The 71,862-nt window shown below is 35.9% G+C and overlaps 5 protein-coding genes, 1 non-coding gene and 2 pseudogenes across 9 annotated transcripts in view; 2 read left to right on the forward strand and 6 right to left on the reverse strand.

Moving 5' to 3' along the window:
- LOC147565007 (E3 ubiquitin-protein ligase UPL5-like) overlaps positions 1-2,410 on the reverse strand; it is a 3,570-nt gene extending 1,160 nt beyond the window's left edge. Inside the window, exons 1-2 of one of the 4 annotated variants that reach the window (XM_086651426.1) lie at positions 1,324-2,410; positions 1-798 (exon numbers count right to left, since the gene is read on the reverse strand). The exon at positions 1-798 is cut by the window's left edge and continues 234 nt beyond it. In XM_086651426.1, the coding sequence (XP_086507552.1) occupies positions 1-700 (700 nt within the window). In that variant the 5' untranslated portion in view covers positions 701-798; positions 1,324-2,410. The other 3 variants (XM_086651425.1, XM_086651427.1, XM_086651424.1) reach the window with 3 other exon arrangements.
- A 4,798-nt stretch (positions 2,411-7,208) lies between these two features.
- On the reverse strand, positions 7,209-9,014 carry LOC147565008 (uncharacterized). The gene is made up of 4 exons (XM_086643459.1): positions 8,859-9,014; positions 8,620-8,713; positions 7,821-8,147; positions 7,209-7,372 (listed from the first exon to the last, which is right to left on the reverse strand). Exons 1-4 carry the CDS (start codon positions 9,012-9,014, stop codon positions 7,209-7,211), a joined length of 741 nt encoding a protein of 246 aa, XP_086499585.1.
- A 7,008-nt stretch (positions 9,015-16,022) lies between these two features.
- Positions 16,023-28,123, reverse strand: LOC147565009 (uncharacterized). Its single transcript, XM_086643559.1, has 4 exons — positions 26,918-28,123; positions 24,443-26,419; positions 20,596-20,695; positions 16,023-16,198 (listed from the first exon to the last, which is right to left on the reverse strand). Exons 1-4 carry the CDS (start codon positions 28,121-28,123, stop codon positions 16,023-16,025), a joined length of 3,459 nt encoding a protein of 1,152 aa, XP_086499685.1.
- A 9,373-nt stretch (positions 28,124-37,496) lies between these two features.
- Positions 37,497-38,619, reverse strand: LOC147565010 (guanylate kinase 2, chloroplastic/mitochondrial pseudogene; annotated as a pseudogene).
- A 5,072-nt stretch (positions 38,620-43,691) lies between these two features.
- LOC147565011 (E3 ubiquitin-protein ligase UPL5-like) lies at positions 43,692-46,223 on the forward strand. Its single transcript, XM_086651428.1, has 3 exons — positions 43,692-43,784; positions 44,454-45,368; positions 45,491-46,223. The coding sequence occupies exons 2-3, from the start codon at positions 44,549-44,551 to the stop codon at positions 46,171-46,173; spliced, it is 1,503 nt and encodes a 500-aa protein (XP_086507554.1). The 5' UTR covers positions 43,692-43,784; positions 44,454-44,548; the 3' UTR covers positions 46,174-46,223.
- A 13,562-nt stretch (positions 46,224-59,785) lies between these two features.
- Positions 59,786-59,892, forward strand: LOC147565012 (small nucleolar RNA R71). Its single transcript, XR_015231610.1, has one exon. It is a non-coding gene; the product is annotated as a small nucleolar RNA R71 (small nucleolar RNA).
- Positions 59,893-63,370: 3,478 nt separating this feature from the next.
- Positions 63,371-64,473, reverse strand: LOC147565013 (BTB/POZ and MATH domain-containing protein 3 pseudogene; annotated as a pseudogene).
- A 2,221-nt stretch (positions 64,474-66,694) lies between these two features.
- Positions 66,695-69,100, reverse strand: LOC147565014 (BTB/POZ and MATH domain-containing protein 3-like). Its single transcript, XM_086666292.1, has 4 exons — positions 68,669-69,100; positions 67,972-68,302; positions 67,111-67,357; positions 66,695-66,987 (listed from the first exon to the last, which is right to left on the reverse strand). Exons 1-4 carry the CDS (start codon positions 69,061-69,063, stop codon positions 66,893-66,895), a joined length of 1,068 nt encoding a protein of 355 aa, XP_086522418.1. The 5' UTR covers positions 69,064-69,100; the 3' UTR covers positions 66,695-66,892.
- Positions 69,101-71,862: the final 2,762 nt, after the last annotated feature.

Here is a 71,862-nt window from a genome sequence, read left to right on the forward strand (position 1 = left end):
CCTCCGTCTTCTTCTTTTGATGGTCACAACAACCATTCTCAACCAGATTCGGGAACATCATCGTGATCAAATGTCTTCGAGATTCATTATTTATCAAACTCTCATGTCTAAGAAGCCATTGATGATCATCGCCTCTCTTTGATCTCATAATAAGTTTATTTATTGAATCTCGGTGAGCACACAAGCAAGAAGAGAGGTTCTTTTCTGCAGGATAATAAAGCTTAGAGATCATGTCTAATTCCTTGAGAATTGAGAGATAATAAGACCACCCATGATTAAATTCACACTCAGTACATCTTACATACTCAACTCCATCATCCATATAAGTCAGCCCAAGATCAATGCTGTCCAACAAGTCATTAAAATCATCATAAATTGCTAAAATTTCCTCCACATGATATGACTCGTCCACATCCAAGGCCACCATAGAGAGAGAGTCAAGTGATAGATCATTCAATCTCAAATGTTGCTCAATATGTGTACACGTATGGAGTGTCAATACAGAGAACTCACCAATATCATTCTCAAATCGTGATTTCAACCAAGAGGGAACCATACAGAAGCACGACTCCCTTATCAACTTCATATTCACAAGCAACTGTCTAGTGAGCTCTCTTATAAATGGGTTAATGTCACGAATTAAAGCCTTTCGTGTTCTATAATAGTATTTCGGAATGTTTACGGGACCAATTGATTTCATTAAAGATCCATAAGTTTGACGACAAGAGTAGTACAACGAACGTTCTGAAGTTGTTCTTGTTTTGTAATCATCACGGAGAAGATCGCAAAACAGTAAAACTACACAATAAAACCGATGTTGAATGTATATGGGAAACGATTGAATGTTAGGATAGAGAAAGAGACGAATTGATTCGTCTGCTATCTGTTTATTATTTCTAATGGGAGATTTGTATAAATAAACTAGATAATTAGGTATGCCATAATTTTCAAATATCTCTAAATGTTCTAGTTTCTTAGGATTTGTAGGTGTCAATCTTAAATAATCCTTTAGATTAGATATTAAATATTTTCCTCTAGAACCATCATCATCGTTATCATCACCAACACCATTAACTAGACATGAAATAGAGGAAGTCAAATTTCTAAGGACTCTAAGTGCTCGCTTATGGTACTTCCTACTGAAAAGGTAGTTATCAAAATATGAACTTGATTCTGACGGAGGTATGAATTCCATCTCAGTTTTTGGAACAAAATTATACCCCTCCCTCACTATGTTATAAAGAATTTTTCTTTTTTTCTAAAATCAAAACCCTAATTCGTGATTGGGATTCGAGAAGCACAGTAGTGTTTTGATATTCTTACCTTTCCTGCTGAGATTTCTTCTTCTTCTCTCTAAAAACTGTCACTAGTAATCTTCTTCGATTTCACAATGGAGAATACTACTTCTCTCTCCCTGTAGGCTGTAAGCTTTTTTAACGCCCTTTTGTTCGTCTCTTCATTACCCTCCCTCAAGGACTAAGTTTTTCTTGATTCCAATTTGGACCCTAATTATTATCTACTCCCCACAATGGATCCTTAAAAGATGAATGACTTCCACTCGTTGTTGGCTTATTTTTTCATATTTATGTCAGTCAGTTTTACCTGACGATTAACTTTTACTTTTGTACCCCTCGCTTCAACACTCTTTTTCTCCCACTCCTTGTCACTTCCTTGTTGCCAGTCAAGCCGGTCACGAAAAAGTTCTTCTTTCTTATTTTATCTTTCGTTTTCTCTGTAAGCTTTTGAACTCCTTTTATCCGTGTCTCGATTACCTTCAACTCTTAGAGAAGTACATTTTTGTTCTAAAGATATGAGTACTTTGTTCTAAAGACCCCTTTCTTTGTCCAATCGTCGAACCAGAAATTAATCTCGTCTCCTCTGTTAATATGAAGCTTTGATAGCTTTTGAATCTCACGAGTCATAGTGGAAATGTATTCACAAGGACCACCTCCTTTGAAGTTTTTCTCCATCTTAGGGAACCATCTACCTGGTTGACCTTTATACTTTTCATCTATGATCTGAGCGTAGCGAAAAATCCATTTACCAAGCAAGGCTTTGTTCATCGATTCCAAGTTTCTAACTCCCAAACACCATATTTTTTGTCACGACAAATCTTGGACCATGCACCAGATGATGTTATTTCTACTACAATCGAATTAAGACAACTTGGTATGCCGGAGTACAATTATTATTTAACCGTGGCGAGGCGAGAAATTTTTTAAGTGGGGGCACATTTTTGAAGTAATTAATAAATAAAAATAAAGTAAACAAAATTATCAAATAAATACACATCTATTATTGTCCTCGACGAATTTTCATCTTTTGAAACCACAACATAACAATTTCATTATTGATAACATCAAAGCCGAAACACAAAGAAACAAGAAAAAAAGTTAGTAATATCATTCACTATTATTTTGCATAACTTGGATACCTTTAGATCCTAATGTATAAAAAAAATTAAATTACTACTATTAAAATTTAAAGAGAGATAGAGGAGGAGAGAAAAAAACAATAATTTGGTTTAAATTAAAAACAGTTGAAGACTTCAATTGGATTGGGATAGAAACAAAAAAGAAATCGAAATTTAATGCTAATGAGTTGCTTTGAACCGAAGAGAAAAAAATTAAAAATAAAAGAGTTAATTCCTATATGGCCCCCTACTTTGTGACCAGCTTCCTTTATGGCCCCCTTTTTTTCATAAATTCAAATATGACCCCCTATTTTCAGGTAAATGTCATTACTACCCTTCCTAATTCTAAATTTAAAACATTAAAACAAAATTATTTCCACCTCACCCTCTCTCCCTCCACCTCATCTCACCTACACCTCACCCTACACCTCACCCTTCTCTCTCTCTCTCCAATTCACCTCTCTCTCTCCAACTCACCTTTCTCTCTCTCTCCAACTCACCCCTTTCTTCTCCGGTGAGGTGGCCGGCCGGAATATTTTCCGGCCGGCCACCTTCAAAATTTAAAAAAAAAAAAAAATTTCTCTCTCCTCTCTCTCTTTAATTTTTTTTTTTAATCTCTCACCTCTCTCTCTCTAAAACTCCGGCGAAGGGGGTTTCCCTTCGTCGGAGGATCTGTTCCCACCTCACCGGAGAAGAAAGGGGTGAGTTGGAGAGAGAGAGAGAGGTGAGTTGGAGAGAGAGAGAGGTGAATTGGAGAGAGAGAGAAGGGTGAGGTGTAGGGTGAGATGAGGTGGAGGGAGAGAGGGGTGAGGTGGAAATAATTTTGTTTTAATGTTTTAAATTTAGAATTAGGAAGGGTAGTAATGACATTTACCTAAAAATAGGGGGTCATATTTGAATTTACGAAAAAGGGGGCCATAAAGGAAGCTGGTCACAAAGTAGGGGCCATATAGGAATTAACTCAAAATAAAAACACGTGGACAAACATAAAACTAAACAACCATAATACCTAACAAGAGAAATGTTAAATGCACTCACCACTTTTATTATATACACCCACACATGTTTGAAATCAAAGGTATTGTGGGTGCATGTAACAAAAAAAAAAGGTATTGTGGGTGCATGTAACAAAAATAGTGAGTGCAGTTAACATTTCCCACCTAATAAGTGAGGTCAATCATAAGTTACTAATGGGCTGGACTTATGATAAAAGGTGGTGTTAGAAATTTCGAATTAAATGGGCGGGAATTTACAAAGTTACGAATGGGTTGGAGTTGGGTTATAAATGCTCAAGTTATTATGTGGGCACCCCGATTTATTAGGCGAGAATTTGAAGGGGGAATTTGGCCATAACTCCCTAAGAAATTATGATTTTGGTTAAAAAGGATTCATCAAAGTTTTTTAGGCTTCACCTCCCTGATGGCAATTATGTAATTTTCAATTTCAGTAAAAAGACCAACCTAACCCTAGTCTAAGAAAATACCTTGCAAACACCTTGCACTGCCTTCCAAACACTTTGCACTGCCTTGCAAACACCTTGCAGAGCCTTGCAAACACCTTGCATGGTTTTTGGAAACACCTTGGATAGCCTTGCAAACAAATTGCAGAGCCTTGCGAACACCTTGCAGAGCCTTGCAAAAACTTTGCAGAGCCTTGCAAACACCTTGCATGACTTTTGCAAATACCTTGCACAACCTTGCGAACACCTTGCAAAGCTTTGCAAATACCTTGCAGAGCCTTGCAAACACCTTGTAGAGCCTTGCAAACGCCTTGCAATGCCATGCAAATGGTTTGCAAATTAGTTTTTAAATTGATTTAACATGAAATTTGTTACAAATTATTATATTTGTCTAATAGAATGTTGTATCGAAAAACTAGCTAAAACCCGTACAAATTCATAATAGTCATTTTATAAGCTTTAGCACCATCATTTTACTTTTCTTCGAAAAACTTCCAAAGCTTTCATGAAATTCTCAATTTGAACATAAATACCAATCATGATTGTCCAAGAAAAAATATTTCTCACAAGCATTTCATCTCACAACTTTATAGCTATTTCAACCAACCTACGTCTTGTATAACCAACTAAAGTTGCATTCCAAGCAACATCTCTTTCAAGCATTTTATCAAACACATTGCTTACATCAACTATACTTTCACAACTTCCATATAAATCCAACAAATAAGTTTGAACATAAACATCAAATCTAACAAATTGTCATCCATCATTCATAACTCAATGAAAATAAAGCAATGAAGAAGTTGGATTATACCTTGAAACACTATCAAATTCTCCGTCCATTGAAAGTATATATAACTTTCTCTCTCTAGAATTTAGAACCAAAAACTAAATGAAACCCCTTAAAAGCCTCTTCAAACAACAAGCAAATAGATTAAATTACCAAAACCTAAAAACATCAACCTATCTTATAGCCAAAATCGATCCAAACCCCAGACATTTTAATCGGCGTCGACAATCTAACTCGGTTCGTTCATGAGAAAAACTCAAGTTTCTGATTTATTAGTTAGATTATTACTAGGTATTTCTAATTGAATGAATGGTATTTTTGACTCTTAAAAAGTTGGTGCCTTTAAAAATGTCCTTCAAGCCTATTTTTATAACTTACTTGGGGCCTAGCTAGTTAAAAAGATGGGTTGTCTTTTTAACAAAAAAATACAAGAAATTGGGCCTCCGACCCAATTTCCTGTTTGAAACCCAGGGAAACACAAAATTGGGCCATGGGGGGCACGTGCCTCCACGCCCCTGATTATTTTTTTAAGAAACTTCTCTCTGGGCAGTCGTCGATGATATACTTCCTCCAGTATTTTTAATCAAAAAAATTAGCTCGTTACCTAAGGATTTGAAAGGGGTTGAAGTCTTGAAAAGGAGCTGAAAAAAGCTATTTGTCAGCTCCACTCCATGCAGAAATCATCGAGCGAAAATGGGGAGGAAGCAAGAACAAAACAGTCGAGGATGTGAAAACTAAGATAAACAACTTGCTTATTGAGTATATAGCTAGTGGTGAAAAGATCGAGGCTTTTAGGTGTATTAAGAATTTGAAAGTCCCATTCTTCCACCATGAGATAGTTAAAAGGGCCCTTATAATAGCAATGGAGAAACGAGAATCTGAAGCTCGACTTCTTAATTTGTTGAAAGACGCTACTGAGGAAGGTATCAGAAACTCAAGTCAAATGACTAAGGGTTTTGGCCGGCTAATTGACACTGTTGATGATTTATCACTTGATATCTTAAGTGCAAGAGACTTATTACAATCTTTGATCTCTAAAGCGGCATCTGAAGGTTGGTTATGTGCCTCATCCCTGAAGTTACTTTCTTTTCAACAGCAAAAACAGATAGAAGATAGTGCTGCCAGGGCTTTCAAGATCAAGATTCAATACATTATTCAAGAAAAAAATTTTTCAGGTGATATATTAGAAGTGATTAGTAGTCTTGAATCAGAGAATACTACTTCTTCGTCTGAACTGAACGCAATTTTCGTGAAGAATGTTGGAAATATTGGAAAGATCAATGGATATATCGAACAGTAATAACTTTCTTCGCTGTGTCGTGGTATGGAGGCCACTGTCTTGAAAGTGATTACGGAGTAACCTTGGTGAAAATTACTGTTTCCGTTCACTCCACAAGGATTGACCACAGCTTACCGCCTCTGTCTGCACTGATAGAGATAGTAATGGAGATTGAAGAACTCGAAGCTTGAACAGACAGAGAGAGGAAGAAAGCCGAAATTGAGTTGTCTCTTTTCTCTCTTGATTTCAGCCAGTATATATAGCCTCTGAAAAACCCTAACCGCCTAGGAAACGTGGTAGAGAAGTTAAGAGAGTTGGAGATAAACTTGGAAACTAACGTGATTAACCCTACGAGATCAGTTAGTGATATACTCGGATACTGATTAGGTTAATCCCACCGACTTAGTCAGATCCGAGTTTAAGTGAAACTACTCTTCGTGGCAAAAGAGTCTTTTCACTATAAGCTCCCAAGCACCCAAGCACCCGGGCACCCTGGCACACGGGCTCACGGCCCATAAGGCCATAAGCCCCAATAGCCCAAATAGCCAAATAGCCAAAGGGCCCATATAGTTAAAAGCTCAAATGCCTCACATGTGTGCGCGCGCGTATGGGAGCCTTCTCTACTCCCCATGTGCTTTACAATGAGTTGTCAAGCAACTTATTATAAAACACCTTTAGATTCACTAGTTGGAAGATGTGGGACATTAATTGTCTAAAGAAAGAAAACTTTGAATGCCATCTTCCCTTTAGAGGTGGACTCCGCCCATGTGCCAACTAGAAGACAAATAGTCTTGACTAGTGGTAAGTGGGTGAGGCTCACTCTCAATTAATTATAAGATGGTAATGGACCCAACAAAGGAATCACCCAAGTGGGCCCAACCATGATACAAACCCAATAATCCCCCACAAGATGGCTATTAAAGACCTCTGACTGCTAAACTGGAAGTGGGACTTGTACTTAAGTGTTCAATATCTTTCGATTTGAATTGACACATAGTGGAGTGAGGCAAACAAAAAATAAAGCAACCAAGTGAAATTACTCTTGAACTTGGAGATTTTTGGTTGAGACCCCCACAACACATACGATACCCGATGAGTTCTGTGTTCTCCGCGATTCGTTCATGTTCATTAAGTAAGCCATGAACATACCTTAGGACTGGTGAGTTTTTAAGAAGACTGTTGTATGTCTTCTATAGAGGGCGGCCTTCCACCCTCGGGCTCACGTAGGTGATCTCCTTGAGTCTACATCAGCATAGACATTGACCCCTTACTCGGGTCCGAAATCATTAAGAACTTTGACAAGTTCATCCTCATCATCATCAGCAGCTGTACACCATATAGTTTGTCTCAATAGGACCACCATTACGGTAATGGATATATTAGCTATCGGTGCATTCATCAAGTCCGTCTCAATAGGACCACCGCAAAGGGCTATAAATGCATTAAGAACTTTTACAAGTTCATCCTCACATTATTGGCAACAAGTGCCCATCGAGTCTGTCTCAATAGGATCGCCATACAGGTTATGAACACATTCATTAGTCGGCGCATTCATCAAGTTCGTCTCATTAAAACCACCACAAAGGGCTATGAATACATTAAGAGCCTTAGGCTCATCCTTAGGTCAAACTCTGACCCCTCAATGGAGCTTTGCTAGTTCTACTCTAGCTGGCTCCGCCCCACGTCATGGGAATGGAGAATCAGCGCAGGGGCTTCAGCCCCATTCCCCTAGACGTCTCGAGAACCAGTCTCCTTGTTAAGCCTTTGGTAAGTGGGTCTGCCAGATTCTGTTCCGACCTCACATAATCCAAGGCTATTACACCATTTTTCAGCATATGCTTTACTTCAGCATGCCTTATCCTGATGTGTCACTTCTTGCCATTGAATACATTATTCTTTGCAATTGCAATGGCAGCCTGTGAGTCACAGTGAAGGAAAATCGGTGTAGTTTCCCTTCCCCACTGTGGTATGTCTCCCAAGAGACTCCTCAACCACTCTGCTTCCTGAATCGCCAGCTCAAGAGCGATAAACTCAGACTCCATAGTGGAACGTGCTATGCACGTCTGTTTGGAAGACTTCCATGACACAACACCTCCACACAACACAAAAACATAACCACTGGTTGAACTGACTTCATCATTGTCAGTGACCCAGTTAGCAACACAGTAGCCTTCCAGCACTGCTGAGAACTTTCCATAATGCAAGCCTAGATCAATTAAGCCTCTTAAATACTTAAGCAGAAGATGAAGTACACTCCAGTGTTCCTTACGAGGGTTATGTGTGTATCTACTGAGTCTGTTTACTGCAAAGGCAATGTTGGGTCTAGTGTGATTCATCGAAACATCACACTTCCTATGATTTAGCATACTCAGATTGCGAGACACTTACTCTTTCATTCTTCACTAGAGTTGTGCTAGGGTCATAGGGGGTACTCACAGGATTCACATCATAGAAGTTGAACTTTCTCAGTATCTTTTCAACATAATGAGGTTGACTTAGAGAGATGCCTTCTGGGGTTCTCTTAATTTTGACTCCTAGTATGACATCTGCCTCTCCCAAGTCCTTCATCTCAAACTTAGATGACAGAAAGGTCTTTACCTCATTCACATCATCTTCATTGACACCAAAGATGAGCATGTCATCAACATACAGACATATGATGGCATATCTAGACTTACACTGTTTAGAATATACACATGAGTCTAAGTTATTCACAGTGAAGTCATTGCTCAACATGGTATCATCGAATTTCTCATACCATTTCTTAGGTGTCTGTTTTAGACCATAGAGGGGTCTTCAGTCTACATACCTTGCTCTCCTGACCAGAGATTACAAGCCCTTTTGGTTGAGACATATAAATCTCCTCGTCTAGATCTCCATTCAGGAAGGCTGCTTTAACATCCATTTGATGTATTACCAAGTCATGCATGGCAGCCAAAGAAATAAGAGACCTAATTGTGGTGATTTTAGTCACTGGAGAGTAAGTGTCAAAGTAGTCAAGTCCCCCTCTCTGTGTAAAGTCTCTGATCACCAGTCTGACTTTATACTTATCTATGGTCCCATCTGACCTCATCTTTTTTTTAAAGATCCACTTACTGCTAATGGGTTTACACCCTTTAGGTAAGTCAGCCAGCTCCCACGTATGATTGACTAGTTTTTATGGCCTCTTTCCATAAGCTTGCATCTACTGAAGTTATGGCTTCATGATAAGTCTTTAGATCAGTCTCAATTAAGAAACTAGATACAAACTTATCATTAAGCCAGTCTACACCTTCAGATAGAAAAGCAGTAATGAAATCGAGACTAAAGGTTTTCTCTATCCTACGTCTCTTACTTTTCTTAAGTTGTGTTCCATCTTCTACACTATCAGTGGTAGAACTAGATGGGAGCATACTATTAGGCACTTCTTCATGTATGGGTAAGTTAGTAAGTGACGAATCATTCATGAGAATATTTTCAACAGGTAGTTTCAAAGGAAACTCATGCTCAAAGAATTCAGCATCTCTAGATTCTATTATTGTTTCATCTTCTAATAACATGAATCTATATACTGCACTGTTTTGAGCATAACCAATAAAAACAGAATCGACTGTCTTTGGTCCAACACTGACTTTCCTAAAGTCAGGTATACCCACTTTGGCCAGACACCCCCACACCCTTAGGAATTTCAGATTAGGTGCATAACCTTTCCATAATTCGTAAGGTGTTTTGTCTAACCCTTTGTGAGGTACTCTGTTGAGTATGTGACAGGCAGATAAGATCGCCTCCCCCCACAGTTCATCGGGTAAGCCTGAGCTTAGAAGCATGGCGTTTATCATGTTTTTGAGTGTTCTGTTTTTCCTCTCAGCCACACCATTCTTTTGTGGCGTATAAGGAACACTAAATTCATGGATGATTCCATGTTTCTCACAGAAGGATTTAAGGGTGTTAGAGTTATACTCTCCTCCCCTGTCAGACCTAAACCTCTTTATTTTCCTATCTAGGTTGTTTTCTATTTTTGCCTTATAATTCAGAAAAGCTTCTTCAGCTTCAACCTTAGACCTCAGGAGGTAAACTTTCGTATATCTAGAGTAGTCATCTATGAAGGTAATGTAGTATCTCATACCTCCTCTACTAGCTAGGTTTTTGAAGTCAGCGAAGTCTGAGTGTACTAGTTCTAAAAGTTATGTCGTTCTGTTTGTGACATTCTTAAAGGACAGTTTCGCATGTCTAGCTTCTACACATATGGGATATCTAGTGTGATCATCAAGATCGTCTGCACTAATGATTCCATTCTCCTTAAGTTTCTTAATAGAAGCGTAATTAACGTGTCCTAATACCATGCCATAAATCAGAAGACTCAACGATATAAGCAGAACTAGAATTATTATTAATTTCTGAATCGACGTTCACTACAAAAAGCCCCCCACTCAGATATCCCTTCCCAACAAAGACCCCATTCTTAGAGATTACAATTTTATCAGATTCAAAGACTAATTTTAAACCAGCTTTGTTGAGAAGAGATCCCGAGATCAGATTCCTCCTTAGGATGAGCACATAGAGAACATCGTACAGAGACAGATTCTTTCTAGAGGTGAGTTTCAGAAGAACATTTCCTTTGCCCATGATTCCAGCCTTTGCAGAGTTGCCCATAAAGACACTGGATCCATCGTTCATCTCCTGGAAGGTCTGAAACATCTCTCTGTTTGCACACATATGCCTGGAAGCTCCTGTGTCTAGCACCCATTCATGTTTGCTTTCCACCAGATAAGTCTCGGCTACTGCACCAATGATCTCTTCAAGTTCAACAATTTTCAGTACAACAACGTTTGAGCGTTGGTCCTTCCTCTGGTTGCACTGGTATATCGTATGTCCTGATTTTCCACAGACATATTAGAGACCCTTCGATTTCTGGATCTTTGAGTTGGACTTGACTCCTTTTATCTTACTCTTTCCAGACTTCTTCTTCTTATTAGTTTTTGACCTGTCTTTGTTTCCAAAGGGAACAAATTCAACCAAGTTAGCAGTAGAAGAATTCAAAGAAAGGTTAGCAAACTTATCGTTGAGGCAATTTGCCTCTTCAGTCCTCATATGACTGATCAGCTCCTGAAGGGACATGTCCTGCTTCTTGTGCTTCAGATGGTTTGGTAGTCACTCCAGGATTGAGTAAACTTCTCCAGCAGAACATTGGCTTGAAGGATTTCGCACATCTTCATGCCTTCAGCAAGTATTTCAGCAACCAGGTTCTCATAGACATGAACCCGCTCCATGATTAAAGAGTCATCGTTGATTTAAAACTGTAACCACTTTCCCACGATGTACTTCTTCCTTCCAGCATCATCAACTTCATATTTCTTTTGAAGGGTATCCCAGATATCCTTAGCAGATTTGTAGTTGACAAACAAGTCGAATAACTTGTTGTCCATATGATTCAGCAGATGTCCTCGAACGATTTTGTTGTCTTTCTGTTGTTTGACAACATCATCATTCGAAGTAGAAGACTTATCCTTAACAGGGGTAATATCGATGTTGATTGAAGAACCAGTGGATAAATCTTCGAACAGAATATAATCAACTTCGAGTTGTTCGAAGAAGATAAGCAGCTTCTGTGACCACCTCTTGTAGTTGGTTCCATCAAGAGGAATCATCTTTGACATATCAGGTAGGGTTTTGAGATTAACAGCATCCATTGATCAGAAAATCACTTTCAAATTGTTGGAAATATTGGAAAGATCAATGGATATATCGAACAATAATAACTTTCTTCGCTGTGTCGTGGTATGGAGGCCACTGCCTTGAAAGTGATTCCGGAGTAACCTTGGTGCAAATTACTGTTTCCGTTCACTCCCTAAAGATTGACCACAGCTTACCGCCTCTGTCTGCATTGACAGAGATAGTAATGGAGATTGCAGAACTCGAAGCTTGAATAGACAGATAGATCAAGAAAACCGAAATTGAGTTGTGTCTTTTCTCTCTTGATTTCGGCCAGTATATATAGCCTCTGAGAAAACCCTAACCGCCTAGGAAACGTGGTAGAGAAGTTAAGAGAGTTGGAGATAAACTCGGAAACTAACGTGATTAACCCTACGAGATCAGTTAGAGATATACTCAGATACTGATTAGGTTAATCCCACGGATTTAGTCAAATCCGAGTTTAAGTGAAACTACTTTTCGTGGCAAAAGAGTCTTTTCACTATAAGCTCCCAAGCACCCGGGCTCACGGGCCACGACCCAAAGGCCCATAAGCCCAAATAACCCTAATAGCGCAAATAGCCATAGAGCCCATATAGTTAAATGCCCAAATGCCTCACATGTGTGCGCGCGTGCGTGGGAGCCTTCTCTACTCCACCATGTGCTTTACAATGAGTTGTCAAACAACTTATTATAAAGCACCTTTAGTTTCACTAGTTGGAAGATGTGGGACACTAATTGTCTAGATAAAGAAAACTTTGAATGTCATCTTCCCTCTAGAGGTGGACCCCACCCATGTGCCAATTAGAAAACAAATAGTCTTGACTAGTGGTAAGTGAGTGAGGCTCACTCTCAATTAATTATAAGATGGTAATGGGCCCAACAAAGGAATCACCCAAATGGGCCCAACCATGATACAAACCCAACAAAGAAGCTTATAACAACAACAATGGATCGAAAAAGTAGAGAAAAAGAAATGGCTTCTGTCTTATTATCCTCCCTATCATTTTCTTTGGAATCAACTCTGGAGATTGACTTCGCCGAAGCGTTTTTTTTACGCATTTTCAGTCTTTTTTTCTCTTTAAAAATCTATTTTTCCCGTATTAATAATAAGAAAAAAAAACTTTATAAGCCATTTTCAGTTATGGCTGAAATATTGGTTGAACTAGCTATAATTATGAGCCATTAAACTTTTGTGACGTATTAACATATTGGCTCCACTCCTCTCTCAGTCGACTGACCGTGACCGCAAGGAAACCCCTTTTTTCGACATCTTTTTTGTTCGAGACTAAGGGGATAGCTCTAGGATTTGAAAGGAAATAAAGCCACCCCTTAATTGTAATGTTTCAAAGATCCATCCAGTCTTTATTTTATGACCTATTAGAAGTAGATGACATTCTAGTGGGATAATACAAAAATAGACTATCTGTAATTTAGTATAAAATAGAGGACTAGATGGAAAAATAATCACAAACTAGGGGACTGAACAGGAAATAACCTTTATTTAGCCTTGAGTAAACGGACGACCCAATCACCATTTGGATTAGGGGTGTTCATTTAGTATCCGAACCGACCAAACCAATCCGATCCAAACAGATTTGGACGGTTTAGACACCGATCCAATGGTTATCCGGATTGGTTTGGATACTAAAATATGAAAACTGGGTGGTTTGGTTCGGTCTATGGATTTGTTTGACGGATAACCGAAGAAACCGAACCAAACCATTTATTATTACTTTCTATATATTATATATGTGAGAATATATGATTCAATTGTTTATCATTTTTTTTCTTTTCCTCGAATGTTGATAAACTATGTCGGATTAATCACGTACATGTAGACTTAAGGGTTTGTGAGATAATACTATTTTTTAGCACGTTCGAAATATAATTGTAGCTTGTTTTAAAGTTGAAAAATCGAAAGTTTGTTTTTGAATTTTTTTTACCTTTGGTTCGGTTCAATAACCGAACCAAACCATGAACGGATTGGTTCGGATTGAAATTTAGAATAAACGAACCCTTTGGATTAGACTATGGATAGGCTCAAAAAGTCGGTTATCCAACAGATGTTCACCCCTAATTTGGATGAGTGGAAAATCTCCAAATTAATTTTGCAACCATTGACTTCTCCCTTTCCAATTTTCCAATACCCAATTGGCCCAAATTGTATTAGATAGCATAATGTATCCCAATTGGAGAGCTAGATTTCGATGGGTGTGGGACTTGAGGTAGAGGGAGAGTCATTAATAGAGATACGAACTGGACTATTCAAGACCATACAAAATCGTCCCCTTCAAAAGAATTCAGTATGTTTTAGTATTACCGATAATAAATGTATTACCGATAATAAATGGATTATCCATCATAAAGATGTCGAACTAATAAGAATCCATGTGTTTTGGCATTGTCTTGGACTGATTAGTCCACACTACATCAGACTGGCTACTCTGATATTGAACAGACATGAACAAACTTAAAACCTTCATAGATTGATCCGTCCAAATTGTTAACCGTATAAAATGGCTTACAAGTAACACTCAAAATAAATAAAATTGTGACAGTTAACACTACGTATACGCTTACAACACTTTATCAAACTCAATTACAAAGATATATCATCGAAAAAAATTGACTTAATTTATAACTTGATGACTCACATTCACTAAAAGATAAAAAATTTCATAGTTTGATTAGAATCATGTGTGAAACACCATATCATAAATTAAGTTAAAGATCATTTGTACACTTAGTCCTTTCCGTAAAACCATGACTTATATGTAAAACATTTAAAGAAAAATTAAAGTATTTTTTCCAATAATCGATTAAAAACAGTAACTCCCAAAAAAAACACGAAGAACTTAAAAAAAAGGATTGGAGATTTTTCTTTTTATATGGAACGAAAGGGAGAAAGAGGAAACCTAATAATAAGGCTATAGATAAAAGAAGTTGAATAAGGGCTAGGGTCGAGATAAATAGACCGTTAATTAGAAGAAGAGGATATATAAGGCCGCGGCTTTGGGGAATAAAGAAAGTTCTCGGGGGAATAAAGACATATTCATTTTCAATCCAAAAAAGAGTTTTTTTATTTCTGCCCCTAAATCTTCATCTCCTTCTCTCATCCTCTCTCTCTAGCTCGTCCTCTCTATCTCTCTCATTTTAAACTCTTTAACATAATCGACCATTGGGCTACACATATGTTTTGTAATTCTCGTATTAACTCCTTTGCTCGATCCTCCACAGATCCAAGAACCAAATTCATATCATTGAAAGTAACTTTCATTAGTTTAAGTGTTGTAACTATGGTGGTTTGGATCAAATCTTAACTCCTATAGTCTTGTTTGATTTTGAGTGTGGTGATTCTGTTGTTATAGCTTATGGATCCGACTAAATTTTATCATTAACAATTCGAAGATTTAGGTTATTGGTTCGAAAGGAAGATTCAATTGAATAAAATTAGGGTTTCTGGGATATCTAGGTTTTACTTACCAGATCCAGTTCTTTTTTGTCTATGTATGTATATATTAACTACTTCTAAATTCTAGTTGAGATTTGTTAAGAAACCCTTCTGGATTTTTTGCTTCTTCTGCTTTAGGTTTTGCAAAATTTCACCCTTTCTTTCTTTAATTTCTAGTAGTTCATATTTAGATAGCATGATCTAATATATGTATTTTGATGTTATCTTATGAATTGCAGTAGAGGGTTGTTTGAGCTTCTTGGGTCTGGGGTTATTTTGGCTTCTTCAATTAAAACTAGTCCTAGATCTTTTATTTGGTTCCGCCGTTATTTTCAACTAGGGTTTATAAGTTGAAGGAGAGGACGAGCAAAAGAGAAAGGATGAGAGAAGGAGATGAAGATTTAGGGGCATAAATCAAAAGAACTCTTTTTTGGACTGAAAATGAACATGTCTTTATTCCCCGGAGAATTTTCTTTATTCCCCAAAGCTGCGGCCATATACAGTACCAAACGGGCCCACCATCCATACTAGAAAAGCACAAAATCGTCCGGGGCATTTGATCATGTAAAAGACGAAGATATACCATTTTGAGACGAGATGGTGTTTGCGCCGAAATGTAATAATTACACGCACTCCCTCTTTATCTTTGTCTCTCAACATTTTATCTCCCTGATATTTACAGAGATACGCAGACCTATTTACAGAGCTAGCTATTTACATATTTGTACTTGAATATTTACATAAAAGGAGATTTGTTGTTTGGACCTCCTTTCATATAATTGACTTGGGTGCTTCTAAAGGCACAGGGCCAAAAAATTGTTAGCATCTATCTCTGTTAGCACCAGGCCCAACCACTTCTTCCCTATTAGCACCATCCAACTATGTAGGCACTGGCCCTTTTCAGTTAACCCTAACCCCTCCATCCATCTCTCACAAAACCAACCAGAAATCCCAATTTCAAACTCTCTTTCTAAGCAAACCGACAAAACTTTTCACTTCTTCAATCACAACTCCATCATATTCATTAATATCTTTCTTCTTCTTCAGTTTCATATCTGACCTTAATAGTGCATCATGTTCTTCGTTGTTGCCACTATTAAAAGAAACAATCTTGGCGATCAAGAAAGCCAAACCTAGAGAAATAACAACAATCAGAAAAAAATTTGAAGTAATTCCATTATCGTTCTTTAGCTCTGCTTCTCTCTCTATCTCTATCTACTTTCTCTCTCTAGAAATATATAGAGAGGAAGAAGAATGGTAGATCTAGTAGAGAGAGAGATGAGAAGAGTGTTTGAATAAAATTAATAATTAGGGAGAGGAGAAGGAAAAGAAGAAGAGGATTTAGAAGAGCAGAGGAAAGGGATATTCTTCTTCTCTGTTTCGTGTAAATAATGTGATGGAGACCATCTTCCTATTGGGCCTCACGGCCATGGTGATAGTGGGCCTCACGGTCAAGAAGCTACATTAGCGTAGTTTCTATAATTAAGTATTTAGGGTTTCCATAATTATGAGTCTTAGCAATCAAGGAAAGTATTATTAGTAGTTATCTTATTTCCTTATTTGAGTTTATCTAGGAAAGTACAATCTCTATATAAGAGAAGTCTAGTCTGTCTTTGTTAACCAGATCAGAGAATATTATCAACCAAGTTTATTATTAATCAAGTTTATTGTTTATCGTTATTTTATCAGTTTTATTTCGTTAGTTTAGTTTATTAATAATGGTGGATTCCATTACTTTTACGCTTCCGCAACAATCTACATCAGCTGGTATTCAGAGCTTTAAGGATCTGGGAACAAATAATTTTTTTTTAAATAATTCTCATCTTGAATGTTGGAATAATCTTCCGCGTTTAGGTTGGGATCCTTTAAGAGATGCACAACAACTCTATGTTGATCGAAAAGATCAAAACAAAATTAATGTTGATTCCAAAATTCCTATGTTTGATTATCAATATCATATAGATTTTTGGATTCAACAGATGGAAGATTGGTTTATAAATCAAGAGGTTCGTGATGAAGATAAGGTTTTTATTCTTGAACAACACTTGTCTACAAGAGTGTATGAAAAATTCAACGAGATGCAATGGAGACTCGTTAATGAAGGAAAATCGTTCGTAGATGATTGGAATAAAGTGAAAAGTATTTTTCGATATGCTTTTCTCCCTTTACATGAATACTTATCTTTTATAGAATCTCATATCCAATCGAACAAATTATTATCTGAAAGTCCTTCGACTACCATGGTCAATATTATTGAAGGAGAGATTTTTGATAAAAAAAATCCTAGTTTTTCAATAATGGAGGAAGAAAATTTCAATGAGACAGATCAAGAAGAAGAAATTCAACTGACTAACACAAGCTCGAATAAGTTGTTTGATCCATATATGATTCCGAGAGACGAATTAGTTGTGTCGAATCATAAAATACTTTCTCCTCCATTGATTTCTTCATGGTTTTCAACTTCAAAGAATCATACAAACCATTCTTCATGGCCATCCATTGTTTTTCCAAGAACAAGACAGGTTGTATATGTGACCTCTTTCGTCAAACTAAAAGACGACGGGCGATGTCGCAATTTACTAGACGTATCTACGTTGGTATTGCTTTTGCGAGTATCTTGGCAATATATGTTTCACATTATAATAGGTGATATTGTCAATATTTTTCTTCTTCGGATTTTCGGCAATTTTCGTGAAAAGTGGGAACTAAGGATTGCCTTCAAACTCGTCGCCGAAGTTACCTTCAACATCGCTGATATATATCCTCATTACTTGGACGATCCGCTTTATGACAACACCAACTTGGGGGCAAGTTGTTCCGCAGCGGGGGAGTATGATGGAGACCATCTTCCTATTGGGCCTCACGGCCATGGTGATAGTGGGCCTCACGGTCAAGAAGCTACATTAGCGTAGTTTCTATAATTAAGTATTTAGGGTTTCCATAATTATGAGTCTTAGCAATCAAGGAAAGTATTATTAGTAGTTATCTTATTTCCTTATTTGAGTTTGTCTAGGAAAGTACAATCTCTATATAAGAGAAGTCTAGTCTGTCTTTGTTAACCAGATCAGAGAATATTATCAACCAAGTTTATTATTAATCAAGTTTATTGTTTATCGTTATTTTATCAGTTTTATTTCGTTAGCTTAGTTTATTAATAATGGTGGATTCCATTACTTTTACGCTTCCGCAACAATCTACATCATAATGTTGTTTGATTACCCATTTTCACTTTACTTTTATGGAGGTATCCCCCATTTTGCTGGCTATGATCACAAAGTAAGGTGCCAATAAAAACTATTACTATTATTTTAGGATGCTACTATACAGTACTACTGCTTTGCTCGCTTGCACCATTTGTTAAGGGGAAAAATTAACTAAACTTAGCTATTTTTATTTTGTTGTGGGTGCCGTCGCCGGTAGGTGTCTGTGCCATTGTCGTCGCCGGAGAATGTTGCACTCTTTTCTAGGGTTTTGTTTTGGAAGAGAAATTAATTGGGATTCCTTTTTATTTTGGAAGAAGAAGATGGAAGAAGCAAACGAAGGTGGACGTCACCCACATTAAAAGCCGGTGCTTATAGAGAGCTCTGGTCAATGGCCATTAACTCGAGTCAATAAAAATTTTGGATGCTAACAGCCTTTTGGCCCGGTGCCTTTAGAAGCACCCAAGAATATTTTCGCAACAAGAATATTTGACGGAATCCAATGTTGAACTTTGGACTCCTTTTTGACGGAATCACCCAAGAATATTTTGTCTCTAAAATCATACTTTAAAAAATTCCCAGTTTACCCTTATATAATTAATATTGCACTTTGCACCCCCTAGTTATACTCCATCAAATTTTCGCAACACACAAAAATATATTACGGCTAATTGTTTCAACTTCTCTAGAAATTACTCATTATCAATTTCAAAATCATCTCAAATGTGTGCAGCTATTGTTTCTGTTTGAGAAATGTAGAGAGAGAACAAGAAGAAATGATACATTCAGAAAGAGATCTTTGATCGTTTATGGTGATTATCGCGATTTGTTCAAATTCAGTAATTTGAATCACTAGCCGGATTGCCCGTTTCGTCTTCAAAATCAGAAATATTGCCACTCAATTTGTCTGGAACGTGAGATAATATACCGCAAATTAATTATTGATCAAGATAAGATTCGTCTTTAAGATCTGGTAAATTCTTTCTGGAGTCTTTTCATGGCGATTTGCATAAGCTTTTAAGATCGAACTAATAAAGAAGAACTCAAATGTTCAGGAGAGATAAAGAAAAGCTTAGCTCTTTGTAAATCTTTACCAAATTTAAGAAATTTTTTATATTCTTGAGTCTTGACCATTATCATGAAATAAAGAAGTTTTTCAAAACTAGAACAAGTATCTGAATTTCATTTATTGATCATGATTTCAGCCATTTTAATGTTTTCTTTCATTATTGATTTAGAAAATGTGTGAAGAAGAGTTGAAGGAGTTGTTGTTAGAAGATATGAATGTTACAATACATTGTACCACATTGTCCAATTGATAAAACCTCTTTCTTGTACTAGTCTTTATAAGGATTTTATGTAATAGCTAGGAAATCAATACAAAGCAATACATTTCTCTATTTCTTACATGGTATAAGAGCTTCTAAGTTTCTTTCTTGGGTTAGTCGTTTATAGTCTTCCGCTAGCCGGCGGCGGTAGTCCCATTAATGACTACCGTCCGCCGGACTTTTATCGGTTATTAGCTTTTATGCTTCAAGTTTAGTGTTTTTTTTTCCAATAAAGAGTAGTTCTCTTCTATTGTTGAAATCTAATCATTCTTCAATACTTTTCTTACAATAGTATTTGAAGATGATGAAGATTAACAAGAAGATGAAAGATCCAAACAAGAGTGATTTGTTGAAGAAATCACATGATATACTCTTCAATGATCTCAAGCATTTCAAATATCAAGTTCTCCACAACATCAAATCTATGTGTATCAATGGTCCATGAAGTTCTATTTTGAGAGAAATTGGAAAGCTATTAGAGAGGGGGAAAAGAATTCATGGATGTTTCCATTAGGGTAGTTATATACCCCAATTTTATCTTGAAGCTATACTTATAGTTGTCCAAAATCTTGATTACAATATGATGCACATCAAGTGTTTGATAGAATGCATCAAAGAAATCTTGCTTATTCTCAAAGAGGTTTTCTTTTGATGTTTTGAAAACATGTTTGTGGGTTCTTTTATGGCAAAAGAGTTATTCTCTTAGTTGACTTCCTCATACTTCTTAGTTGAGAACTCTCACTATTGTTCCTTAGTTTGCATAAGTTCAAATGAAGAGGAGATAAGAGAAGATTATAAAGAAAAGTTGAAGTGGGAAAGTTCAAGAATGGTGATTGCTAGTGTTTCAAAAAGTATAAAATCACAAGACCAAGGGGTTGCTTTCTATAGCATTGATGATGGAGTAATAATCATGTGTGAGGGCTATGAAAAACATCAAGGGAGTACAGTTGTCTAACTTCTCTTTAAATAGAGAACACAATTCTCTTTAAATAGAGAACATACATGGCAATGTGGCCAACCTGGCAATGGAGCCAACAATACCTGGAAATGTAGCCAACAATACCTGACAATGGGGCCAACCTGGCAATGGAGCCAACAAAACCTGGCAATGGAGCCAACTTTTCTTCAAATAGACTTCCAATAGAGAAAAGAACAACAAAATCAACAACAACAACAAAATCAACAACAACAACAACAATAACAACAACAAAATCGACAACAACAAAATCAACAACTTAGCAACCTCACAATGATGCCTTCATGATCAAATCAAGTCCAACATCTACAATTTGTTTAGCAAACTCATGAATTTTTCACTAGCAAAAGTCATTAGTTTGAGGGAGAATGTTAGAATATATGAATGTTAGAATACATAGTACCACATTCTCCAATTGATAAAACTTCTTTCTTGTACTAATCTTTATAAGGATCTTATGTAATATCTAGGAAATCAATACAAAGCAATACATTTCTCTATTTCTTACAGTTGTTCTTGGTGGAGATTGAAATGGTGATGAAGAAGATGATGATGAGAATTTGTTTGAATGATTAGGAGAAGTATAGAAGAAGATGATTCTTATCCCAAATTTTCTAGTCTTCTTCATATCTATGTTAAAAAAATTGTTCTTATTGTTATGGACCTACGGTGATGAGTTCGGGAAGGAGTTTAGAGAGAGAAAGTGAGGAATTTTGGAGAGAGATAGTTTAGAATGATTTAGGTGCAGAGCCGTGGGTAAAGGGGTGCCACCGATGCGGTGGCACAGGGCCCACCTTTACCCAGGGGCCATTTATATTGTCCATTAGTTACAACAAATATGCAAAGTTTTATAGTATTAAACTCACCAAACAAACCATTCTCTTAAAAAAAAAATAGAAAAAAGAAAGTTGTTCTTGTACTTTGTATGGGACCTGCGGGCAAAGAAAGTGAAATGGGACTTTAATGCATCCCTCTCTTCAAGCTGTTTTTATCGTATTAGCCTATTACTCTATGCAAAAAAGAGAACGGTACTATTGTTCAGACTTTGTCTAGGGAGTTACTGGCCAATTAACTAGGGTTTTAAATTTTTGGGTTTTTTGAACTTACCCCCTCATCAGTAATTGGTAATTGAGTTTACCCCCCTCAATAATGGGAAATTGAGTTTACCCCCTTAGGTTTACTATTTTTGACAAAAACACAAAGGTTGTGTTTGGTGTACGTGAAACAAATATGATTACCAAGAACAATTATCCTTCAATATGATTCCTCGTAGTTATTCCACCTTACTTTTATTGTTTGATTTGGTCGGTAATAAGATTTGTAAAGATTGATTTTGGTTGTAATTTGCGATTTTATCGTCCCATACCAAACATGTCCTTAGCAGTTTTGCTAAAAACACTAAATTCAAGGGGGTAACCTCAATTACTAATTACTGAAGGGGTAAACTCAATTAATGATTAGTTTTGAGGGGGTAAGCCCAAAAAACCCTAATTTTTTTTGAGTTTCTCTCTAATTCTCTCTCTCGCGCAATTAACGTTTATAAATAACAATAGATCTGCTAACTTCTATTTCAATTTCAGACTTATTCTTGTTTTCAGTTTCTTTTTAAAAAAAATTTCTCTTCAATGGTATTACACAATATCTATACCAAATTTAAATTTACAAAGTTCACTATATAGAGAGAAACTAGAAGACAACGTCATCTCCGAGATTTTCAACTTTCCAGTAATGTTTTCTACTTATTTTTTCTCCAATTTCATTAATTTTTTTCTAAGTTTATGTTATTGATTATTCACTTATTTAAAATTATCTTAACTTTTTTTACACCGTAAACAACATATATTATGTTTTGTTGACAAATGAGTCCTAATTTTGAAATCATACTTGAGATCGACTACGTCACAGGGACTAAATGGATTGGCTCTTCTCACCAACGAAAGTGAATTTTTAGATCAGTTTGATTACGAAGATTTAATAGATGATTTTGCTTCAAAAAATGCAAGGAGAAAAAAATTTCAAATGAAAATTATTTTAGATTGTCTAAAAATGCAAAGGTTGTAGTGTTTTTTGTTTATTTTATATTAGTTTTTATTTTTAAGTTCAATATATTTTCGGCTTGTACGGATTATCAATTTAACATCATTTTTACCAATTATTTAGTGAGATTTTCTTAGTTTTGTTTATTCTATATGGGGTCTCTTTGAAATTTGGCACAGGGCCCTCAAAATCTCAGCCACGTCCCTGTTTAGGTGGTTAATAGTTGAAGGAAAAGAAATGGTATTTTGGGTTAAGTTGGGTTAATAAATCGGGGGTAAAACCGTATTTTCATCTGGTTAGGGTAAAATCGTATTTTCATCTCGCATGTGTTTTTGAACGGTTATATATGTTTAACTTTTGTTTTGAAAAAGTGAATCTAAAATGCAACACTAAAAAAAGAGAGTCCAAACAACAAGTCAATCATACGAAAGGGGGTGAAACAGCAAATCTCTCTTCCATGGATTATACTAAACTACTCCCTCAGTCCCAAAAAGAATGACCTATTTTGAAAACCCAACTTTTTAAGGGAACATCATTAATTGGAGTTTGACTTTAAAAAATAACATGATTTTCCAATTGTAACCTCATTAACTTTTGTAATTTACAATGAAAAAGTTGAATTTACTTTTATTTTTAAATAAAGTTGTCATTAAATTGATAGTAATGGGTATTGTTAGAAAGAGCGAAAAGTTCTTTTCTTTATTTTTAGAAACAGGACACTAAAATGGGACAACCCAAAATAGAAATTAGCTCATTCAATATGGGACGGAGGGAGTAATAAATTATTGATAGACAAAGCTATATGTTTAGTGATTTATCACTGACCCTTACAAAAAAAGAAATCCAAATCCATTTCAACCGTCCACCATCTCAGTTTATCTACCCGCCATCTGAAATTACGACAAGTTATTTTTTTTCGGTGACTCCTCGTTTTCTTTTGGTTCTCTTGCTTTTTCTTTCTCTCTCTTATTAAGAAAATTTTTCTTTTTTTGGATTGTCATCGCGCCTCGAACCCTTGACTTCTAAAGTGGAAGACTAAATCTCTTACCACTCCAATAACCCTTTGTTGGCAAGAGAATATTTCTTAAAGTAAAAAAAAAAACATTCTGTAAAAACATAATTTTTTTATAAAATAATTGGTGTTTAAGAATAAGTTGTTGTTTTTACGAAAACCTTTCTTTCCCGTCTTTTTTTTTCGAACACCGTTTTTCAACGATTTTCGTGAGAAAATCGATTTTTGAGAATAAAAGAACGATTTTCTGAGAACATCGATTTTTGAGAATAAAAGAACGATTTTGGAGAAAAACAATTTTCGAAGTCGTTATAAAAAGTATAGGAAAGTAAATAATGTTGTCAAACTAACTTTTTGACTTCTTTTTCTTAGTTATGAGTAACTATTTTTTTATGTTGCTATAACTTATAAGTATTAGTTTTGTCGAATGTATTTCTGAAAATTTATTTTTCTACTATACACAAAAGTTCATCTATTTTTGTTTGTCAAATCACGCTTTAACCTCTCCCATAAAGACAAGAATTACATATTTGATATTTAAAGACAAATTGAAGTATTTCTTCCAATAACGGATTAAAAACCGTTAATTATGAAGAAAGCGCAAAGAAGTTTAACAAAAAGAAAATAAAAAAAATGATTGAATCTTTTTTATAAGAAATTGAAGGGAAGAAAGAGAAGACTTTATAATAAGGCTATTTTTTTTTTGTTGAAGTAGATATAATATATTATCACGAAATAAGGATTCCATTACAGTACAACTTTAAAAGAAAATAAGGTACATTCTTCCAAACTTTAGTTCTCTTCTTCTTTCTCGCCCATTTTGCCATCTTGTCAGCTGCTACGTTGAAGTTCCTTCTCGTATAAGCGAATTTAACATTGTCAAGCCTCCTTTTTATTTCCTGTATCTTTTTAATATGCATTTGCGATTGCCATTGAGTTTCATGTTTACCATTCTGCAGATGTTTAATAAGGTTTTGATTGTCACTTTCAATGATGATTCTGTTGTATTTATGAAATTCTGCCCATTTCATGCCATTAAGAATAGCCATGGCTTCACCTTCTTCCGGGTTTCTACTCCTAACTGTTGTAGCTTGAGCTTCTATCAATTTAGCCTCTCTGTCATGTATGATTAAACTGATTCCTGTCTCCGAGTGAATGTCTTTAAAAGATGCATCCACGTTTATTTTCAGAAACGACGATTCTGGAGGATACCATTTGTCTTGGTGCATCTTTGGGTTCATTTTATTGTTTATAGGATTTTGTGGGAAAGTTGTAATCATCGAAATTGTTTTGTCTATAGTGTTAATTTCGTGCTGGAAGCAGTGATCGCATCGCGTTTTCCAAATGTTCCAAAGAATTGTACCGTAATGGATGTTATTCAAAGTTTGAGAATCCTGGGATTCAAGTTCCCAGGAGAAAATCCAATCTCTAACTGAGTTGATTTTATCCGCTAATATATTAAAATAGAACCATATATTTCTTGCCAACGGGCAGTGGAGTAAGGCATGTTCTATGGTTTCAATCACGTTACATTTAATACAGTTCAGGTCATTGTTTATGTATTTACCTATTCTGCCTTTAACCGGTAAGGCCAAGACACAGATTTTCCATAAGAATATTTTTACTCTGGGGACTACCGGGATAGTCCAGATAAAATTCCAATTAGGCGATTGAGGGTTTGAAGAGTTCATGCTAATGCATAGGTGTTGGTACATGGATTTAACCGTAAATTTTCCTGACTTGGTAAGAGTCCATTTTCTTTGGTCTTCGCTATCCATCGAAATAGGGATAGATAGAATCAATTTTTTTGTCTCTGTATCGAATTCATTGTGAAGAATAGTCTCGTTCCATTGACCTTGATCAATCAGATGGGAAACTAGAGTGACATTAGGATTATGGTTATTGTTTGGGAGTGGTGGAAGCGTGGGGATCCAGTTATCTTTCCAAATATTTATCTGTTCACCATTGTGCACTTCCCAAATGGTATTATTGTCAATAATGTTAAGATGTTTGCTAATATTCTTCCAGATCCATGAATGATTTGATTTCGCTGGGACTGGATTATCAGAATTATTGAAATATTTCGCTTTAAGCAGCTGAACCCATTTAGCCGAAGGTTCCGATTTAATCCTCCAAGCTAGTTTACTTAGCAAGGCCTGGTTATCCAATTCTGGAGAGTGAATACCCAGACCTCCCATAAACTTAGGGCGGCAAATGGTGGACCAAGCTATGGTACAAATGCCTTTAGACTTACCCCACCAGAACGACTTTTGTAAAGCCGAAATGCTCTTGCATATGCCTTTGGGAAGGGCAAAGCATTGCATTTGGTATCGGGGTACGGCAGCAGCTATGGCCGAGATGACTATAGTGCGCCCAGCTTGAGAGAGGAAATTATGATTCCAGCTCTCTAGTTTCATTTTAATCTTATTAAGAATATCATTGAAAATTTTCTTTTTATTAGCCCCGATAAAAAGTTGCGCTCCTAAGTATTTCTCCGAGGCTGCTGCATATTTGACCTTGAGGGAACGCATGATGAGACGCTTGAATTTCGGATGGGAATTCTTGGAGTAGAAAATATTAGATTTAGAGTAATTTATCATCTGCCCGGAAGCACTACAGAAATTGGTAAGGGTGTTTCTGAGAGTATGAATATTGTCCAAGGAGTTGCGCCCAAAAATAATGCAGTCATCTGCAAAGAGCAGATGAGAGATATTGAGATTAGGGTTATTAGTCGGGAAGCCCTTGAAATTGTCTCCATTTTGCTCCTCTTGTAGCATCCGACTAAGACCTTCCATAGCTACCTTAAACAAAAACGGAGAAAGCGGGTCTCCTTGTCATATTCCCCTAGAGGGAAAGAAAGTGGGCCCCGGACGCCCATTAACCAGGACAGCCATCGAGGAGGTAGAGATACAGTGGTATATCATTTTAATCCATTGTTCTGAATATCCTAGCTTGGACATGATATCTGTTAGGAAATTCCATTCTATCCTGTCAAATGCTTTTGACATATCGAGCTTCAGACCAAAATAGCCCGTCGCTCCTTTCATCGATTTGAAAGAGTGGATAATTTCCTGACCCATAATAACATTATCTGTGATTTGTCTACCAGGGATATAGGCCGCTTGGAAAGGGGAAATGATATTAATAAGGGAAGATTTAAATCTGTTCGCTAAAATTATAGTGATGATTTTATAGGTGGTATTTAAGAGACTAATAGGCCTGTAGTCTGCTGATGTTTGTGGTGTTTTAGTTTTGGGGATAAGACAGATGTGGGTGTGGTTAGTGTCCTGAGGGAGTACAGCAGAAATGAAAAAGTCTTGAACTAGTTTGTAAGTGTTGGGGCTAACTGTATCCCAATTAGCTTGACAAAAGAAGGGCGGATATCCATCTGGGCCAGGTGCCGCTTCTTTTTTAAGACTCTTAATGGCACTATTGATCTCTTCATTATCCGGGATTTTCACCAGGTCTTGATTTTGGTCCATAGTGATAGTGCTATGGAAGAGGTTGAGAATATTAGGGTTAGGGTTGTATCCATTCGAAGTACTAATGTTAAGCAAATGCGAAGTGAAAACAGATTGGATTTCTTCCAAATCCTCCTGCCAGTTCCCGTTGGTATCTTTAATAGCTATTATTTTATTGGTCCTATTACGCTGAATGGCCTGGGAGTGAAAGAATTTGGTGTTCTTGTCTCCTACTGTCAGAAAGTTGTTCCTCGACTTTTCTTTCCATAGAGTTTCTTGGTATCTGTACAATTCTTCTAATTGAACATTTAAAATATTGTAATCATTTTTATTATTAGTGTTGTTTAACTTGCTAATGATATCTTTAATGTTGTTCTCAATGTTTCCAAACACCGTTTTGTTCCAGTTAGTTAAATGTCTACTAAGGTTTTTGAGTGAGACTTGAATATTCCTCTTATTAGTCCATTTATTCGAAATAAATTCATAACACTCAGGGTGAGACATCCAGGTTCGAAGAAATTTAAACGGTTTGGGTTTATCATGTATCGTCTCAGAATCTGACAAGAGGATAGGTAGGTGGTCAGAACCTACCGAGTCAAGATGGGAAATACTAGAACGCTTATTGTGATGAAGCCAAGGCAGATTAGCTAATGCTCTATCTAGTCTCTCCTGAATCAGATTATCGCCGTATTGTCTATTATTCCAAGTGTAGGGGTTTCCTTTAAAACCCATGTCAAGTAGTTGAAGTTGATTAATGATAGATATTACTTTAGGGGTATGAGAGTTAGAAATATCATTACCAACTAATTTGTCCTGATTATCTAGAATGATATTAAGGTCACCTATGACAATCCAAGGGTCATCACTGTTCACTCTATGTTCCTCTAATTTTTTCCAAGGTTTAAGTTTATTTTTGTGGTACGGGCACCCATAAAATCCAGTAATAATATGATGTGAATTGTTTATGGTGTTATGGTTATCAACATGAATCATGTTATTATCTGAGAAAAGGATCTTAATGTTAAGATTATGCTTCCAATACATGGCTAGTCCCCCGGATTTATTAATAGGCTCCACATAATGATGGTCATAATGTTTATTAATCTTAATATATTTATTTATGTTGTACGATTTAGTTTTAGTTTCGGCTAAAAAGATTATTTCAGGGTTATATTTATTAATGAGGTTCATTAAGTGTTTTCTAGTATTAAAAGACGAGATGCCTCTCACATTCCAGCTAAGGATGGTGGGCCCCTTGTTCTGAGCCATGTCTACTAAGGTTTAACCCTAAGCTAGAAAATGATAACCAGGATTCTTCGCACTCAGGTTGCACTCTTCGGCCAAGGTATGAATCTCCACTACTACCTGTCCTAGTCTCCTCAGGAGAAGTAAAGAGTGCCCCCAAAACAGTATCTCGGTAAATGCTAAAGGCACCTATCTAATTAGAATTGAGGACAGAATACTCTATTACTAAAGCAGAGGCACTGGCTATAAGGGAGCTGAAACCTCTAGTCTAAGGGCACCCAAGGAAAAAACCAAACGAAAAAGCTCTATAGTTTGAAATCTAAGAGAACTTTCGTCTAGGTCTGTAATTGTTCTAATCTTATTTGTTGAAAGTGCTGTTATTGTTCTAATCTTCTAACAGAAAGGAAGATCTAACCCCCTCCTTTAATGGAACCAGAAGGGTAAAAGTATATTCAGAGAGAGCCAAGAAACTATGAGGGATTATAATACGAATTAAAACAGACTATAATAGAAAGATAGCTAAGATACCAGTAAAGAAAATTAACATTCACCATCTATCATCATAACTTAATAACTAACAACTGAGAAATCAAAAGTACAGAAGATTAAGACTAAGTTTAAACAAATATAAACCAAACTACTATCCAAGAACGACCTATTTTATCTCTAGATGAACAGGTCTAAAACAAAAATCAAAATCAGAATATCACTACTACTAGACTATTACTGCGACAAAAAAGAAAACCAGGCAGACTAATAAACAGTACCAAGAGACCGAACTACTCGTTTTCCCCATCACTTTTGCTATCCATCGGTTGCCTTTCAGAGACTAAGAGTGAGTCCGCAAAGATGTGTCTCCGACGCTCTTCCTGACTATCCACAGATTCAGGTGGGGGGGTGTACCAGCTCGATGGACCATAACCCGTAAAGGAAGAAGAACCTGAAGAATTACCCGAGAGCCACCCTTGTTGATAACCCGAGAAGGATGAACTACAACCCAGACTGTGCTCCTTAAACTTCTTGCTCATTAGCTGATGACGAACATCTTCTTCTATCTTAACTTCTATCAGCTTGTCTAAGTCCTTCCTTTTCCCTTTTTGATGAAATAGCTCGTGGGGTGGGATAGGATTGGATGGAACAATAGACGAGGGGGCAACAGTCAGGGCCCAGTTCTCTGCTGGACCATGGGCAACAAAGTTTACCCCCATTGGGACACTATCTACATGGGCAGGGGGTTTGATACAGGGATTGATCGGGTGTTCTACTACTCTACACTTATGGCAAATGGCCTTAGGAAACTTTAGATAGCTAAAGTTGACCGGCTTACCTCCATCCGTGAAAATCGAGTTCAAGGTAGCTAACAGTGGTGTTCGAACGTCATACATGAATTGAATTTGTATGGTTGTGTTCGTAACAGTACTGAAATTCCTTGGTTGAATCTGCATGATGAACCCCATACATGAAAAGATGATTTCGAGATCATGACGATTCTGAATCGAAGAAGGCAACCCCGAAAAGCTACACCACATCGGTTCCTGCATAAGAGCAGGAACCTCACCATGCAAGGGGAAGTCAACTTCTTGCATAACTACAAGATACCCCCTAATTATCCATGGTCTACCCTGGTTAATCTCATTTAGAGCAATGAGATTTCTCGGTTTAATCAGGAAGTGGTTGGGTCCAGTGGATGAGGGGGTAATACGACTTTCCCTTAGAAACCTTGACTGAGCAGAGAAGTGCTTACGGATAAAACCAATACCATAGTCGTATTGGCAGCACAGACGAGCCAGGAAACCCGAGGAGATGACCGGAAGTTGCTTATTTTCAGATGGCTTCGGGTAGTTTATGGTGAGTTTCCCATAGTCAGATAAGCTTAGTTGAATTGACATCAGTTGGGATAGCTCTTCTATGTGTCCTTGAGGATGAGTCGACATTAGTAGAAGATAGAGAGAACTTAGGATGAGGACCAGAAAAAACTTTAAACTGCAACTGAACTTAAGGGCTTTTAAAAGATGACTCTTCGAGGGGAGATACTTAAGTTGCATGTCTAGGGATTGGTCGAGAAACTTAACCCCAAGTGAATGTTATCCACGTGCTAATGAAACCCAAGGACGAACCTTCTTCTCGAAAAAACCCTACCTAATTAATTCCACTTGGAAAACCGAAGAGGATAATCAGAGAGGGGAGGCCGAGCGTCTTCAAACCCTTAGAAACCGGCGCATGCGTGAGGGTACTAATGAGTAATTCTTCTTGGTATGTGGGTTAGTTCTGCCACATGGTAATTACTCTAGGAAATTAAGACAGATGTAATATTAAGAGGATTTAAGGATACTTATCTGCTTATGTCGTTTCTTCTTCCCTTGCTTTTTCCCTAGAATTGTCCAGATCTGTTTTCCTATCTCTGATTATTACTTCGTTTGTTTGTCTTGTGCTATTGATTTCGGCTTGATTACACCCTTTATTGTCCCATAAACCTAGAAAGAGATCAATAGATGCTTCATATAATCTGATTTGTTTACTTGCATGCCCCACTAATGTTGGTCAAAGTGATTAAAAGATGAAGGTTTTGTTCTTGTTAGGGGTTCGATGAGTGAAAACCAGTAGTTGGAAGAAGTTGAATGAGGGCTAGCTACTAGGGTGGAGACAAAGAGACAGTTTTATTTTTTTTTTGTCGAACTAGACAAACAGACTGTTAATTAGAAGAAGATAAAGGGATCATATAACCAAATGGGCCCCACCACCCCTACTTTTTTTTTTTTGTTGAAAGGATTACATTAACATTAAAGAGTCTATTACAATATACTAAGAAGAAAAACACAAATACAATAATTAAAGTAATACAACAAAATATCAGAACTGAAGAGGTGCATAGTATAACTTCGGTTTGTAGAGCAGTCTTCATTCTGTAGCTTGCAAGGCTGGCAACTCTTCTTAAGTAAGGTACTATATTTAATCTTGAGAGTCCGTCTGGTATCTATAAAGATGAAGCTCGTATCTAACTTCTTGTAACACTTAAGATGGATTAAACACACACCCAAAATTTCCAGAAGAAACGAGGGTGTCTGCAAGATGGAATCATAGGATGATTCCGGGTTATCCCGCCAGTATTCTCCATATACAGAGACCATATCCGATCGAATTCTACAATGTAGAAACAGTTCAGATACCTGGAAAATGGGATCGCCGTCATAGCCCGAGTATGAATACCCTGCTAATCCGGCAAAAGATCGCAATAAAATTGCGTAAAGGGGTGGAAGTGAACATGTTACAGAACTTGGATTCAGAGTTAAATCTATAAGATCACCAAATACACATGTACTCAACAAAAAGTGAGTTGGAACATAGGTAGCATAAACTGCACGACGAAGATGGAGATTAATATACAAAGTAGAGTGCCGACCGGGGTCGAAAGGTAAGTTAATACTTATACTAAATCTCTTATAGGATAATCGATATGAACTCATGAGCCACAAGGTTAATCGATGGATCCAACTAAACCTAATTTGATTCCAAGAGTTGCAAGATTTTTGGGTGCAGTAATAGAAGGTGGTAGGATGAGATCGAAGGTTGAAGTTATATTAAGTTGGTATCGAAGAGATGTGTGAACCTACGGTAAGATTATCCGTTACCATGATAGGGATGAAAAAAACCACCATTTGATGAGCTCTAAGCTCATGCTCTAATGATGCAATGCTTATCACCAAAAGAGGAAATAAAATCTACATGCAAGACTGATATTAATGGGTATTTATGAATCAAGATAGAGGTGTTAAGAGATTGTAAGAGAAAGACTGTAAATTGATAACTAGATGTGGTGTTTGGTTTCTATTGGCTAAAGTTGTTCGATAATCTGATCTGGGAACAGTGTATCTATGGTTCGTATAGATTAAGCAGAAGAAGATAGAGATTAAAAAGAATAATCAAAATTAAAGGAGTTAAGATCAGATAGACTTCCCTCCGGCTGAAATACGAGTATCTGAAGAGGGTAGCCAGGTGATTCTATTTAATGATTATTCACTGCGTCTTTCGATCTTTCCATGCTTAGCATCTTCTCTAGTTGTTAGGATTTGTCTTTGCGTGTTCCTAGGGTTACTGAGAGTTTCACCTGAACCTAGTTGCTAATTTTCGGTGACTGCAAATGGGAAAGAGTCAAGGTAAGATCATCAATCTTATTTGGTTGATTGAGGTGGGGAGAGAAAGTACAAATCTATTGTGGTTACTGTGATGGTTCTATTAAGGTCAGTTCTAGTAAAGCACAAAATGGACCTTATCATTTGATCATGTGAGACGGGAAAATAGACAATTCTAACCTAACTGTCGGCTCTCAACTCATTCACAACAATCAATGGAATGTTCAGTTCTTGGAAGCTACGTCTGATAATAATACTTGTAACCTCATCAAACCTATTGAAATTATCGAGGAAGGGTCAGACAACGGTAGATTGACTCTTAATCAATCAGGTAAATTTACTACTGGATCGATGTATTATCATTTAATTTTAACATGAACTCCCGATTCTCAGAACGTGATTGACTGGAATTATATTTGGAATGTTAAAACTATACCTTTTATTTCTCTTTTCTCATGCAAACGTTGCACGGGAGCTCTACCTGTGCGCCAACGTATTGGAAAATATGTAGGTAATCAGACTAATTGCTCAAAATGTGAGGCCACTGAAATTCCTGAGCATGCGCTACTTCATTGTCACTTTGCTAGAAATGTATGGTTTTATTTCAATGTGGTTTTTAATAACATCATTTCTATCCTAGAATGGATTACTTCGTGGAAAGATTTAGACAATATCTCATGCAATGCCGATGATATACATTTTGCTACTATTTTGTGGCTCATCTGGAAAGCTCGATATGATCATTTCTTTCATAACACTATTAATCTTCCTTCACAGGTGATTAACCAACTTTCCAACACATTCCAGGTAACCCCAATATTTGATGGGTCATGAAAATGTCTCATTTAAGTCGTTTAATTTACGCAAGTTAGTACATTTCGAGTCTTTATTATAATAAAATGTTTGGTTTGCTTGATTAGGTGTATTTTATGGATAAAAATAGGCAAAAGGTACACGAAGGGAATTTTGATCATTTGGGGTCAAGGACATTCTGGTAAATTAGAAATATAAGTATATGGATGAAAATTAGAGTCCACGACGAACCTGTAGGAGGAAACAGAAGTTATATCCGAGCTCGGACGAACAAATTAGCTAAAGTCAAAGCAAGTTTGACCAATGGGACACTTTCGGTCAGGGTTCTGGCTGGTGGGACGAGATTAAATGACGTGATACCGAAGCGCAACCAGTTTAATACTTTGCATCACGAAACAACAAATCGCGTGATTTGGGGTTCCCGATTCAATGCATCCCGGCACAACTTTTTCCTATGCTGTAAACAAATCTCGCGCGTCCGCTTCCTTGCCTTAAAGATCTGACGGTTGCTTCTTACTACCGCACTGATCGTCAATACCCATAGAGCACAATGGTGCGAGTTTCCCAACCTTAGTCGCTAGGTTTGCAAAAATCTAATTTTATTACCCCTCTCATCAAACGACGCATGGCAGCTTACCCTTGACCATAAACCTTGCCGCCAGACGTCCTTAGTGAACCAATTCTGGGTTTTTTTTAAACCCTAGAATTCCTGAAATAGCCCTCTCACTCCCAACTTTTTACCATTAAACTACTAATAATACCAATCAAGGTCTCCCCTTTTCTTCCCTCTTTCCTTTAGTACTAACAACAAAATGTTGGGTTTTAGTGTCACCTAGTGTTGTTAGCGGAATCTCAGGCATCTAATATGTCTAACACTAGTTTCGAGGATCACATGCAAGAACTAAAGATGAACTAGAATTGGAAGAAGAATACCTTAATTGCTTTCCCTCGAACTTAGATTCAGACGCATTTTCGAAAGATAAAGAACTTCAACGTGTAGCTCCTCTACTTGAGACACCGATTAGGTTGACTTGAACTCCCTTCTTAATGTCAGCTAAGACCTTATTGAAGGTTGAGACGAAGAACTCCTTCTTGACTAGATAGATAAATTGAGAGTTTTTTCTCTAAAATCCTTTCTCCACTTGATGTTGTAGAGATTGATTTTCTCTAGAGAAAATTACACACCTTTTATGTTCTCTAATTAGTCCATGTATAGAGAAACCCTAATTAGAATTGTATTCAAACTAGGATTCAATATGGACCAAAGAAAAGATAATATCAGAAACCTTTTTCTGATTGGGAAACCTGGATGGAAGGGATTTCCATCTAGGATTCTCCCTTTCTTATGGTCGGCCAGATCAACCCCTTTAATGGGCTTGATCTGTCCGACCTATTCTCTAGCCTGACATCATATGGTCGGCCCCTTTGTCGTGTCCAGGCCTCCCTTTCGGGCCCGGTTCTTTTTATCTTTGTCTGAAGTCTTCCGAACCTGTTTGAGCCTGTTTAATTGGATCTAATCCACCTATTTGCCAAGTTCCTTCTTGTCAATTTTCTCCGTTTAAGCCACCACTCTTTGGTGTAACCCGTTGTAGGACCGATCTATGTTAGTCATGGATTACCGAAGCGATCCGACGATCGTAGTTGGCTTCTAGATATGCATTACGATCCCCAATTCAATCGGACTAGATGATCTTCTAGATAAGGTCATCGTTATCCTATTCGCCAAATTGTACGCATTACCATCTTGGTCGAAGGACACTCCTTTAGAAGGACATTCCTTCAGACCGAAAGGACATATCTTTAACAAAAAACCCTAGCCTCCACCTTTTTCTTCTATTACTCTTTCTACCATAATTTCTTTCTAATTTCTTCCTTTCTAGTCTACCATTCTTTCTAATTCTTTTTTTTTTCTTCTCACAATTTCTTCCTTCCTTCATTTTCTTTTCTAAATTCATTTTCTCATATATCAATTACAAGGATATAACACTTGGAGTTTGGAGCATAATTTGGAGGTTGTTTGGAGCTTATTTGGGACAAAGATTAGATTCATTTGGTGACTTCTCTTTCTTTGTCTCATTGATTTCCATGTATGTTGTTTCATTAGTCAATATGTCTTTAAATTCACTGAGTAGTTAATTTCATATCTAGGATTGTAGCGGAAACCATATTTGATCTTTTTTTAGATGTGTTATTGATTGAATCCTTTAATTGAGCTTTAATGTCTATTAATTGTCTTTCCATTTTGATTTTATCTTCTTTTCATTGTTCATGCTTCATAATTAGATATCGCATACTTTCGTTAAGTTGTTAGATGGAATATGCTTATTAGATCATGGATAATAGTTAAAGAGAATAGTCTTTATATGATAATCAATTAGAAATATATGATTATGAAATTGAGCTTATCAATAATATCTTCCGAAATTTAAATAGTCTATTATATTAGATTTCGAGTTATAATGAAAAATAGGGTTTAGTTAATTAATTGCATGCTTCAGGAAGTGTGAATTTATGTGGTGGAATCGAAAATCCTAGATCCTTTCTCATATTATTTTAATTCTTATTTACTCTATTATTGTTTTCTTATTAAAATCATTTTCAAAACAAAATCAATTTTATGAATGGCGGTGTTGATTTAAGATTTAAAGCAAAATTGCTTATCTTTGATGATCGATTCCGGACTCCCAGATTTATTATTACTTTGCCCCGTGTATTTTCGGGTATAACCATTTTGGGCTTATCAATATTATAACAAAACAGTTACAGATGACAAAATGGACCCCTCCTAAATATCCACATCTCAAAATTAATATAGATGCATCATTTACTGATACTAAAAGTTGTATTAGTATTATCCTTATCATCCATAATCATCATGATCAATTCGTAGAAGCCAAAGTAACAACACTCAGAGCTCGAACCAGTTAAGAAGGTGAAGCAAAAGCTATTTTGTTCGGTGTCCGGTGGGCGGCGGCAAATGGCTACAAGCATATTATTATAGAAAGTGATATTTAAAGTTTGATCCAACACTTGCACAATCCGAACAAAAAAAATGATATAATGGAAATCGAAAAATCATATTCAACAAGTCAAGAATCTCATTCCCCAGTTCAGCATCATCAGGTTCTCTTACATCTATAGATCACGTAATAACCCAGTAGTCAGACTAGCAAAATAGGCCAGGAAGAAACAGGGCATTAGATTTTGGAAATACATTCTTAATTTCATTTCAAAGTTATATTTACTCTTCGCTATTAAATGATATTTTTGTTCAATAAAAAAAACTCCTTATTTGAAAGCTTTTAACTAATATTTAACAACAAAAGGAGTTTTCAAAAGTTTGGTTAATTGATTGTTTTCAAAATCAATAATTCTTCTGTCCACGTCTCAATTCAAGTCTCTTAAGTGTCGTTTCAAATGAAAATGGTCGACGGTGTTAATGGTCGCCGAAATTGATGCTAGTGAGAATGAAGATGGAGGAAGAAAACAAAAATAGGAAAAGTGGGTAGTGTGTTGGAAACAAAAAGATTTTGCTTCCACCCAAAACTCTCTCTTAGGAACATATTCTCATTTCCCCAAAACATCGACCAAATATTTCTGCTAACTTTTTCTTCACTGCGAGTATATATGTACTAACCTAAATTTCAATGACAGAAATGCCTGACCAAATTTTGTGGACTAACTTGACTTTAAATTTTTTCAAATCCTTCACTTTATTATTATTATTATTATTATTATTATTATTATTATTTCCTTGTTGCTTTGGTTTTAATTTAGAAAGAGGTAATCAATCCCGACATTAATAAGCATTTCAAGTAACATATCTCATCGAAAAAAAAGTAACATAATAGTAAGGCCGCGGCTTTGGGGAATAAAGAAAATTCTCCGGGGAATAAATTCTCGAGGGAATCCGGATTTTTTTTTAAATTCTCCGGGGAATAAATTTTTATGGGGAATACAAAATACATTTTTTTGAAGATCTCCTCTATCTCATCACCTCTCTCTGCCACCTAACCTTCTCGCCACCTCATCATCATCTTCTCCGGGAAGGTCGCCGGCCGGCCAATTTTCCGGCCGGCGACCTTCAAACATAAAAAAAAAAAAAAAAAAAAATTTATCTTTTTCCTCTCTCCTCTTTCTCTCTCTAAATTTTTTTTTTTTATCACTCTTCTCTCTCTCTCTAGATCTGGTGAACCAGATCTGGTATTCCTTTATAATCACCTTGAATATCAACTCTTAAAACAATCATAACCATTAGACATAAAATCCCTAATTTGTTGTTTAGGTATTCCTTTATAATCACCATAAACAAGAGCATATTCTAAAAGTTCATCTCTTTGAATCATTGAAAGAAATTGTTCTTTATTAACAAAGTAATAATCTTTTCCTTCAATTTCACCTGGTCTTTTCTCTCTACTTGTTGCTGTAACAACAAAATGAATACCTTCACGAACTTCTATTAATCTCTTAATTACTGCATCTTTACCAACTCCACTAGGTCCACTAATCACAATTATAAGAGGATTAGGTTTAGGTGATAATGGATCTGAACTAAATGGTGAACCTAGGGCTGATTCAAGTCCTCTTAATAATTCAACTTTTTCACCTGTTATAGGTGGTAATGGAACTACAGGAGGTCTTCTTGCTTCTGCTTCATTCATTCTACTACTATCAGATGATGATGATGAAATTAGGTTTTGACAAGTAAATTTTACCTCTTTTTGAGATTTGAATCGAAACTGAGTTTGATCGTATTGTGATGAAACGGCGAAACTTCCGGAGATTATGTGTTTTGGAATAAGTGAAAGTTGAAGATTCCATTGTAAAACTCAGACCTTAATGGCCTGTGAACAGACCTTCAACAAGGTCTGTTCACAGACCAACTAGATCTGGTTCACCAGATCTAGAGAGAGAGAGAAGAGTGATAAAAAAAAAAAAATTTAGAGAGAGAAAGAGGAGAGAGGAAAAAGATAAATTTTTTTTTTTTTTTTTTTATGTTTGAAGGTCGCCGGCCGGAAAATTGGCCGGCCGGCGACCTTCCCGGAGAAGATGATGTGATGAGGTGGCGAGAAGGTTGGGTGGCAGAGAGAGGTGATGAGATGGAGGAGCCTTTTTATAGCATCTTCTAAAATTAGAAGCCCCTTAGCAATAAAAAGAAACATAAAAAGTCAATCTTATTTGACTAGTTTTAAGAAAAATCTTTATTCCCCGGAGAATTTTCTTTATTCCCCAAAGCCGCGGCCAATAGTAAAAGGTATTAGAATATGTGAACGAATTTTTTATTGAAAAACCCAAAAAATTGGTTCAAATACAAAATAAGGCCCCTGTATTAATATTTTATAAAAAACCCATTTTAAAAAAATAAATGATCATCAAGCCCAATTTCGGATCCCAATGTGCTTTTTCCCATCTCTAGGAAGCCATATATTTAGATAATTTCTCTTTTACCCTTATATATATATATATAACCTCTTTCCCTCTCTTTCTATTATTCAACCAAAATTACATTTTCTCCTTTCTCTCTCTACACTAAACAGTGTAATCTCTCTCTCTCTCTACAACTTGCATTTTAATCTCTATTTTTCGTCTTCAAGGTACAATTATCTTCATATATCTTCATCTTTCATCTCTATTTTCGTCATTTTGCATTCTTCAACCTTTTTTGAAAATTTCCAAAACTATTTCTTCATCTTCATCATCTTTTTGTTAATGTCATTTAGCTTCATGTTTATGTTCATTCATTACTCTGTTTTTATTTTCACGATTATTTCTTCATGATTTTTTTTTTCTTTTAGCTTCATCATGAACACCAACATAATCTCTCTTTGTTCATAAAATTTCTTCATCAAGCAACATAATTTCAAAGTTCTAAGAAACCAAAAAGTACAAACTTAGATCACTCTTGGTTCATAAAATTTATTCATCAAGCAACATAATTTCAAAATTCTAAGCAACATAATCTTTTAGCTTTAACAAGGTGAAAACCCATTACACAGTTTATTGTTCTAATAAACCAAAAAGTACAAACTTAGATCTACTTTTCGGTTTCTCTCTTTAGAAATTACGTTTTAGCATATGTTGATGTTTAACAGACAAATTGTCAGGTGTTTTAAGCATTTTAGAATATGTTGTTTGTTAAGAAGGTTTGTTTCAAACATTTAGGGGTTTGTTGATGATTTTTGGGTGTTTTACTTGGTAAAAAAGGTATTGTTATTCGTTAAGTATTTTGGTGGATTTTGGAGACATTTACAGTTATGTTGAAGACATTTAGGATTCTGTTTCAAACATTTTGGGTATTGTTGGTAATTTTTGGGTGTTTTACTTGGTAAAAAATCGTTTGTTCTTCGTTAAGCATTTTGAGAGTTTTTGGAGACATTTACAGTTATGTTGATGACATATGGGGTTTTGTTTTAAACATTTTGGGTTCTGTTTCAAACATTTATGGTTTTATTGACAACATTTTGAGTTCTGTTTCAGACATTCAGGGAAATGTTGATGATTTTTAAGCGTAAACTTGGTAAAAAGCTTTTTTTCTTCGTTTAGCATTTCGGGTGGTTTTGAAAACATTTACAGTTATGTTAAAGACATTTTGGGTTCTGTTTCAAATATTTACGATTTTGTTGTAGTTATTTTGGGTTTTGTCCCAAACATTCATGGGCTTGTTGATGAATTTTGGTGTTTTACTGAGTAAATAAGTCTTTGTTCTTAGTTTAGCATTTTGGGGGGTTTTTGGAAACATTTTAAAATATGTTGAAGACATTTTGGGTTATGTTTCAGACATTCAGGGGAATGTTGACGATTGTTTAGGGTTTTACTTGGTAAAAAAAAACTTTTGTTATTCGTTTAACATTTTGGGGGTTTTTTGAAACATTTAAAGTTACTAGGGTATATCCCGTGCCCTAGGGCACGGACACTGGTATCAATCAAATGGTAAGAATTTTATTATTATATTTTATTGAGAGAGAGAGATTTTTATTAGTTATTATTTTTTTTGTATTATATCTTTGTTTCGTTTCTCTTAAATTAGTTATTATTTTATTAAAAGATAGAGATTTTAATTTCTTTTTTTAACCCATAAAATTTATTTTGTTTCTTTTTTTCTTAAATTTGTTATTTTATTTCTAAGAAGGAAACGATTATTATTGTTTAAATAGGTAACTTTATTTCTACAGAGGACTATATTTTAAATTTTGAGAAGGGTTTCTTGACAATATACATAAATAAATAAGGATGTTTGTCCCATTAACTTTATTTCTACGAAGGACTATATTTTAAATTTTGAGAAGGGCTTTTTGACAATATACATAATTAAATAAGGATGTTTGTCCCAGTCATCGTTTTCCCTTCTGTTTTATTATATAGATGTTGAAAACATGTTGGGTTCTGATTTAAACATTTGCGATTTTGTTCCGGACATTTTGAAGAATGTCAACTACAATGTTGGACATGCTCATAGCATTTTATGATTAAGATAACAAAAAATTTGTTCTTCAAAATATATGAGATGCAGAGACAATAAACAGTTTGTCTCAGGAATTAAACAAAATATGAAGAAACAATCAATAATGTTATGAACATTCTTCAGGTGCATTTTTACATTGTTTGACACTCTTTTGAATGAATAAGAAATTTATAAAATAAGAGTTAGCCAGGTAAGGATCCATTCACTAAACAACATGAGTTAGAATGTTTGGAACAATATATAAAATTCATAGACAAAAAGAAGAGAATCTAAGACAAATAAGCAACATATGCAAACATTCTAATTCATGTTGGAGACATACGGAAGAATTAAACAATGACCCAAAATGTCTTCAACATAACTTTAAATTTTTCCCAAAACCCCTAAAATGCTTAACGAAAAACAAAAGTTTTTTTTACCAAGTAAAACACCCAAAAATCAACAACAAAACCCTAAATGTTTGAAACAGAATCTCAAATGTCTTCAACATAATTGTAAATGTCTCCAAAAACTCCCAAAATTCTTAACGAAGAACAATAAATTTTTTACCAAGTAAAACCCCCAAAAATCATCAACAGACCCCTAAATGTTTGAAACAAAACCCAAAATGTCTTCAACATAACTTTAAATTTTTCTCAAAACCCCCAAAATGCTTAACGAAGAGCATAAGTTTATTTTTACCAAGTACAACACCCCAAAATCAACAGACAAAACCCTAAATGTTTGAAACAACATCCCAAATGTCTTCAACATAACTGTAAATGTCTCCAAAACTCCCAAAATGCTTAAAGGAGAACAATAGTTTTTACCAAGTAAAACACCCAATAATCATCAACAAACCCCTAAATGTTTGAAACAAAACCCAAAATGTTTTCAACATAAGTTTAAATTTTTTCCAAAACCCCCAAAATGCTTAACGGAGAACAAAAGTTTTTTTTACCAAGTACAACACCCCAAAATCACCAACAAAATCCTAAATATTTCAAACATAATCCGAAATGTCTTCAACATAATTGTAAATGGCTCCAAAAACCCATAAAAAATGTTTAACAAAGAACAATAACTTTTTTACCAAGTAAAATACCAAAAAATCATCAACAAACTCCTAAATGTTTGAAACATAACCCAAAATGTCTTCAACATAACTTTAATTTTTTTTAAAACTCCTAAAATGCTTAACGAAGAACAAAAGTTTTTTTACCAAGTAAACACCCAAAAATCAACAACAAAACCCTAAATGTTTGAAACAGAATCCCAAATGTCTTCAACATAGCTGTAAATGTGTCTCAAAAAACTCCCAAAATGCTTAACGAAGAACAATAGTTTTTTTTACCAAGCAAAACTCTCAAAAATCATCAACAAACCCCTAAATGTGTGAAACAGACCCCCTTAACGAAGAACATATTCTAAAATGCTTAAAACACCTGACAATTTGTCTGTTAAACATCAACATCTGCTAAAAGGTAATTTCTAGAGAGAGAAACCGAAAAATAGATCTAACTTTGTACTTTTTAGTTTCTTAGAACAAAAAACTGTATAATGGATTTTACCTTGTTAAAGAAATTAGTGAATGTAGAAGTAAAACTCAAAAATCTTATAAGAAGATTGAACATCATTAAATAAAGAAACATCAAGAAATACCTCATTAACGGAGATTAAAATCTCTAGATCTAAAATTTAATTTCTTTTTTCTAAAACACCATGAAAAAAACTTATGATTGTATGATGATGAAGATTAAAGAAGAAGATGAAACATTAAAGAAGATGCAGCATTAAAGAAGATGAAGATGAAATAATACCGGTAGTTCAACGGTCGGACTTCGTTTCCTAAGAAACTAATTTCATGTCCGATCACCCAATTCCGGTTAATGTAGAGAGAGAAAAAAGGAAAGAAATATTTGAGCTGGAAGAGAGAGAGGAGAATGAGAAGATGAGGTACTCAACCAAAACCCTAACTCTTTTGACTGGATAGGACTCTCTAGTCTTTTGTTTATATAAATGAGGGTAGTAAGGTACTTTCATCAAGTGGGTTTTTTTCTCATTATTATTTGAGACTGGGCCTGATTCTCTTTGAGTCTCATATTTTGGGCCTTATAATTACCGCCCCTATGTGAACTAGCATATTTTCTAGGATCAATTTAGCGTGATTTGGGAGTTAATATAAAAAACATATATATCACTTTCTCTTTTTACAATAGAATCCATAATGCCTAATGGAAGTTCAAATCCACCAAAGTCCATGGACTTGTGGTTATTTCTAGAAGTCGTGAACTTTGAAGTGTTTGTGAGTGAATGTGTCGGATATTCGCAAACTTTAAAACATCTGTGATTGCATGCCTTGAACTTTTAAAGACTTTAAAATACTTGATGGAATGTCTTGAACATTTGCGGACTTTGCAGTACCCGACGGAATACCCCTGACTTTAAAATGTATGTGATTGAATTCTCTTATAAACTTGTGAATGTTTTCTCAAAATGGTGGCCCTAAAAAAAGTAATCTAAGTAACGCCAACATTCCTCAACAAAAAAAAAAGTAACGCCAACATTCATCACGTGTAAACTTTTTCGCCTCTTTTTAAAAACAATAATAATAATAATAATAATAATAATAATAATAATAATAATAATAATAATAAATACCCTCTAAAAGACGTAGTCCATGAAGAGTTGAGGACATTGGTGACAAGAACGAAAAGACTTTATAAGCTTAACTGAAAACGAAAAAGAGGAAGAGAAAAGATTTTTGAAGTGACGAAGGAGAGGGAGAGAATTTTTTGAAGTGAGGGATAAAACATAAAAGTTAATCATCACTTAAAGTTGACTGACAAAAATATAAAATAGTGGGCCAAAATGGAAGCTGGTCATCATTATGGGGCCATTTTTTTTATTGGAGTTGATTAGGGTCCGAATTGGAATTAAAAAGAAACTTCTAAAAAGCGTAGTCTTCGAGGGTAATGGAGAAACGGACGAAAGGGCTTCAAAACTTACAGGGAGAGAGTTGTAGTATTCTCCATTGTGAAACAGAGGGAGAGAAGAAGGAATCTAAGCAGTGAAGGTAAGAATATCAAACAATTGTGGTAACTGTGCTTCTTGAATCCCACCAATCTGTGTGAAACATGGATTTAGGGTTTATTTAGGTTTTGATTTAGAATAAAAATTTGATCTTTTTTCTTTATAACATAGTGAGGAAGGGGTATAATTTTGTGAGGGATGGAATTCTTACCTCCTTCAGAATCAAGTTCATATTTTGAGAACTACCTTTTCAGAAAGAAGTACCATAAGCGAGCAGTTAGAGTCCTTAGAAATTTGACTTCCTCTATTTCATATCTCGCTAATGGTGTTGGTGATGATGATGATGATAATGGGTCTAGAGGAAACTATTTATTATCTAGTCTAAAGGATTATTTAAGAATGACACCTACAAATCCTAAGAAAACAGAGCATTTAGAAATATTTGAGTATTATGGAATACCTAATTTTCTAGTCTATTTATACAAATCTCCCTTCAGAAATAATAAAGAGATTGCCGACGAATCAATTCGTCTCTTTCTCTATCCTAACATTCAATCATTTCCCATATACATTCAACATCGGTTTTATTGTGTAGTTCTACTGTTTTGCAATCTTCTCCGTGATGATTTCAAAACAACAAGAACTTCAGAACATTTGTTGTACTACTCTTGTCGTCAAACTTATGAATCTTTAATGAAATCAATTGGTCTAGCAAACTTCCCGAAATACTTTTGTTTAACACCGGGGGCTTTAGTTCGTGACATTAACCCATTTGTAAGAGAGCTCACCAGACAGTTGCTTCGGAATATGAAGTTGATCAGGGACTCGTGCTTTTGTATGGTTCCGTCTTGGTTAAAATCACAATTTGAGAGTGATATTGGTGAGTTCTCTATATTGACGCTCCATACATGTACAAATATTGAGCAACATTTGAGATTAAATGATTTATCACTTGACTCTCTCTCTATGGTGGCCTTGGATGTGGACGAGTCATATCATGTGGAGGAAATTAAAGAAATTTATGATGATTTTAGTGACTTGTTGAACAGCATTGATCTTGGCCTGACTTATATGGATGATGGAGTTGAGTATGTAAGATGTACTGAGTGTGAATTTAATCATGGGTGGTCTTATTATCTCTCAATTCTCAAGGAATTAGACATGATCTCTAAGCTTTATTATCTTGCAGAAAAGAACCTCTCTTCTTGTTTGTTTGCTCACCGAGATTCAATAAATAAACTTATTATGAGATCAAAGAGAGGTGATGATCATCAATGGCTTCTTAGATATAAGAGTTTGATAAATAAAGAATCTCGAAGACATTTGATCACGATGATGTTCCCGAATCTGGTTGCGAATGGTTGTCCTGACCACCAAAAGAAGAAGATGGAGGTGCTCATTGACAGGTCAAAGTTATTTGTTGATTCTTTCCAGCATGTTGGGCTTGCTAACCCAATTTTGTTGCGGAATGGAATCACCCCTCAGTTCAAAAACGAGGTAGCTTTTGAAGCAGGTCCTGTTGTTCTCAGGGAGTGGTTCCTCTTGGTATGTCAACATCTATTCTGTCCACAAAATTCTTTGTTTGTATCATGCCCACATGACCCTCAGAGGTTCTATCCTAGTCGAGGTATTACGACGGTTTCAATGTTTATACAACCTTCTGAATTGCTTTTTATGAGGTATATTTTATAACTTTGGGACAGTTTTCTTAGTCAATCTCTCTAATCAAAATTGTTTCTTGTTTTGCAGCAAAAGCGGATTCTCAACAACTTGAATATTATAGGTTTTGTGGACGAGTGATCGCTTTAGCATTGATTCATCACGTGCAAATAGGTATTGGATTTGATCGCTTTTTTTTCTTGCAATTAGCAGGATCAGTAATAACTTTGGAAGATATACGCGATGCCGATCCATATATGTATAGAAGCTGCAAAGATATTCTTGGTATGGATACTAAGTTGATAGATTCAGATGGTTTGGGATTAACATTTGTGTGGGAAACTGAACAAGTAGATGAGTCTGGGTCCAGAAAAGTAGTGGAGTTGTGTCCCGAAGGCAGCACAATGGTTGTGTATAGTATGAATAGAGAAGAATATATAAAACTTGTTATTCAACATTGCTTTGTAGAATCGATAGCAGAGAAGGTAAAGCTATTTATTCGAGGTCTTGATGATGTTCTTACTCGAAGGCGCCGAAAGAAGTTATTCACGAGTATAGAGTTGGAAGATCTTGATCATATATTGCTGCAGAAAAGAACCATTTGTGAAAGTGGTGGGGACAGAAACTACGGTGAACTTGCTGGTGATAGTAGGACCAGTCCTTTTCGGAGAATAATTGAGACCACCTTACCAGTCTCTAGGTCAAGGATGTCTTCTTCTTTTCTGTCGTTAACATGTAGACAACAGGCTAGGCCAATTCGTTTTCTTTTCTGATATTTTTTCAACAATTTATTTGTTATATGCAGTGGTTTTGGTTTTATCAACTTATTTGTTATCGGAGAATTAATCTCCAAAAGTCTCTAAAATCTCATGCCTCTTGCAAACTGAAGATCATCCACAACTTTTTTCACCATTTATCGACAAGGTAAACCTCTTGTGTTATCTTGTTTAAGGTTTGAAAATTCCATATTTATCCATCTCCTTCCTTTCTGCATCTGAAATGGTTCATTCATTTAGGGAATGATCAAAGTCAAAATCACTTCAGATTTGAATAATCAAGTTGGTATTTGAAGGAACTTGATTTTAAGGCATCGAAACTAGATACAGCAACAAACCTCTATTGAGGGCGACATTCACTTGACCGATATAAGATCTTTCCGAAATCGAAAAACTCAATCCTTCAATTTCAAAAAATAAAACAAGAAATCATGAATTTGCATATCTGAAGTGAATTGATTTTTAGAATTGATGATTGAAAATGAAGAATTCCAATTGCTTTAAATCCAAAGTCCTGATTAATTATTAAACGAAAAACCAAAATTCCATCTAGAAAATAAATAAAAGCTATTTCTGTGAGCGGGAAACGAAGTGAGAGAATAAATAAGAGTCCCGGTCAAACCGGGATTCTTATTTATTTATAATATTTCTTTTAAGTAAGTTCTATTACAAATAGTTTTATATTTATAATATTTCTTTTTAATTTAATTTTAAGATTAGTTAAGTTTTAATTGAATTTCATATTAAAAAAAAAAAGGTTAGCCCGGTCAAACCCGGGTTTGGCCCGGCCCGGCCCGGATAGGCCTGGCTTGGGTCAAGTCACCGTCTCGGGCTGGTCCATAGGTTTAGGCAACCCGAGACCGATCCGGCCCGGGGATATTCCAGCCCGGGTTGCTTGGGTTTGGCCCGCAACCCCGCCCGGACCATTCTATTTCTGGCTGGGTCGGCCCGGCCCCGCCTTTTGAGCACCACTAGTTATGTTGGGAAGAGGAAAGGAAAAAAATATACAGTACTTCGTGTCTTTATGTTTGGTGGCTGACAGGGGCTGACCAACTGTCTGCCACCTTTCTTAGAGAAGGTCAAATCAAAGAGTAGGATAGAGAGGTGATTACTTCTCATAATAAGGGTAAAAAGGTAAAATAAAACCAATTGTTTAAGCTAACTAATGATTGACGGAGAACATAAGAAAAAGAAGGGTATTTTGATGAATTCGTCATCTTTAGGGGGCCAAAAGGAACTAACTCATGTGAGGGACATTATGTCGGGGTCACTCCACTTCTTCTTTTGGGACCAAATCGTCCAGTTGATTGAAGGAAACTACTTATAGCCTTTTTCCCCTTTATTCGGGGACTTCAACGGCCTTACAAGCTCAAAAATTTTTGATTATTTGAAACAAAGTTATTCATCATTTGAGGGACATTTACCTTTTTATCGGTTACACTCACGATTATTCGCAATCACCACCTCGACCCTTTTTTACCCTCATACACTTGGTTTTCATGTGTACACACACTCATTGATAAAAAAATGTTTCTGTCGATAAACCAATGCCATTTAAACTAAAAAGAAAAGAGTTGTCTGATTTAGATGTTCAGTCGTCGGTACTCATCTTACCGACGAAAAACCGAGAAATTTTTTACAAAGGTATCCCTTAGTTTTCAATTGGTAAGACGATAACCAACACTATTTGAATTAAATCAGATGGATGCATCTGGACTTGGTGTTTGGAGATCAGTACTCATCCTATCGGCGAAAACAGAAAGTAATATGTAACTCCCAGGTTTTCGCTGGTAAGACAGGTTACCAATCTAATCAGAAACAAATCGAAAAGATGCCTTTGATTTTGTTTTTTGTTGGTCGCTACTCATCCTGTAGAAGGAAAGCAATGTGAAAAACATTAAAAAGGTGAAAGTGTATCTAAAACATATAAACTTTTCATTTATATTCACTTTGTGAATGGTTGAACATTTACTTGTATATATAACTTTAACCATACATTAAAAAAATGTCCTACATAATGTAATTCTTGTCACGATTAACGATTTTTCCTAGGATCTATATTCTCACCCATCTCTTCAGCAATTTCACCTCCTTGATCTCTTCTAATGAAACGACCTAAGTGATCACGAGGTTTAGGTGGCATAAACTAACACGGACGGAAGGAACTACGAAGACCCTAGGAAGAAGGAAAATCACAATCAAGCTGACTCGACCAAGCAACCTAAACAGAATCTAGCAACCAGTTATTAGACGTAGATTTGGTGAATGGCTTGTCAGATTTGCCTAGTAATCTAGACAGCTCCTTTTTCGCCACAACACTTGAACTTTGACTGTTATAAAGGTTACTTGATCAGAGTAGTCGGTAAACAATTCTCCAGGAGGACAGCCAACGATGAACGTTGTGATAGCCGTCTTCCTTCGGCAAACATTTCCTCTTCTCGAGGCGGCCTTTTTGACAAGAATTGGTCACACACTTTCCTCTGAGAATGCATAGACAACAATCAAGTTCCCGAGTTGTTTATGAAGGTCCTATGAGCTCGATACCCTAGGGTCACTGTCTAAATCAGATTTTAATTATTAACGAGGCTTAGGATCGTTAATGTTGTTTCCTAAATCAGGACATCCTCAACAACGCCACGTGGGTGTCTAGTAGAGCGATCTGCTAACTGAAGAACCATAGAGGTTGGTTTGATATCTCCTAATCCCAACTGTAAATACACGGAGTAAGGAAGAATGTTGATGCTAGCACCTAGATCAAGTAAAGCACGTTCTACTTTAAAATTTCCTATGGTGCAAGGTAGTGTAGGGCTTCCTGGGTCCTTGTACTTTGGTGGAATATTCTCTTGGATAATTGAACTAACCTTCTCAGAGAGGAAAACTTTTTTATGTACATTCATCTTACGCTTCCTAGTGCATAAATCATTTAGAAATTTAGCGTAAGCTGGGACTTGTTTAATTGCATCTAGTAATGGAATGTTAATGCTAACCTGTTTGAATAATTCCATTATTTCCTCAAACTGAGATTTCTTCTTTGGCTCTCCCAGTCGCTCAGTATATGGGGCACTAGGGACATAGGACTCAGGTACCACCGGTGGGTTTTCAGGCTCAAGTACCTTCTCAGGTTCTCCCTAGGGATGTTGGTTGGCAAGGAGGAGGTTTCAGGATCTGATTCACTATTTTCAGGCACTCCTACCTTATTGTCAACTACCCTACCACTTCTAAGGGTGGTTACAACATTAGCTTGTCCCATTGGCTGCTTTCCTAGAGTACCTTTTGGGTTTGGTTGAGGTTGGCTAGGGAATTTACCTGGTTCCCTCGCACTTATGTATTTGCCAATTGACCTATTTGTGCCTCTAATTTTTGAATGGACTGAGCTTGGGAGTTCATCATCTGAGTTGTTTCTTCTTGGAACCGAGCATTACTCTGGGCGAGTAATGATAGAGATTCCTCTAAAGACAACAACTTTTGTTCAGTAGGAGGGTTTTGTACAGTTGGTTCTTTAGGAAAACCGGGAGGAGTAAGAATATTCTCAGATTGAGTGATATGAGTTTGTCCGTTGGACCATGAGAAATTAGGATGCTTTCTCCACCCCGGGTTGTAGGTGTTAGAGAATGGATCAAACCTTTGTTTGTTCTCGTACCTTTGGTTCTGATAAAGAGCATTGGCTTGTTCATGTTCACTAAAGAATAAGGTGCGTCGGTTACCCGTGTGTGTAGGATCTTGATGGGCCTAGAAAGTTTCCTAAATAGGTCACCACCCGCAAGTATACGGGCGTCAAGTGATAATTCCGGTAAGTCCGGTTCGTTCCTCAGAGACTAAGTGAAATCTATTCTAAAACTAGGAAGTAATAGGATTTTTCAAATGTTTTGATTTTGGTTTTGGTTTTAAAATAAAATATATAAAATAGTAAAACGATTAAAAAGGTAAACTCGAATGGGGAGAAAGCCTAGGGTTTTGGAATCCACACAATAAAATCACTTTTAGAATCAATATCTAATCAGTTCTCTTTTCTATAACTCAGAATTTCGGATAATGAACTATCCTAATTCCGGGAGATGTCTTCGTTTAAAACTGATACAGTATAACAATGTTATTGTTTATTTCGAAAAATAAATCTCTAAACTATTGTCTATCAATCAATAAGCATATATCATCAAAGAATCTAACCTAAGCATGATATATCAAATTTAAAAATATAAACAATGAAAAGAAAATCGATTTGACGAATTAAAACAAATCGAACTTTCAAGCACAATCGAGAGAATCAATCGATCAAAAATATGTTTCTAAAAAGGTCAAATATGGTTTCATAGTAAAACCCTAGATAGAGAATCTTAGCTAATCATGATTAAAGAGATTAACAATAATAAATATGAAGTATAAGAGAAAAAAGAATTTAACTTTTCTTGTTGCTTTTCAACCAAACAGACCCTAAGGGAAGTGTTTTCCTTCTGTTTTTACTGTTTCACAGACAAACAGACCCTTAGGGAAATCGATTTTCTCATCTTCTCGGAAACGATTTCCCTATGGGAAAATTATTTCCCCACCAGTTTTCTCGTCTTCCTCAACTGATTTCTCTCTTTCTCCCTCTACTGTTTTCTCACTTCTTCTTTCTTTTTCTTTTCAATCTCTCTCTTTCTCAACAGGAACCATAACAACAAGAAGAAGAGAAAAGAAGATAGATAAATAAAACCGAAAATCAAATGTCAATTGTGTTCTGATTCTTCTCTCTTTTTCACTCTACAAATCACTCTTTCTCCATTTATAATTTCTTTCTCTCACTAAAAGAATTACAGAATAAGAAGAAGAAGAAAAGAAGTAGATGAAGATAATGGTGTTTCTCTCTCTCTCTCTCTAATCTTTCTATTTGGTTGAGCTTAGAGATGGTCCTCTTTGACCCCCAAACCGAGATGAAGATGACAACAATGGTTCCTTTCTCTCTAGCTATTCGAAGATGATGAGAAATGGTTCTCTTTTCTTTCTGTTTTCTGGCCGTGAGAAGATGATCCTACAACTCCCAAAACTTCCTTTCTCAATCATCTTCTCACGGCCAGAAAACTGAAAGAAAACAGAAAGAAAAGAGAACCATTTCTCACGGCCAGAAAAGAGAAATGGTTGAACATTTACTTGTATATATAACTTTAACCATACATTAAAAAAATGTCCTACATAATGTAATTCTTGTCACGATTAACGATTTTTCCTAGGATCTATATTCTCACCCATCTCTTCAGCAATTTCACCTCCTTCTCTTCTAATGAAACGACCTAAGTGATCACGAGGTTTAGGTGGCATAAACTAACACGGACGGAAGGAACTACGAAGACCCTAGGAAGAAGGAAAATCACAATCAAGCTGACTCGACCAAGCAACCTAAACAGAATCTAGCAACCAGTTATTAGACGTAGATTTGGTGAATGGCTTGTCAGATTTGCCTAGTAATCTAGACAGCTCCTTTTTCGCCACAACACTTGAACTTTGACTGTTATAAAGGTTACTTGATCAGAGTAGTCGGTAAACAATTCTCCAGGAGGACAGCCAACGATGAACGTTGTGATAGCCGTCTTCCTTCGGCAAACATTTCCTCTTCTCGAGGCGGCCTTTTTGACAAGAATTGGTCACATACTTTCCTCTGAGAATGCATAGACAACAATCAAGTTCCCGAGTTGTTTATGAAGGTCCTATGAGCTCGATACCCTAGGGTCACTGTCTAAATCAGATTTTAATTATTAACGAGGCTTAGGATCGTTAATGTTGTTTCCTAAATCAGGACATCCTCAACAACGCCACGTGGGTGTCTAGTAGAGCGATCTGCTAACTGAAGAACCATAGAGGTTGGTTTGATATCTCCTAATCCCAACTGTAAATACACGGAGTAAGGAAGAATGTTGATGCTAGCACCTAGATCAAGTAAAGCACGTTCTACTTTAAAATTTCCTATGGTGCAAGGTAGTGTAGGGCTTCCTGGGTCCTTGTACTTTGGTGGAATATTCTCTTGGATAATTGAACTAACCTTCTCAGAGAGGAAAACTTTTTTATGTACATTCATCTTACGCTTCCTAGTGCATAAATCATTTAGAAATTTAGCGTAAGCTGGGACTTGTTTAATTGCATCTAGTAATGGAATGTTAATGCTAACCTGTTTGAATAATTCCATTATTTCCTCAAACTGAGATTTCTTCTTTGGCTCTCCCAGTCGCTCAGTATATGGGGCACTAGGGACATAGGACTCAGGTACCACCGGTGGGTTTTCAGGCTCAAGTACCTTCTCAGGTTCTCCCTAGGGATGTTGGTTGGCAAGGAGGAGGTTTCAGGATCTGATTCACTATTTTCAGGCACTCCTACCTTATTGTCAACTACCCTACCACTTCTAAGGGTGGTTACAACATTAGCTTGTCCCATTGGCTGCTTTCCTAGAGTACCTTTTGGGTTTGGTTGAGGTTGGCTAGGGAATTTACCTGGTTCCCTCGCACTTAGTGTATTTGCCAATTGACCTATTTGTGCCTCTAATTTTTGAATGGACTGAGCTTGGGAGTTCATCATCTGAGTTGTTTCTTCTTGGAACCGAGCATTACTCTGGGCGAGTAATGATAGAGATTCCTCTAAAGACAACAACTTTTGTTCAGTAGGAGGGTTTTGTACAGTTGGTTCTTTAGGAAAACCGGGAGGAGTAAGAATATTCTCAGATTGAGTGATATGAGTTTGTCCGTTGGACCATGAGAAATTAGGATGCTTTCTCCACCCCGGGTTGTAGGTGTTAGAGAATGGATCAAACCTTTGTTTGTTCTCGTACCTTTGGTTCTGATAAAGAGCATTGGCTTGTTCATGTTCACTAAAGAATAAGGTGCGTCGGTTACCCGTGTGTGTAGGATCTTGATGGGCCTAGAAAGTTTCCTAAATAGGTCACCACCCGCAAGTATACGGGCGTCAAGTGATAATTCCGGTAAGTCCGGTTCGTTCCTCAGAGACTAAGTGAAATCTATTCTAAAACTAGGAAGTAATAGGATTTTTCAAATGTTTTGATTTTGGTTTTGGTTTTAAAATAAAATATATAAAATAGTAAAACGATTAAAAAGGTAAACTCGAATGGGGAGAAAGCCTAGGGTTTTGGAATCCACACAATAAAATCACTTTTAGAATCAATATCTAATCAGTTCTCTTTTCTATAACTCAGAATTTCGGATAATGAACTATCCTAATTCCGGGAGATGTCTTCGTTTAAAACTGATACAGTATAACAATGTTATTGTTTATTTCGAAAAATAAATCTCTAAACTATTGTCTATCAATCAATAAGCATATATCATCAAAGAATCTAACCTAAGCATGATATATCAAATTTAAAAATATAAACAATGAAAAGAAAATCGATTTGACGAATTAAAACAAATCGAACTTTCAAGCACAATCGAGAGAATCAATCGATCAAAAATATGTTTCTAAAAAGGTCAAATATGGTTTCATAGTAAAACCCTAGATAGAGAATCTTAGCTAATCATGATTAAAGAGATTAACAATAATAAATATGAAGTATAAGAGAAAAAAGAATTTAACTTTTCTTGTTGCTTTTCAACCAAACAGACCCTAAGGGAAGTGTTTTCCTTCTGTTTTTACTGTTTCACAGACAAACAGACCCTTAGGGAAATCGATTTTCTCATCTTCTCGGAAACGATTTCCCTATGGGAAAATTATTTCCCCACCAGTTTTCTCGTCTTCCTCAACTGATTTCTCTCTTTCTCCCTCTACTGTTTTCTCACTTCTTCTTTCTTTTTCTTTTCAATCTCTCTCTTTCTCAACAGGAACCATAACAACAAGAAGAAGAGAAAAGAAGATAGATAAATAAAACCGAAAATCAAATGTCAATTGTTTTCTGATTCTTCTCTCTTTTTCACTCTACAAATCACTCTTTCTCCATTTATAATTTCTTTCTCTCACTAAAAGAATTACAGAATAAGAAGAAGAAGAAAAGAAGTAGATGAAGATAATGGTGTTTCTCTCTCTCTCTCTCTAATCTTTCTATTTGGTTGAGCTTAGAGATGGTCCTCTTTGACCCCCAAACCGAGATGAAGATGACAACAATGGTTCCTTTCTCTCTAGCTATTCGAAGATGATGAGAAATGGTTCTCTTTTCTTTCTGTTTTCTTGCCGTGAGAAGATGATCCTACAACTCCCAAAACTTCCTTTCTCAATCATCTTCTCACGGCCAGAAAACAGAAAGAAAACAGAAAGAAAAGAGAACCATTTCTCACGGCCAGAAAAGAGAAATGGTTGAACATTTACTTGTATATATAACTTTAACCATACATTAAAACAATGTCCTACATAATGTAATTCTTGTCACGATTAACGATTTTTCCTAGGATCTATATTCTCACCCATCTCTTCAGCAATTTCACCTCCTTGATCTCTTCTAATGAAACGACCTAAGTGATCACGAGGTTTAGGTGGCATAAACTAACACGGACGGAAGGAACTACGAAGACCCTAGGAAGAAGGAAAATCACAATCAAGCTGACTCGACCAAGCAACCTAAACAGAATCTAGCAACCAGTTATTAGACGTAGATTTGGTGAATGGCTTGTCAGATTTGCCTAGTAATCTAGACAGCTCCTTTTTCGCCACAACACTTGAACTTTGACTGTTATAAAGGTTACTTGATCAGAGTAGTCGGTAAACAATTCTCCAGGAGGACAGCCAACGATGAACGTTGTGATAGCCGTCTTCCTTCGGCAAACATTTCCTCTTCTCGAGGCGGCCTTTTTGACAAGAATTGGTCACACACTTTCCTCTGAGAATGCATAGACAACAATCAAGTTCCCGAGTTGTTTATGAAGGTCCTATGAGCTCGATACCCTAGGGTCACTGTCTAAATCAGATTTTAATTATTAACGAGGCTTAGGATCGTTAATGTTGTTTCCTAAATCAGGACATCCTCAACAACGCCACGTGGGTGTCTAGTAGAGCGATCTGCTAACTGAAGAACCATAGAGGTTGGTTTGATATCTCCTAATCCCAACTGTAAATACACGGAGTAAGGAAGAATGTTGATGCTAGCACCTAGATCAAGTAAAGCACGTTCTACTTTAAAATTTCCTATGGTGCAAGGTAGTGTAGGGCTTCCTGGGTCCTTGTACTTTGGTGGAATATTCTCTTGGATAATTGAACTAACCTTCTCAGAGAGGAAAACTTTTTTATGTACATTCATCTTACGCTTCCTAGTGCATAAATCATTTAGAAATTTAGCGTAAGCTGGGACTTGTTTAATTGCATCTAGTAATGGAATGTTAATGCTAACCTGTTTGAATAATTCCATTATTTCCTCAAACTGAGATTTCTTCTTTGGCTCTCCCAGTCGCTCAGTATATGGGGCACTAGGGACATAGGACTCAGGTACCACCGGTGGGTTTTCAGGCTCAAGTACCTTCTCAGGTTCTCCCTAGGGATGTTGGTTGGCAAGGAGGAGGTTTCAGGATCTGATTCACTATTTTCAGGCACTCCTACCTTATTGTCAACTACCCTACCACTTCTAAGGGTGGTTACAACATTAGCTTGTCCCATTGGCTGCTTTCCTAGAGTACCTTTTGGGTTTGGTTGAGGTTGGCTAGGGAATTTACCTGGTTCCCTCGCACTTAGTGTATTTGCCAATTGACCTATTTGTGCCTCTAATTTTTGAATGGACTGAGCTTGGGAGTTCATCATCTGAGTTGTTTCTTCTTGGAACCGAGCATTACTCTGGGCGAGTAATGATAGAGATTCCTCTAAAGACAACAACTTTTGTTCAGTAGGAGGGTTTTGTACAGTTGGTTCTTTAGGAAAACCGGGAGGAGTAAGAATATTCTCAGATTGAGTGATATGAGTTTGTCCGTTGGACCATGAGAAATTAGGATGCTTTCTCCACCCCGGGTTGTAGGTGTTAGAGAATGGATCAAACCTTTGTTTGTTCTCGTACCTTTGGTTCTGATAAAGAGCATTGGCTTGTTCATGTTCACTAAAGAATAAGGTGCGTCGGTTACCCGTGTGTGTAGGATCTTGATGGGCCTAGAAAGTTTCCTAAATAGGTCACCACCCGCAAGTATACGGGCGTCAAGTGATAATTCCGGTAAGTCCGGTTCGTTCCTCAGAGACTAAGTGAAATCTATTCTAAAACTAGGAAGTAATAGGATTTTTCAAATGTTTTGATTTTGGTTTTGGTTTTAAAATAAAATATATAAAATAGTAAAACGATTAAAAAGGTAAACTCGAATGGGGAGAAAGCCTAGGGTTTTGGAATCCACACAATAAAATCACTTTTAGAATCAATATCTAATCAGTTCTCTTTTCTATAACTCAGAATTTCGGATAATGAACTATCCTAATTCCGGGAGATGTCTTCGTTTAAAACTGATACAGTATAACAATGTTATTGTTTATTTCGAAAAATAAATCTCTAAACTATTGTCTATCAATCAATAAGCATATATCATCAAAGAATCTAACCTAAGCATGATATATCAAATTTAAAAATATAAACAATGAAAAGAAAATCGATTTGACGAATTAAAACAAATCGAACTTTCAAGCACAATCGAGAGAATCAATCGATCAAAAATATGTTTCTAAAAAGGTCAAATATGGTTTCATAGTAAAACCCTAGATAGAGAATCTTAGCTAATCATGATTAAAGAGATTAACAATAATAAATATGAAGTATAAGAGAAAAAAGAATTTAACTTTTCTTGTTGCTTTTCAACCAAACAGACCCTAAGGGAAGTGTTTTCCTTCTGTTTTTACTGTTTCACAGACAAACAGACCCTTAGGGAAATCGATTTTCTCATCTTCTCGGAAACGATTTCCCTATGGGAAAATTATTTCCCCACCAGTTTTCTCGTCTTCCTCAACTGATTTCTCTCTTTCTCCCTCTACTGTTTTCTCACTTCTTCTTTCTTTTTCTTTTCAATCTCTCTCTTTCTCAACAGGAACCATAACAACAAGAAGAAGAGAAAAGAAGATAGATAAATAAAACCGAAAATCAAATGTCAATTGTTTTCTGATTCTTCTCTCTTTTTCACTCTACAAATCACTCTTTCTCCATTTATAATTTCTTTCTCTCACTAAAAGAATTACAGAATAAGAAGAAGAAGAAAAGAAGTAGATGAAGATAATGGTGTTTCTCTCTCTCTCTCTCTAATCTTTCTATTTGGTTGAGCTTAGAGATGGTCCTCTTTGACCCCCAAACCGAGATGAAGATGACAACAATGGTTCCTTTCTCTCTAGCTATTCGAAGATGATGATAAATGGTTCTCTTTTCTTTCTGTTTTCTGGCCGTGAGAAGATGATCCTACAACTCCCAAAACTTCCTTTCACACTCACCGTCAGATTTCGAGCCACGCGTCATCTAAATGATTTAGTCATATATCTTTGATTCGGATCTTTGACCTTGTCTTATTCTCCCATCCGAACTCCGATTTGACTTCCGTTTTCGCCGTTGGGTTCGTCTTGAATTCCACTTTCCATCCGATCATCAATGTTGACCAATATTACCATAATCAAGAAATGACCAAAATACCCCTATCACGTATTTCTCTCGATTTTATCCGTTTTTTACACTGAACTTCGTAAAAGACACCTGAGAAAAAGAAACACACAATTCATCAGAGTAACTGCTCGAAATAGACTAACTAACCCAAGTTAAGAGATTCAGATGGGACATTTTCATGTCTCATCAAACATCCCCAAACTTAGATTTTGCTAGTCCTCGAGCAAAACAGAAAAATAAAACTAAGCCCAGTTCACCACTTTCGTAGGGAATCACGATTGCACTTAGCTCGTGCAACAAGCCGTTAAACCTCTAGGTTACCCTAGAGGACGAGTTTTGTCTCGTGAGGGTTTCCAGGGAATATACCCACAAAATTCAGAAATTTCAAAATCCAAAAGGGTCTAAATATGATGTGGACTAAAAATGTTTATCCTGTAGACTTTTGAAAGTTAATAGAAATGAAATCTAAGTCGACCAAACCATAAACATGCTAAAAATCCCTTCACTAGTAATCAAGACTCGAAGTGCACGTGACCAGCCAATATGAGCATCCTTTCGGTTCAGAGCAGACAAGACTTTGGTTACTTTCTCGACACATTTCGCCTCGACTGTTGCCTCCCGGTCATACGCTCACAAATTAAAGTCACTCAGAAATGGTTCACTCAATGTGCGAGTATGAATATGAAGAAAACTCAACACATGAAAAAGACGGACTAAAATTCTGTGGACGACTGATCTCAAAGAAAGGAAACAACCACTAATATGGAATGGGAAAGCATACCAACTCTTCTCACCTGATCTACTTTCTAACAATGCTTCCTAGAGGTCGATAGACTAAGGATGAACTAGAACTCCTGAGAACTCGACGTCTTCAAATCTTCAAGAACTAATTCAAGATATAAACACTTAAACTAAACAAACACACTTTTTTTTTTCTTTGATTTTTCTATTCTTTTTTTTTTTTTTTTTTTTTCAATACGGTTCTGGTAATAAAACTCAAAATACACAACATACTTTCTAAACACTTTCCTTGGGTATAATTCTCTCCACTTTGCTTCATGCCTTATTCTCAGGGTTCTAAATGATGAGGTTCCTATCTTCCTCTAGTTGACACTATTTTCAAGTTTCTCAGACTACAAAAGAAAGGCTCGCTTCTTGATGACATCCCTAGTGGTTGTAAAATTTGAACTCAAGAGATCAACTGAGCTCTAATGAATATTGCGAGGTTGAGTAGCTCTTCACTCTACTCGGAGTTAGCGCAGAAGAGATCTCTCAAAGCAAAAAGAAAGGCTCAGAATCTCACAAGGGTTAAGTCTCCACTAATGATCAATCAAGTTCTCTCAGAAAAGTCTACTCTTCACCTATCTAACACTCACATGGCTAGTACAGAGAACTTCAAGACTCGAAATTCATGGAAAAACCTTTAGCAAACGGATAGCTCGATCAAATAGACTCTATAACTATTAACAAGCAAAAACAACTAGACTCACAGTTTCAATCCAAAAATTAAAAATTTTGAAAAATTTTAAACCCTTTTGAATTTTTGAAATAAGGACTTAACAAAAAATTTTAAACCATGAGAAATTAGGATGCTTTCTCCACCCTGGGTTGTAGGTGTTAGAGAATGGATCAAACCTTTGTTTGTTCTCGTACCTTTGGTTCTGATAAAGAGCATTGGCTTGTTCATGTTCACTAAAGAATAAGGTGCATCGGTTACCCGTGTGTGTAGGATCTCCACAAACCGAACATGGGTAACTTACTGGTTCATTTCCTACACTCATAACCGGATTTGGTGTACCCCTAGACTCGACAGAAGATTTTTGTTTATCTATTTCAACGGCCTCTAATCTTTTTGCTAAATCAACAAAAACTGGATGGGATTCTATATGGTATATGCTCCCCTTGTTAGCTACAATCCTCCTAGGCTCTTTAAAGGGTTCCCATTGGTGAGATTTCTCTGCCACATCGTAGAGGTATTCCATTGCCTCTTCTGCCGTTTTATTCACGAATCCACCATTACAGAATGACTCAACCATGGTTTTAGTTTGATAATCTAGTCCATCATAGAGAATCTGGACTAATCGTATTTTCTCGAAACCATGGTGAGGGCATTGTAAGAGGAGATCGTTAAACCTCTCTAAGTAACTACTAAGGGACTCTCCATCTTGCTGCACAAAACCTGCAAGATTTTGCCTAATGGTAGCGGTTTTGTGTTTATGGAAGAACTTTTGAAGAAAAGTTGTAGTTAACTCTTCCCAACGACTGATCGACTCGGGTTGCAAAGTGTGCAACCAAGATTTAGCTTTCTCTTTCAAAGAGAAGGGGAACAACCTCAGTTTTAACTCATCCTCAGACATATCTCTATATTTCATGGTTGAACAAATCTCCTCAAATTCCCTAATATGGTGATAGGGGTTCTCATTTTCCGCACCACGGAAAATAGGCAACATTTGGATCATACCCGGTTTTAGCTCAAAATGAGCTGTGGAGACAGGTAACTGAATACACGACGGACGACTATTCCTTGTGAGGTACATGTACTCTTTTAGGGTTAGCGGAGCATCCTCAATCCTACGTAGATCTATATTCTCACCCATCTCTTCAGCAATTTCACCTCCTTGATCTCTTCTAATGAAACGACCTAAGTGATCACGAGGTTTAGGTGGCATAAACTAACACGGACGGAAGGAACTACGAAGACCCTAGGAAGAAGGAAAATCACAATCAAGCTGACTCGACCAAGCAACCTAAACAGAATCTAGCAACCAGTTATTAGACGTAGATTTGGTGAATGGCTTGTCAGATTTGCCTAGTAATCTAGACAGCTCCTTTTTCGCCACAACACTTGAACTTTGACTGTTATAAAGGTTACTTGATCAGAGTAGTCGGTAAACAATTCTCCAGGAGGACAGCCAACGATGAACGTTGTGATAGCCGTCTTCCTTCGGCAAACATTTCCTCTTCTCGAGGCGGCCTTTTTGACAAGAATTGGTCACACACTTTCCTCTGAGAATGCATAGACAACAATCAAGTTCCCGAGTTGTTTATGAAGGTCCTATGAGCTCGATACCCTAGGGTCACTGTCTAAATCAGATTTTAATTATTAACGAGGCTTAGGATCGTGAATGTTGTTTCCTAAATGGGCAAGAGAACGGTGATGAAATCCGAACTCCTATCTTGTAACTGGGTTTGTGCCCTTACTAGAATGCTTACACTAAACAGTTCGGCAAAACAATGAGGCAAACAAATTCACACAATTACCCACTTACAGGAGATTCGTGGGTGATCAGAAAAATTACCTCCCGTTCTAGACGGGCGATGACCTTTGCAGACGACCCGGACCACTATTCCCTTAAGTGTTCGAATCCGAGGATTCTTCCCTTTTTTTTTTCTTGCTAAATCTGAACAATCACAAAAAAACAGAATTTAGAAAGTTCCTAAAAAAAAAAATTTAGAAATAAAATATTTTTGTGATTTTTTTTTTCTTTTTAGAAAGCAAATAAATTCCTAAACTAACTAGTTTAAAAATCAATTCAAAATTTAGAAACAATTCCTAAAAACAAATCCCCGGCAGCGGCGCCAAAAACTTGTTGTGAAATCTAGTGAACCTAAATACTAGGCTAACTAAACTAAATTAAAACTCACAAGTGCACGAACCGTATGTGAATATGGGATGTATTACGAAGTCGATCCCACGAGGATTTGTTCGGAATTAAGTCTAAACCTAAAACTAACTAATGAACTAGGAAAGAAAATAGTTGATTTTGAGAATGATTTGAGAAACTAAAAATTGAAACTTAGAAAACAAATTTAAGTTGTGATGAAAATCTATAGGTTGGTAAATCTAGGATATTGGAATTCACCACTAACAATCATATTTGAATCTAATATCTAATTTAAATTATTATCCATTTAAATTAGATATTAGATTCAAATATGATTGTTAACGTGGTGAATTCCAATATCCTAGATTTACCAACCTATAGATTTTCATCACAACTTAAATTTGTTTTCTAAGTTTCAATTTTTAGTTTCTCAAATCATTCTCAAAATCAACTATTTTCTTTCCTAGTTCATTAGTTAGTTTAGGTTTAGACTTAATTCCGAACAAATCCTCGTGGGATCGACTTCGTAATACATCCCATATTCACATACGGTTCGTGCACTTGTGAGTTTTAATTTAGTTTAGTTAGCCTAGTATTTAGGTTCACTAGATTTCACAACAAGTTTTTGGCGCGCTGCCGGGGATTTGTTTTTAGGAATTGTTTCTAAATTTTGAATTGATTTTTAAACTAGTTAGTTTAGGAATTTATTTGCTTTCTAAAAAGAAAAAAAAATCACAAAAATATTTTATTTCTAAATTTTTTTTTTTAGGAACTTTCTAAATTCTGTTTTTTTGTGATTGTTCAGATTTAGCAAGAAAACAAAAGGGAAGAAGATGATGACGGTGTAAAGCTAGTGTACTCCTGCTGTGCCCGAATGTAGCCCGTTTGACTTTTAGTCCACCAATTTTGACCCGAACTTTGACTCGCTCTATTTTACTCATCCGAACTCCGATTTGACTTCCGTTTTCGCCTACGGTTTCGTCTTGGACTCTACTTTCCATCCGAGCACTAATCTTGACCTTGAAATCAGAATCAACAAATGACCAAAATTCCCCTAGTCTGCATTTTCTCCGACTTTTATCCGTTTTGCACACATAACTCTGAAAAAGGTACCTGAGTAGAAAAAGGAGTAATTCATGAGAGTAACTGCCCTAGATAGACTAACTCGTCCAATTTAAGAGACTCAGATGGGACATTTTCATGTCTCATCAGTAAGAAAAGATATTTCAATAGTTAAAAAAAATATTAAAATCTCTCAATAAAATAATAACTAATTTAAGAAAAGGAAACAAAAGAAAATAATACCAAAAAATTAGGGTATCCAGAATATAACAATATTATGTGGAGACTCTAAAAGCACGAGATATTGTCCAGGAGCCTTTCTCAAAATTTAAAATATAGTCTTTCATAGAAATAAAATAACCTATTTAAGAAAAAAATTAACCGTGCTCCTAAAAGAAATAACTAATTTAAGAAAAAATGAAACAAAAGATATTTCAAGGGTTAAAAAGAGAAACTAAAATCTCTCTCAGTAAAACAATAACTAATTTAAAAAAAGGAAACAAAACAAAATAATACCAAAAATTTAGGGTATCCAGAATATAGTAATACTAAGTATGGAAAGTCGGGTCACATGTTTGGAGAGAGCGCCTAAATAGTTTTACGGGGTTAATCCTAAAGCACTGCGTTAGAATTTCGTCATATTTGATTAATATAACTGACCGTGCCTTGGGACACGGGACATACCCTAGTATTTTTAATTTCAGGTCTACGGGGACACATGCCCCCACTAGCCTTTATGTAGCGCTGCCCCTAGTGACCTGATATTGGTAAGGCAAAAGTATCAGACTTGATGGGTGAATAAGCTATATACTAAACTAAAAGTTTGGATTAAATTTTAAAGAGAAACATTTATTTAATAAGCAAATTTGGAACTTCACTTTCATAACTTTTTTGGATTTGGTTTTCAATGGACAGATTTTAAGGTGATAGAAGCATCTATTTTGAGTTACGCTTTTCCTCTTTCAACAACAAAAGAAAAGTTAAATTTCTCCACGAGTCGTCATTATGGGAGTCAAAACGTCAGTCTACAAACAAATTCCAAAAGCTCCAACGCCAAAGAGGGACAACTCGTTTTCAAATATTCAAATCCTTCAGATTTCATCACCTCTGCACATAAAATATATGAAAATTAACAAATAATAACTTAAAACTCAATTGACCAAAACTTAATATGTGAAAGTTAATCTTATCATTTATCAACATTACGTAGCTTTTATCGATGAAACCCACCTCCCAAATTTCCTGGTTTAGCAACAAATTGTAGACAAAAAGTCTTAAGATTGGAACAATGATGGTTTTCTGTTAAAAGTAGTATTGTTGCCACTGCGCTTGTGGTAATTTCTTTACATACACTCGACTCACATGAGAGTTTCAATCTATTCAAGTCAAACCGATCTGCAACAGATAAAAGATCATGCACCAATTTTGACGGAGGGGAAAAAGGAAGCTCGTCCGAGTACATAAACATGAGCATGGCCTGCAATATATCATAAAATCTCATTTTCTATATGCATCAAAAGAGTATATAGTGTCAACCAAATAGTCCAAAACTGACTATAACCAAAAACAGTTGGGCAAGCTAATTTTTGGGGTTCGTGGTACCAAAAAGTGACATGCTACCATGCGAGTATCGGGTACGCCAGAGGTACCTCCTTCATACGTTATTTTATGTTGCAATACGTTTTGGACTATTTTCTGGTACCACAAAATTTGAGTATAGGAATGGAACCGACCAGAAAAGGGTTTGCAGAATCGATTACGCATACGCGACGAGGGGATAAATAGAGTATCTAGTCAAATTTAGCTAGTTCATTCAATAATTCATGCATATTTAAGCAGCAAATAATGTAGCTGAGGATATGAACATATCAAAGTTTGGCAAAAGGTATAAAACATTACCTTGAAAACAGACGGTTCAACCTCCTTTATTAAAACTTTATCTATGTCTTTGTTTGCAATTTGTCCAAAAAATTGGGCTCGAAATACTGGTGATTGAACAACAAGTATTAATTTATGGGCTTTGAATGTTTCTTCCCCAACCTCAAATACAATATCAGTACCGATACCTGATTCCATCAACTCTCTGAGACTCTGGTTCATATCTAGTGGAGGCATTTGAACTCTTTGGGGCTTTCTGACTAGTTCTAAGGTGCAACTAATGACAAGACAATCAGCCTTAAGAAAACTTGAGTTCTCGAGAGTTATCCTGTCAATGAAAGTTGGAGATCCCCTGAAAAGCAGCTCGAGAAGAAATTCATTCGTTAATAAAAAATTGTATTATCACTTAGTCAACCTAATTTATGATTGCAACAATCAAATATAGTCTCCAGCCAAATAATTAAATAAAAAAGTAGAGTTTTCCAATATAGCAACTCAGACCAAAACCTAAGCAATGGTCAAAATGTGATAGTGGAAGAAATCAAGAGTTAAGTAACAAGAAGAAAAAACAAATACAAACTCGTCTATTGGATCAATGGATCCGCGAGATCCAACGGTTCGAAGTTCCTCCACGTCGGGCACCGAGTGGCACAACTCTAATCTTTTAATCTAGCCGTTGCTTCCATCATCTGTTGGGTATATTTCGGGCATGATCCAAAGGTGGTCGTTCCCTCCGCGTTTTTTAGGGAAATCTAACGGTCCAGATCACAACCGACTCCAAAATTCAGTTATCTTTCAGTTTAGTCCACAAAATGAAGTGATATGTCCCTTCAACCCAACAGACATTATATATCCATTCACTTCCTATATAAACAACCCAAACTCACTTCTTTTTCCATCAATTCATTCTCTTCTTCTGTTCTCTTCTCTTCTAACAATTAGAGGTTCTGGTTTGCCTAGAATATCTAGAAAAAGGAAGAAAGAAGTTTTGAGTGAAGTGATAATCATAGGTCGTCTAGGACATCAAATTCATTCTCTTCTCTTCTAACAATCAGAGGTTCTGGTTTGCCTAGAAAATCCGATTGAGAAGTAATTCTAGAGTTCTGGTTTGCCTAGAATATCTAGAAGAAAAAGGAAGAAAGAAGTGTCGAGTGAATTTTAAAGCGTCTAGAAGATCATTCGCATAAATCCAAGAACTCATAATACTTACGAAGGTTCGTCCGCTTTCAGAATATAGAAGTACCATCTTAAAATTCTGAAAGGAAAGTCGTTGTATCTCGAAGGCATACACCCTAACGTCTGGTACTGTTACGGGGGTGTAAAATGTCTTAAGGAAAGAGAATTTATTTCGCCTCGACTACATTAACGTTTGTCTAACTCGGTTAATCCGAAAGAAGGAACACTGATAAATCATTATTCGCTTACAGTCTGTCTCTCTACAAATTAGAGAAAGGAAACTCTGTCTTAACCAAGACAAGACAGAGACAAATCAACTTATCGACTGATAACCAGAGGGTCAACATTTACAACTCTTATAAGTTGATTTACCCAACTGTCTAATCCCATTTCTATTTCAGAAACCATAACTAAAATTGATGGATATATTAACTTGCAACTAAAGATGGAACAGATATAACAATGTAATTAGTTTCAATTGATTGAACAATGAGTTTTATAGAGAGAGGGAAAGGGAATGAATAGAAACCTGTTAATGGTAATTGAAAATGATTTAGAGAGAGAGAGAAGTCCTGAACAAGGAATAGAGTTTGGGAGATGCACTACTAAGGTGGATGAGTTCCACTAGAAATCGTGTTTTGACACCTTGATTAGGGTCCGATCTGAAACTCTTTGTTGTGATCTGTTCATTTTTATCCATTAGAGGCTTGATCATATTAACAAGAGATCCATCTTTTCCGGACAAGTTTTTAGTAGCCAATAATGAAACATGGACATAGACCAATGATAGTAAATGTCCTAGTTCAAGTTGATCACTTATCTCCTGGGCAGACTAAGCATCCAAGCTTTCTCTATCTAGAAGAGTGATCTTATGATTAATGGAAGAAAGTAGGAGAAGAAGAGGGTTGGGCAGTTCAAAAAAATTTGGGGAAAAAGTTGCGACGCACCATATTAAATATAAGGTTTTGTTTCAATTGTTGGATCTTAAGAGATGAAAAGATCCGTCTAATTAGAAAGGGCAAAACCGTCATGGTCGCGCACGTGTTACACCCTCTCATCTTAACACCGAATTGACGGTTTCCGTCTACGTGAGGGTGTAATCAAAGGTTTTCAGAAGACGGGGTTGTAGTCCAAATATTCATTCAATGCTGGGGGTGTATGTCAGAATCCCCCTTCAGAAAAAGAAGAAGAATGGTAACTCTGTAAGAGAAAACTTGGAAGTTTATCATTCTTATATTGTATTTAGACACTTAAATTTGAGAGATGTAAACACTTTGCCCTAACTCAATACTATTTATTTATTTGTTTATTTTGAACATTACTTAGTGTCACATCTCACTTTAACTTGAAAGATCTTCAATTTTGATTTCCAAATAAAATTCACCCTTTCGAACTCAATTCTATTATTTTGGATTACACTTTCCCCCTTTCAACAACAAAAAAAAATTTACGCTTTTTCCACGAGTCGTCATTATGGGAGTCAACACTTAAGTCTGCAAACAAATTCCATAAGCTCCAACGCCAACAAGGGACTACTCGTTTTCAAATATTCATATCCTTCAGATTTCATCACCTCTGCACATAAAATATATGAAAAGTAACAAATAGTAACTTAAAACTCAATTGACAAAAACTTAATATGTGAAAGCTAATCTTATCATTTATCAACATTACTTAGCTTCTACCGATGAAACCCACCTCCCAAATTTCCTGGTTCAGCAACAAATTGTAGACAGAAATTCTTAAGATTAGAACAATGATGGTTTTCTGCTAAAAGTAGTATTGTTGTCACTGTGTTTGTGGTAATTTCTTTACATACTCTCGACTCACACAAGAATTTCAATCTATTCAAGTCAAACCGATCTGCAGCGGATAAAAGATTATGTACCACTTTTGACGGGGTGGAAAGAGGAAGCTCGTCCGAGTACATAAATATGAGCATGGCCTGCAATATAACGTAAAATTTCATTTTCTACATGCATCAAAAGAGTATATAGTAACCAAATGGTCCAAAACTGACTGTAACCAAAAACAGCTGACCAAGGAGGTACCCTATCAACATATCCAATGTTGACAAGGTAAAGAACTGGTTCATTCCCAATTTTCCATAATCTAGCAGGTTCAATTGTAACCTAGCAACCTAATTTTTCGGACACGTGGTACCAGAAAGTGACATGCTACCGCGGGAGTATGGGGTACGCGAGAGATATCCCTTTCATACGTTATTTTCTGTTGCAATACGTTTTGGACTTTTTGTCAAACCAAAATATGATCCCTTTGATATATATATATTGCAGTTAACTAGTAATTTTTTTTCGTTGAAATAAGTTAACTAGTAACTACTCATGTAAACTTTTATAAAGTAATTGGGTTAATTGACATAATTCTGGAACCCACTGGGAAAGGGTTCGAAGAATCGGTTATGCATACAAATAAATAGAGTATCTAAAAAAGTAACATTTAACTAGTTCATTCAATAATTCATGCATATTTAAGCAGCAAATAATGTAGTCGAGGATATGAACGTATTAAGGTTTGTCAAAAAGAATAAAAGATTACCTTGAAAACAGAAGGTTCAACCTCCTTTATTAAAACTTTATCCATGTCTTTGTTTCCAATTTGTCCAAAAAATTGGGCTCTAAATACTGGTGAGCGAACAGCAAGTATCAATTTATGGGCTTTGAATGTTTCTTCCCCAACCTCAAATACAATATCAGTACCGATACCTGATTCCATCAACTCTCTGAGACTCTGGTTCATATCTTGTGGAGGCATTTGAACTCTTTGGGGCTTTCTGACTAGTTCTAAGGTGCATCTAATGACAAGACAATCAGCCTTGAGAAAACCTGAGTTCTCGAGAGTTATCCTGTCAATGAAAGTTGGAGATCCCCTGAAAAGCAGTTCGAGAAGAAATTCATTCGTTAATAAAAATTTGTATTACTTAGTCAACCTAATAATTCATGATTGCAACCATCAAAGATAGTCTCTAACCAAATAATTAAATAAAACATGACAAACATAATAACTATTTGTACTATTATATCAATACATATCGATGAGAACATTACTGACGTGTCAATGAATCTAATATAAAGTACTTAATCTTCGGACAGGAAGGACACAATGTTTGGTACATAAGACTTATCTATAACATGACAAACATAATTCCTGCAACAAAATAGTAAAAACATAACTCATGACTAACATCTGTAATGAGAAATCTCTGCCATAAGTTGTTTGTTAGAGAAAATCATACCACTTCATTGACGTTGAGTCGAAAGAACTAGTAAAATTTACAACTTTATGGTTTCCTGTCTCGCTTTGATCTCTCAGCGAGAACTCAACAGAAGCCTCAACGCCATCAATGTGGCTTTCCAACCATAAGAATACTGATGCATATGTCAATCTGTTCTTCGGATTCTTATAAGCTGGATGAAATATCATCCTCCAATCGTAGCCTCCAACTTGGAATTTATCACTTGATATTGAATCCTGAGGAGCCATTCTGCTTTTAAGATGAGAATACCCTTTTATAATGAATTCATGAGAAACTTTAACTAGTTCACTAGAAACTTTAACCAGTTCACAAGTTGACTGGGATGAAGATTCTTGAGACCCATTTGACATTAAAGAAGAAGAAGAAGATTTCATCTTTGTACTGTATTAATACTTTTTTCTTCTTTGTTTTCTTCTCCTAAAACCCTAGTATATAAATAGCAATCTGCAAACCCTAAATCTTCTGAAAATAAGGAATGAAAATCTTCTCCTATTAGATTTAGGATAATAAATTGATGTACTTTTCACTCATGTGAAAATCAATATATTACGTTAAGTACAAACGAAAAACCCTAGCCCTAAATTTCGGAGATTAAAAAGATTTAAAGAGATTTGGCGAAAACATGAAAGACCGGGAAAGAGGAGAAGGTTTTTAAATTGCCTTTCATAACGGAAGCTAGGTATTGTTACTAGGGACTTTTTTTTTTTTTTTTGTTGAAAGAAAGAAAAACACCCAAACAAAGAAATTACAACTTAAGATCCCACTTCATAAGTTCCAACGACTGCCACGTACGATTGACCCTGTTGTTTCTGCCCCACTTCGCCAAAGCGTCTGCCAGAACATTTGTTCTCCTCGTGCTGAATTGAAATTGTATTTGCTCGAATTTTGTGAGGCTGGCACGGATAAGTTCCATGTGGTGAAGAGATTTACTAGGGACTTAGTTATTGTGGTTGGGGAACAATACACATTAGGGCAAGTCCAATGTGGGGCTGGGGGCTCCCAATTTTGAGAGCCCCTGAATTTTGGGAGTGCCGGGGCTTTGTCTCAATTCCAACGTCAGGCTCCCACATCCAAATAATGTACGTGCGCGAAGTACGTGTGCGAAATTTTAATTTTAGATTTCGACTATGAATTATTAGATTTCAACTAAAATGTGATATTGTCCGAGATAGATAATTTGAAAAAGAGAAACACAAAAAAAAAGTAGTTCAAAAAATTTTAAGAAGATTAAAAAAAAATCAGTTTAAAAAAAAAGTTTTTAAAAAATAAAAAAAATAAAAAGATGTGGGGTGGATCCCCTTTTTAGCGGATCCACCCCAAATTCCCCAACGGCCATATTTTGGGCCTGAGAGCCTCCCAGCCCGGGCTCCAAGTCCCACCGGGAGCCCAACCCCGGGGCTCCCGGGTTGGGCGACCCTGTATGGGGGCTGGGTTCCCAAAATTTGAATTTTGGGAAGCCAACCCCCATACACTGGATTTGCCCTTAGAGAAGGGAGAGATAACTTTTGCTTTATTATCTTAAAGACTAAGGGGATGGTAGTGGATCAGTACATTGTGGGACACTCAGTGACAAAATGTTCCGTAGACATTTCAAGACATTTTTAGACATTTCGAGACATTTGTCTGTAGACAAAATGTCTTTATGGACATTTGAAGACATTTGATTCATTGACAAAATGTCTTGAAGACATTTGGTTCATGGACAAAATGTCTTGGGGACATTTCAACATATTGAATTCAAGGACAAAATGTGTAGTTCATATTGTTATTATTATTATTATTATTATTATTATTATTATTATTATTATTATTATTATTATTATTATTATTATTATTATCTCATCATTGAAGGACAATTGGTAGACATTTATTATTTTACTCATATTTCAAGAATATATTTCTCGATTTTTGTGGACATCTGTAGATATCTGAGGACATTGATAGGCAATTGGTGGACATTTATCATTTTTAATATTATCATTATTGTCTAATCACATGAAAAAATATATTTGTATTACTATTTCGAAAATATATTTTTCGACTTTCGTAGACATCCATGAATATCTGTGGACATTGATAGCCATTTAGTTGATGTTTATTATTTTAATATTATTACTGTCTTACCACATGAAATAAAAGAATTTAATTAATATTTCAAATATATATTTTCGATTTTCGTAGACATCCGTCGATATCTGTGGACATTGATAGATAATTGGTAAATATTTATTATTTAATATAGTATAATAATATAATAAATATAATATTAATATAATATAATATAATATAATATAATATAATATAATATAATATAATATAATATAACATAATATAACATAATATAACATAATATAACATAACATAATATAACATAATATAACATAATATAACATAATATAATATAATATAACATAATATAATACAATATAATATAATATAATAGAATATAAGGATTTTTGAGTGAGAGGCCCAAAAAATGGAGGGTAAATAAGTATTACCCCCAGCCTAAAACAAAAATGAGAACCCAGTCCAAATTGTCAGGACAGCTCACACTTTTCTGGTTTTTATTTTATTTATCCCTCTTTTACCCCTTTACGGGAAATTTTCGTGTTTTCTGACAATCTGACGGATGACAGCGAAGCAATTAATTCTCCGTACATGACGTAATGTCAGAGAAACATTCAGATTTTTTGAAAATTAAAAAATGGCGCCATTTTTTGACGAAATTTCAGGCAATTTTTTTGGATCCTGCCCACTATATTTTCTGTTCTTTCTCTCATTATTTTTGAAAACATTCACATTTTATCTTCTTCATCTCTTTCAATCTCCAAGAACATAAATTTTCTGTTCTTTCTCTCTCTAAAAGTTTTATGTTCTTATTTTTGGATGTTCATCATTCTTATTTTGCTTCACATTTTATCTTCTTCATCTCTTTCAATCTCTAAAAACATCAAAGTTTCCTGTGTTTTTCTCTCTAAAAGTTTTATGTTCTTATTTTTCTTCTTCATCATTCTTATTTGTTTCACATTTTATCTTCTTCATCTCTAAAAACATCAAAGTACATAACCAAATGGTCAGTGCACAGAACCATTCTCGGTACAGAAGAAAATTCCCAGTTCAAAAGTGTCCAGTATTCAACCAAATGGCCAATATACGGAACAATTTCTGGTGCA

The sequence above is a fragment of the Eschscholzia californica genome, unplaced genomic scaffold, assembly GCF_041429995.1.
Source record: "Eschscholzia californica isolate CP2 unplaced genomic scaffold, dmEscCali1.0.p SCAF_1, whole genome shotgun sequence".
NCBI lineage: Eukaryota > Viridiplantae > Streptophyta > Magnoliopsida > Ranunculales > Papaveraceae > Eschscholzia > Eschscholzia californica.

Coding starts and splice junctions, on each gene's coding strand:
- LOC147565008 (XM_086643459.1), bottom strand. CDS start 9,014: ATGAGGTCAGATGGGACCATAGATAAGTATAAAGTCAGACTGGTGATC. Junction 8,714..8,858: donor TGGCTGCCATGCATGACTTG/GTAATACATCAA, acceptor GGTCTAAAACAG/ACACCTAAGAAATGGTATGA. Junction 7,373..7,820: donor AAAGAATAATGTATTCAATG/GCAAGAAGTGAC, acceptor ATGCATTTATAG/CCCTTTGCGGTGGTCCTATT.
- LOC147565009 (XM_086643559.1), bottom strand. CDS start 28,123: ATGTATTGGAAGCATAATCTTAACATTAAGATCCTTTTCTCAGATAAT. Junction 26,420..26,917: donor AAGACTTTTTCATTTCTGCT/GTACTCCCTCAG, acceptor TTTTTGTTTAAG/GTAGCTATGGAAGGTCTTAG. Junction 20,696..24,442: donor ACGTAGCAGCTGACAAGATG/GCAAAATGGGCG, acceptor CTCCATTGCCAG/GTTTTGTTGGCTCCATTGCC.
- LOC147565011 (XM_086651428.1), top strand. CDS start 44,549: ATGAAGTTGATCAGGGACTCGTGCTTTTGTATGGTTCCGTCTTGGTTA. Junction 45,369..45,490: donor GAGGTTCTATCCTAGTCGAG/GTATTACGACGG, acceptor CTTGTTTTGCAG/CAAAAGCGGATTCTCAACAA.
- LOC147565014 (XM_086666292.1), bottom strand. CDS start 69,063: ATGAAATCTTCTTCTTCTTCTTTAATGTCAAATGGGTCTCAAGAATCT. Junction 68,303..68,668: donor GACTCAACGTCAATGAAGTG/GTATGATTTTCT, acceptor ACTGCTTTTCAG/GGGATCTCCAACTTTCATTG. Junction 67,358..67,971: donor TTGAACCTTCTGTTTTCAAG/GTAATCTTTTAT, acceptor GTTATATTGCAG/GCCATGCTCATATTTATGTA.